General features: G+C 34.2%; 2 long non-coding RNA genes across 2 annotated transcripts; both read left to right on the top strand.

Moving 5' to 3' along the window:
* Nucleotides 1–31,663: 31,663 nt before the first annotated feature.
* Nucleotides 31,664–46,052, top strand: LOC137477153 (uncharacterized). Its single transcript, XR_011000857.1, has 3 exons — nt 31,664–32,349; nt 35,776–35,967; nt 45,851–46,052. It is a non-coding gene; the product is annotated as an uncharacterized lncRNA (long non-coding RNA).
* Nucleotides 37,890–41,331, top strand: LOC137477199 (uncharacterized). Its single transcript, XR_011000879.1, has 3 exons — nt 37,890–38,382; nt 39,964–40,029; nt 41,275–41,331. It is a non-coding gene; the product is annotated as an uncharacterized lncRNA (long non-coding RNA).
* Nucleotides 46,053–72,089: the final 26,037 nt, after the last annotated feature.

Here is a 72,089-nt window from a genome sequence, read left to right as displayed (position 1 = left end):
CAATGCTGTAAGAAATACAGTATGAGGAAGGTAAGTTTCCCACAAACCTATCCAGAATTAGTTTCAGACTCGCAAAGCATCTTACTGCCTGCAGCTTTCTATAGAATGAATATAACCATAGCAAAAAACAAGGCCTGAGAGCTATTAGTTTTCTCCAAGTACTTTGGCATAGATATATTGGCTTGACATATCCGCAAAGAGAATGCAGAACACCAAATTAAGGAAAGGGATGTTATTTGTCATAAGACTCAGTAAAACCTCAGTATTTATTCATGGCTTTGTGAATATGGTATATCCTGTTGAATGAGGTATTCCACACCTTTTTTTCCTATTCTTTCTCCTTCTCAGGCCGCAGAGTACACTTATCATTGAATTACAGACCTAGTGAAATTTTAATGGAACATCAGGTTTAAAGTGGGCTCTCTGGCCAAAAATGTTCCAAGAAATTTTAATAACTATTAAATGGTTTTATTGATGATCAAAGACTAACTGATGTGAGTAATGTCATTACAAATGTGATTTGTTGCTATTGATCTTTTGCTGTCATGACCCATGATAACCTTTATTTGGGTCATAAACCAAAAAACTCTTAAACTATTACCCAAGCAAGTGCAAAATATCTACAGAATAAGCTAAAATTAGCTGATGGTCAGGTGCACAAAAGATCTACTAATTTTTAATTGTCCTTTGTTTTCCATTGGGTATTTGAAAAGGAACACGTAAAATGTGTCTGAAATGTGGGTAATAGTATTGGCAAGACTGTCCCAGCAGTCACTTTCAAGCCACTGGAACACTGTTGATGCTTCCAGGCTTTTATTGCCTGTTGCAAAGCATCTCCATTTTTCTATTTGTTGGCAAGAGTCTATGCTGGAGAAACTTTCCTATAAGGATAAATTATCAGGCAAGAATCTGCTTACATTCTAAGACTTGTGTCTGTAGGGGTAGATGCCTTCTTTGCTTTTTTCAGTGAGATCATGTTTATCTGTGTGATAGGCTTGCTTGAATGGATGGACTCTGTGGAGGTTTCCTTTTCCTGGCTTTGAGAAAAATGAAACATTGGAACACATTATACGTAATCGCAAGAACAGTTAGTAAGCCAAACTTGGAGAGCCTTGGGGCACTTTGGTTTGTGGGTTAAATCAAGCATGAAGTCATGGGAGCAAGAATCATCTCATCTTTGCCCATAGTTGGCAGTGTAAGAAGGAATCAGGCTGGTGCAGAAACTGGAAAAAGAAAATCAGCTGAGTTCCCCTAAGGCGCTGTTCTCATTATCAGCCAGTGAGTAGCTCTGCCTAGAAATAATGCTGCTCATCTACTGTGCATCCTGCTCCTGGCTATAATGAATCACAGTTTGCCAGGGTGATGCATACACCTTGACTTTGGCAGTAATCCAGTGTCATAGCTACCTATTCCCTTGTAAGACAACAGGAGGAGGGAACATTTAACTGAGGTAGAAGGATGCATGAAGGCAGTTCCTTGCCATCCTGGCAATGTGCCTCTGATTTCACACAGCTCCAGGCATATGAGCTCTCACTGGGAGAACAATGTTTGAAACAAGCTGGTGGTTGATTCAGGCAACTGACTGGTATTCTCACCTCTCAGTTTGTGGCAGTTCTCATTTCTATGCTCCTTCCTAGCCTTTATTTCTTCTGGTTATTTTTTTCCCAGTCTTGTTTCCTTAGTTTTCACATGAAGCTAGTATGTTTTTCACCTTGCTCTCCTCCCTGATAAGGAACTTACTGCTGACTTTCCTCCATGGTTTATGTATCTCAGCTGCTCAGGGTAGAAATGATGGTGAGGATTAGGTTATGAACCAGAACTCACAACTTTGTTGCCAGAGTCAGTGTTACAGGGTTAGTAAGCTTTGAATATAAGTAGAACAGTGTTGAATAAATAAGATTGTAAACACTCTGGAACTTCACAATTTTCCTTTCACATGTTTATGCAAAAAAAAATGGGTCAGTACCACTGAAGTGAGAAGACTTAACTATTTTCTTCTTCATTTCTTATCTTCATTTTACTGTTTTGTTAATCAAGAGAATGAAACTACAAGTGCTTAAATAGGAGAAGGGAGAAAGTGAATGGAACAGCAGAGCAGACCTTGAGGCCCCTGTTTGCTTTAATTGCCAAGGAAAAATGAAGGACATTCTTGACAATGCTCATCACTTATTCTTGCACTGGAGGTGACTGACATGTATCTTTATGATACTTTCCTGTCAAGCTCCTGACATTTAGGCTAAGCCAGTGCTATCTTGTTGAGATATAACCATGTCACTTTCAAGTATCATTAGCCTACATTGCAGCTCAAAATTTCATTAGACTCTATTTCCGGTTCTGCTATGCTTGGCAAATTCTCCTTGCTAAAAATAATTCACATCCCCAAACAAACCAAGAGTCACCAATTGCCACTGGTGCCTTTTTTATATTAGTGTAATTCAAGAAGTAAAAATAAATTTTCAGCCTTTTCTAAAGATGTTTATGGATACTTTTAAGGATGCTTGTTATAAATTAATTATTTTTGTTTCTTTTATGTCAGTAACATTTTACAAATAGATTAGCAAAACAATAAAGTTAAAACATAACTTTAACACATAAAGTTAAAACATAACTGGTCAAATTAATGCTTAGATAATTTTCAGATAGAAAATTCTGCAAAAAAAATTCACTTAAGGAAGGAAACTCCCGTTGTACTTCATAAACAAATTCAGCAAAAAGTATAAATAATTAGAAATGAAATTTGCAATAGTTTCAAAGACAGGGAGGAAATATGTATAGAGCATATTTATACTTTCTTATAACGCATTATTTTGTTTTCTTAAAGGTGTGTAACTTTTATGAAGGTTCATTTTACCAAGGGAATGTCTTCACCTGAATTAGTTGTCTAACTCAAAGAAAGTGAGAAAAGAGAGGCAACTTAGAGATACTGCAGGACACGTTTCTGGATTATTTTGGTTGCTTCTTTTAGCCTAACAATTTGTCTTTCAGTGCAATTTACTTTTCTTCATTGGCCATACACGGAATTTATGTGACTGATTCAGACTTAGGTATCTGTTGTAAATACCTACATGTGATGTTTCCAAAAGAATAGCTAGAAGTAATATTCATGTTGTTAAATATTAATGCAAACACACATTTATAACATAATTTTGGAATTAAGTAATGCATATTTTAAAGTTATAGGCAATAACATCATAGCTGGCAATCTGTGGGAATTATGCCCTCCACAGTTAGGTATTTGTTATTATAAAATTCACCTTATTATAAATATTCACCTTCTCAGAGAATTGGTAGATGCAATCCTATTGAAGACAGATCTGAAAGGTAAGGGCACTCAAGAAAGCATTATCCTCAGGTGTAAAACCGTCCTGATAATCAAACAGAGGTGTAGATGTATCAAACAGAGGTCTGGATGTATCAGGAGGCCTGTTTGGCTAAGCAGGATTTTCCTGATAGAGCTTCAACCTCTGAAAACAGAATACAGGGGACCAAAAAAGTGACAGAATACAACAGTGGAATCTAAAAACAATGAGTGTAGGGATAGCATCAGGAAAGCCAAAATTCAGCTGGAGTTCAGCCTTGTGACAAACATTGAGGGCAACCAGAAGAACTTCTAATGCTGTGTTGTAAAAGATCAAATGAAATGCTAAATGGAGTGGGTGATTTAGCAACAGGAGACACATAAGGCTTAGGTACTCAATGCTTTCCTTGTCTCAATCTCCCAGGTCTCTCTGATTAATGAAAGAATTCAAGAAGTATCATAAGTGGGTGAGTTAGTGACAGCTTGAGAGAACTTAACCCATAAAAGTCCATGGGAACTGATGGGCTGCATACAAGCACATTGAGAGAGCTGCTTGATGTCCTTGCAAGATCATCCTCCATCATCTTGCAAGTCATATAATTTAGGGGAAATACTCAGAGATTAGAAGAAAGAATGTGTTCCATGAATCTGCAAAAAAAAGCATAAAAAATATCCAGGGAACTACAGGCTATTTTAATTTAACTTCAGTCCTCAGAAAAATCATGGAGCAGGTTACCTCTTGTAACACACTTCTGGGCACACAAAGAAGGAGAACAATATTAGGGAAAGTTGGCATGGTTTAGAGAAGGTAATTAATGTCTTATCAATCTGATCATTTTCCATGTTAAAGTGCATGTATTTGTAGATAAAGGAAGAGTAGTAGGTGTAATTTACCCTGAATTTGGGAAGGCTACCGACACTGTCTCCGAGAATATTCTTATGCTCAACTTATGACATTGCAGTCCAAATGTGTGGCTAGTAAATAGCTAAAAAAACCTGTATGTATAGGCTGGTAATGGGGATCAGGAACTGGAGATTATGAAGTTCTGTATTGAGGTCTGGTTTGTTTAACTTTTTTATCGACGACCTAGAAGAAGCAATAGAGTGCTTGTTCACCATGTCTGCAGATGACAACAAACTGGGTAGACAAGTCAGTGCACTCAGCAAGGGTTGTCATTAGACAGGCCAAAAGAATGGACAAAGACATTCCTTTTGATATTCAGCAATGACAAAGACTTAAGTTATGCACCTGGGAAAGAAGAACTTCTTGCACTGATACAGGCTGGGGATGGACTGCTTGAGGAGTGGCTCTGCTGGGAAAGATCTCTGGCTCTTCACTGTCAGTTGGATGTGAGCCATCACTGGTTCCTGGCAGTGAAGATGACCAACAGCATCCTGGGCTGAATTGGCAGGAGCACAGCCAGTAGATGAGGGTGTGACTATGCCCCTTTGCTCTGTATTTGTGAGATGTAGTCTAGAATTGTGCAGTTCATACTGCTCCCACGTCCCCACCCTCACCCTGCAACTACAAGGCAGATTCTGATAATGGAGTGAGTTCAGTGGGAGGCAATCAAACTGGTCAGAGACTGGACCTTCCCTGGGCTTGTTCAGGCTGCAGAAGAGACAGATTTGAAGGCACCTAATTGAAATTCTTTATGATGACAGTTGTGGGACACTGGAACAGGCTGTCCAGGGAAGCCATAAATGCTCTAGTCTCTAGAAGTGTTTAAGATCAGGTTGAAGGGAGATTTGATAAACCTGGCCTCATAAAAGATGTTCCTGCCTATGGCTGGGGGGGTTGGAAGTAGATGACTATAATGTCCCTTCCAACAGAAATCATTCTATGGTTATGCGACTCTATGGTTCTATGACAGTCCAGCTGTAAAGCATCCTGTCCAGAAAAATTGTGCAATCTCCATTCCTCAATGTTTGTAAATTATTCGTGTAAATCTTCTTTTTTGTTAATTTGTTTTAGAAATTAAGAGAGTAAGTTTTCAGTAGAGTTTATGACAATATGGGAAAAGGATTTCTCAGGTCCTTATAGTGCTTGCTCCTCAGTAAGCTTTTAACTTCAAAAGTTTGAGAAATTTTGTTTGTTTGTTTTGGTGATGGTGGTTTTGGTGTTTTTTGGGTTTTTTTTTTTGGTTGGTTTTTTTTGGGTTTTTTTTTTTTTTTGGTAAGCATGAAAAAGTAATGTGTTATGAAAAGAAAAAGCTTTTCATTTGCATTGTGGATTAGGGATGCTAGCATGTCTCTTGAAAATAAGATGTAATGAGGGCTTATAATTAGACTGATCAAAGAGAGAGAAAGATAAACAATGTAGGTTAAGAGTCTCAACAAGAAGCTTGCATGCTGGAGAGTTATATAAAAAAATGAAACCTTTTGTTTTCTAGTCCACATTGTTCCCAGACTGACTAAAAACATTCTTTCTTCATTCCTTATAACAGCTGAGAACTGTAAGAATTTTGATATTTGTAGTAGCAAATGAAAATGTTGTATTTCTTTACACTTTCTGTATTTCCCCAGTAGATGATCTGTAGATTAAGAAATCAATTTAATTCAAAATTAATTAATTTGTTTTAGCATCAAAGCAGAGCAGATAAGTTGGACATAGAATAGCAACCTTAATGAAGATGGAATTATAGAAATTGTTCAATAGTTTAAATCAGTTAGTTCAGCATATAAACAATTTAAAATTTCTAATTAGCATTATTCAAAAAGAAAGTTTTGCATTTTGTGTGTCTTTCTACCTTGCAGTCAGGACACCAATATGAAAATGATGAATACAATGATGGGTTCAGAAATAAATAGTGACAGCTTTTTTATTAATAATGGTTTGTGGCTCTACATATACATGTATGTGAAATCAGAATTGAGATCACACCTTATTTAAAGTAATTGGTGAAAAGATATCTTCAAACTTGGCAAATTAACTCTTTTCTGAAAAATTTTAAAAGGCACATCAGATAGGAAACACTCAGACTGCAAAAGCTTCAGTAATGCCAATGAGATCTTAGCCTGCTTAAAACAAGCTGGATATATAAGGCCAAGACACTGACACTGTCAGTGGCTAGATATTAAAGTACCAAGTAGAATGAATGTTAGAGAGTAAAATGTTAACAGCTAAGTAGTTCCTACCTCTTGGACTTTTCTTGCTGTGTAACAGAATGTAAAGATCTTCCTTTTCTGTGTGTTAATTTTTCAAGTGGTGGAAAAGCCAGCTCAAGGTCCTTTAAGCCAGCTCAAGGTCCCTTTTTGTCCAGGACTGGAGGTATTGTAGCTTTTCAACCCAGGCAAATATTATCCCATTTTTTTCCTCTTCACTTTTAATTTGATCATCAATTAATTAGTACTCTTATGTGTCAATGTGTGTTCTTATTGTATGTACCACAAATATTTGCATCATCCCAGCTTGAATTTTCTTACTGACCCTATTTCACAGGCACAAGAAGCTCATATTCCATGTAATAGGCAGTTGAATCATCTACAGATTTTTTATTTGGGTAAGCATTTCCTGAAAATGATTTATTTCAAAGATAGCCAGTTTTTTATTTAGTCAGAAATACACATAAAGTAAATTCTCAAAAATTCAACTTCTACGTTTAACTAATTTTTTGCCTGTTATAATTCTGAAAATTAACACTCCTGTATTTCAGGCTCCAAATTGAAGGAAATTCTTCCTCCCACATCTATTATCACTGAATGACAAATCTCTAAACTTTTCCAAAAGTTATTTAACATCATTATTAGCATTTTTTAGGTTTGCATCTGTTTACAAAGTATCCCAAAATGCAGGGATATGAGTAATATTGATTTGCTTTGTTTTCCGAAGGAGTTACCCAGTTGTAATGCTCTGTCATGTCTTTGTCATATTCCAAAATAAAGTCTTTGAATCACAACTATGTGCATCATGCTTCTCTATATTTAAGCAACTTGCCCCTAGCAATTATCGGATTACAGCAGTCTAGTTTTCAGTACCCATTTCTATCAATTTTGTGAACAGGGATTTACTTCACAGTGCCTTGATGCTACAAACCCACCATACTTTGTTATCTTTAAGTTCTTGCAGAATGAGAACCTGCTTGAAAATTTCTCTGCATGGCTTGCTATCCCTTTTGAATGACCACAGCTCCTTCATCTCAAGCACTGTCTTCTATTTCATTGCAGACCCACATACTCTGGGCGTGGTGACCTCTTTAAATATCTCACCTATAAACCTTTCATTCTAGTGAATGCTGCATACTGTGGCAATTTGTCTGTTGGGATCATCAGTCTTGTTCTTGAGGTTCACATATGCTCTCTTCAGATGTCTTCATCCAGGAAACACTACATCTCATTCTGCTCACAGATCATAAGATTCCTCTTTGGTTTAGGTCCCTAATCCCTCAGACTCAGAGACTCTTTTAACTTGTAAGAATAATACTGAAAGGGTAAAAAAAGACAATAAAACTGGATGTAACGACAGCCAATCAGTCAGTAACACCACCACCTCCCCCTCTGCCTTATATCTCCCTTTCCCACTTACAATCAGCAGCAGCTGTAGTGCAATTAAACTCAGCAGGTGTTCGGAGGAATTACATTTTATCACCACCATCCCCTCTCCTCCTCTGCTCCCCCTTTTCTCCCCCCACTCCCACAAGACCCAACTGCCTTTCTTTATGGGTCTATAAAAAATAGAGCTAGTCAGATATATAACAGCAGTAAAGTATCCAAAGAATTAGTAACAGAAGAGGATGATATATGGAAGAAAATGTGTTCACAGACATTCAGGGGGATTTTTGGGAATAAAAACATTAATATTCCTTAAACTGATAGTTATAAACTCTTCAGGGTGTCTTCGTTGTCTTTTCACTTCATGTAAAGCCCTTAACTTGATTGTACAAGGTTCTGAACATTCTTGTCTGGATTCAATAATGTGATTCATCGTATGATTATGAAAGCCATGATGATGCTATCATGTGGGCTACTTGCCTGTTTAAAATTACCTAAGAATGCAAGTGCACTCATGATCATAGTGCTTAGCACCTTGCAGAATCAAATGTTAAATAAGTAATATTATTATCAGCTCTTGAAAATACTAAATCTTAAAAGGTTGGATGGAAGACCCAATCTTCTTGTTACTAGCCACTACCATTAGTCAATGAAAAACTAATTCAAAAAATATTTTATACTTCATATTGCCCATTAGAACAGAAAAAAAAAATCCTTCCTATTTTGGGTTTCTTTCTCTGATTCTTGTTCAGTATTTCCTCATTTTCTTAAGTTTCTTTAGTCTTTCTCTATGATCAATCTCTTTACAGTCAATCTGTTTTCTAGCAGATATTTCTATTTTTATTAAATCAGCTTTACCAGGATACTGAATCACTGTAGGACAGTAGTCAGGCAGATGACAGTGGAAGTGAGAGAATATTCTAATAATAAAATTTCAAAATAAAGTTACCACTTTAATATTAAAGTTCACACTTTTTTTACACTAAAATATGACTTTTATGATAAAATTTACTGACATGAAAAATAAAGGCATTTTCATTAGTAGGACCACATGTTTCAGCATCACAGGGAACATTTGTACCACTGACCTATGTACCCTGTTTGTAGACTGGAGCTGTGTATGCATGCCTCTGAATTAGGCATTTTAGTAACAGCTAGTGAAAATTTTAATATTTTACCCCAAAAATACATTAATAAAATCTTCTAAAAGTTTATAATTTTTCTTTAAAATCTTTAAAACACCCAGAAATGTGAGAATTTTTTTCTCTAATGAGAAATACGTGCAGATCAGAATTATTTTCTAGTTTGCAATTTAATTTCACATAAGATGTTGAAAGGAAGCGTACATTCAAATGGAGCAAGTCAGTGCAAAGTTTCCATACTGCTCATGGGATAAGCATGAAAAGTGTGATGAAGACAATTATGTACTCAAAGACAGGAAAAATACACATAGAGGCAGAGGGACGTTGTGCAAACAGATCTAGCTGCTGCATTTATTCGCCTCAGACTTTTGACTATGATATTCTTTCATTATAGCTTTTTTCAATGCAATTCTCAAGTATTAAAGCAGCAAACACACGAACAAGGCAGGCTAGAGCCTTATTGACTCCTCTGAACAACTTTAGCAGGACTGGAATCTTTTGAGTTAGTAAGACTTTTCAGCAAGTGCAGCTTTGGAATATTATAAATAGTGAATTATGACACATTATGCAGATTGATCAATATAGTGGTACTTGGCTCTACAGTATCGGGATATATAACTACTTAACCCCTAAATCAGAAAGGTTGTTGAGCGTAGTAAGAAATCCTGGGCTGTAGTTCAGGTTTTACAAGGCAGTGTGCTAAAGATCTTTTTGTTCTCTCCATCCCACATTTCTTTTTATTTTTTTTCCATTCCTTTTGCGTCAGTCTGTCTCTTTCTCCCTCTAAGCAGCCAAGAAATCAATTGCTCTGGCATTCCTTTCCCTCTACATATAGTTGGAACATTTCTAAACCTTAGTTAATTGTAAAATTTTTGGTTTGGCTTGGAAGTTATCAAAAGATAGACATTTCACCACATTTCTCATAGCAGTTTAAACTTCTAGAAGGAACACATTAGAACTGAGTGAGGCATTAAGACATAATTCATTTGCCAAAAAATATGACTTGCAGCTAACAATGACCTTCTTTTGAATTCACCAATATTTTCCATTTTTCACTGTTAGATATTTAAGTTTCTGTAGGTGTAGTTTCTTCTTTTACCCTTTAGTCTGGTGTCTGAACAACCCTCAGGGTTACGAAAACCAGGTTTGATGTAATAGATCTGAACTGCTGTCTCTCTTCTTTGTCTCAGTGGTACATTACATAATGTGGAGTATAGAAATGGCCCCAACAGAATAATTATTTTGTCTAAATTAACTGGCAGCATTTTTACTGGGACATCGTAAAGCTCATTAACAAAGAAGAGTATTAAATCTTTATCTTAGCATTTCAGGAGTGGTATTTGAGGAAAAAGAAATAAATGTCTTCCTCCGTTTTTTTTTTTTTTTTTTTTACCTTATAAGCATCACATCAGACATTCTGCAATGGGATGTCTTAATTCCAGTATGGTAAATAGATACTGCAAGTCGAAAATGTTAACAGGATCCCATTTTTTATAATAAGCAATTAAACAAGGTCTGGGATTTTGAGTACAAAGACACTTTGGTCTGCCTCACAGAAATTCCTCTGTAAGTGATCACAATTGAGTAAAGCCTTTTTGGATTATTTCTAAAGATGGAAAGAAAAATGACAGTGAAGCATTTATAAAAGGAAGTACTGAAAAATGCTTTTATTTTTAACAATTTTTGATTTTGTCTTCTTTGCTGAAACAATCTTTATAAAAGAAAACCTGTTAGTGCTATAGGTTAGACAGTAGTATGTACAGTTCTGGTCTCAGTAAGAAAATATTGTGGAATTAGAGAAAGTACATGTAAGGGCAACTAAAGCGGTTAGAGGGATGGAGAATGTACTTTGTGAAGAGAGAAAAAAACAGCTTGGCTCTTCAGTTTGGAAAGGAGACAACTTAGGAGTGATGGTTTATAACTGAGTTTTACGCAACTGTAAACAGTGCACAAACTGAATGCAGAACTGTTATTCATTAAATCCTGCAGCACAAGTAGAAACTTCTCAGTGTAAAGAGTGTGTGTCTAGTTTAAAACAGTTAAAAGCAAAGGGATAGTGAATTTATGGGCTTTGCTGCTATGAGACTCTAGAAGCAGAGAATACCAGTCAATTTATAAAAAGGGATTAAGACTAATACATGGACAATAGGTCCATAAATAGATACTAAAAGCACTCAGCATAGATCTACCTCTTACACCTCTAGCAAAATAATTGTAGGCGTGGGTGAAGGAGATGGACAGTAGAAAGTGTCCAGTCTCATACATTCTCCCTGTATAGCTTCTCCTATTATCACTGTTGGAGACAGAAAACTGGACTTGATGGTCTGACTCTGAAAAGCATTTTTTAAATATATCTGTCAGTGTCTTATGTGTGATTGCAAAAGCTGGAAAAGCAGGAAGCTATATCATCTTGGGTGAGAGACTGGTATCTATGAGAAGCAATGGCTTCCATCTTCTGAAGATTTCTTAATTCAGAACTGTGTACCAAAAGGGAGTTTCTGTTTGTCATTGCCATACTACACAAGCTTAACATCAGCATTTTTGCCTTTTTGGAGTGAAGTTTCCTAGTCTGCTAAATATTTATCAACATGCAAGCATCTTTTTAGGAATAAAGAATACAATACTCCATACCATATTTGATCGTTACCCTGATTTGAAGTCATTAACCATAGTAGTAAATTTTTTTTTTAACACAGTAGATGCACAAAATTAATTCATTGATGTGGTAAGTAACATCTACAACACATTGATATTAGCTACTTAGCATTGTTTGTCATTTCACTTGGCTGTTAAACCATTGTGGATGGATTGGATTGAACAAAAGATGCGAAAGATGTAATTAAATAGTAGGCTCCAATTTGATTTACATCACACATAGGACACATCAAAAATCAACTCTATGCACGTTACATAAATATAACAAATTTTGTCTAAGAGTAAGGGAATGCCATTCATTTCTGTTTTATTTTAGACCTGTTTGAGCAAAGCATTAGGATGTTACATCCCCTGCATGCAAAAGTATTTGCTTCTTTTCTTAGAGCTACATAACTATAAGGTCCATCATGGCCAGAGTCCTATGAAGTACCTAACCAGACTATGGGTCATTATCATTGTTCACTGAGGTAGGATGAACAGTGAATCATAGATTTCCCTGATGCATTTTTGTGTGTGTGAAAATTTTAGATTTGTCGAGATAACAAGCTTGGTGGATTTGGTAGTGTTAGGTTAATTGTTGGACTCGATGATCCTAAAGTCCTTTTCCAACTTAAATGGTTCCAAGCTTCTATAGCTCACATACTGGCAAGCCTCCTAGTGATCTGTTATTCCTATATTCTTTTGTGCATTCTCTTCACCTGCTGCTATTAAAACTCAGATTACTTACATCTGTTTGTCTCCTAATTCTTTCACAGAAGGTTTAAAAACCTATAGTCTTCCAAGCTGTATAGTATTTCATATTTTCTGCTTCCTGGAGGTTGTTCTGGGGAAAGGCTTATAGATGTTGATTTGGAGTTAAGGTTCTGTTCCGTTTTCCTGCCTGTATTGTAGTTGCTCTCCTACCACTTCTGACCTGCCAGTGGCTCAGCATCTATTATGAACTTCATTGATCTTTCTCACCACTTCACTCTCATACAGATTGTCTACTCATCATCCTAGACAGCATTGCATAAATTTACATAATATCCAAAAATATTTACTCTTGTTAAAAAACATAGCTAAGGCTCCTACAGTGAAGGAGCAACCTCCTACAGTGCTTTCTGAGCCACTCATTCTCTGATCTCCCTGAGAGGGGTCTAGGTCTTCATTTTCTTTGTCACTTGAGAAGGGAGAATCATTTTACTCCTCTCTCACACGAAATCTCTCCTAGTCATCTTACCTGCAGTCAGCTTTCACATATTTCTAGGGACAGAAATATATGTACTAGTCCTGCTCTTGAGTCAGATGAGCATTTGCTGCTGAATTTTCTAGTTATGGAAACCAAGCAAGACAGTCACCAGGGAACGTACAAAGTATAAATGTTTTATCTGTTTTCCACCTTATCCTGTCAATCTTTGCCTGAGGCCTTTGGTATTGGGAATGGCACTGTTAGCTAACCTCAAGGACTATCTAGATATTATATTTCTTAACAATGTAACTCACTTTACAATTACAGCCAAGGGAGTATGTCATGATTTTGCTGTTTTTTTAATTGTGGACTTCTAAGTAATCTCTATGTGTATGCTTAATTCCATGCTTTTCCACCCCAGTTTTTCCTTCTATTTTTCAAATATTGTGACTAACCATTAGGTTATAGAGGTGCCTGTCTTTGAAGTACTAATTATATTTGTTATTCATTATGATTCTCTTTTTTCTTTGACCATATTGAAAGTTAGTGCTTAATAATCACAAATTCTTAAGTAACCATCAGTTTCCAGCTGAAAATTAAACAGTCTTCATCTCTTATGATGATGGTCAAAACACCCTTAATTACAATAGCATTATGCATTAGCCGTATTTCTTTAACAAAACGGTAATGATGTGTTAGATACTGTAGAAGATGAGGTAGATACTGTAACATTTCTAATAATCTAACATCATTTCTAATCATTCCTTTTCTTCTTCTTGTTTCTTTGTGTACAACTCTGACAGTTTCTTTTCTGATTTTTGTCCAAGTGCCAGAAGCAGTTTCTTTTCAGTCCTTAATTTTCAGTTCTGCTGTCTGTTACCATTACAGCCTCAATGTGTAAATAGCAATCACAGCAATTCTTTCAAGTTTAGCTGAAAACTGATCTGTTTCAGGTGGGCTGTTCATGAAGTTTGCCATCTGGGGGACACATCATGTTACTCGGTTTGCCTGCGTGGCTCAACCTTGGCAAAATGCTGGGATAACAGCAACTGAAAAAGGCAGGAAAGAGTAACAGGATGGGTGAGTGTGACAGTCAGACTATTCACCACAGACTGATAATTCTGAAGAGGAAGATGACCATCAGCAGGATTAAATGCTAATCAAGGGACTTCAGAGACTTTTGAAACAGAAGAGTCATCTTGAAAAGAAATAACAAGTATAGGAGAAGAGAAGCTCTGAGACTTGTAATGTAGGGGGGAAAAGGGAGCACAACAAGCAACAGGGACGACACGATCTTGGTGGATGTGACCCAGTGGCTCTTGGAACTCTGACTGGACATGGCCACATGACATCCCTGTAGATGCCCCCAGGCCAGCATGCAGGGACCCAGCTTGCTTTCCATAAACGGTGTTTAGGCATTTGGACGTGTGTGATAACATTTTGTAGTACTGTGGTTTATCTCTTGTGTTGCTGATACATATCCTAATGTACAGATTATTTCTTGACAGTTAAATCTTTAATAAATCAATAAACAAGTTTGAATCTGATGTGATTGAAATAATATGAATATTTTTTCCTTTTATTTTTTTCCAGTGTCATATAGTAAGCACACACAGAATGCTCAGCCAGTGTATATACATACTTGAACTAAAAAAAGAATGTGCAAGTAGATTATTTTTGGAATTAAATTACACCACACTGGGTAATACAAATGCAGCACAATGAATTTTTGGATCTCAATATACAATCATATGTTATTGAGTTACCACCTATCAGCTGTTCAACTGGGCATTGGCAATGTCATCACTCAATAGCAATTTAAAGTCAAGTTTGAAAGCAAAAAGCAACATATCATTTAATTGCATATTTGATTGCATCAAATTTCCCATTTTTACATTTAAAAAGTGTTTTTACTGATTCAGGCTGATATAAAATTTTCATCACTAATTAATTTTCTGAATTTTTTTACTCTTTAGGATATTTTCTTTAAGACATTGCTGAGGGAGCATTTCAGTATTGGAAATGAGCTCTATTTTTTAATACGGTTGAAAAGGAGAATTTAAAAGGATTATAATTAGGTAAACTCCCAGATGAGTCTCTCCTCAAAAATAATTAATTGTAAGAACTTAGAAGGAAATAACCTTGTAACTTCTGATTTCTTTGCTTGTGAAATTCTGCTATTTACAGTGCATTAGTTGAGAGTCAAAAAGGTATAAATTTTTTGTTTCCATAAAGTGATGTTTGAAATCAGACTTCTGTCAGACTGAATAGTGAAAATTAAATATCTCATGGATCTCAAATATTGTGTGTCCAGTCTTTTGACACAAAAACTTTTAGGCTGGGAATTGAAAACTGTTGTGTTTTTTTCCAGTAATGTACTAAAAGTGGGAAAACATTTGCATTATAATAGCTAAAATCTGTCTAGATTTTTCTTTAAAAGTGACATATAAATATTCTTTTAAATATAGAATGTCAAGAAACTGAAATCCGGAATTTATTTTGGTAGGTTTTTTTTTTCTTTTTTTTTCTTCCCCAGGAAGTTTAAAATTTATAAAAAAATGTGAATTACCAAGACTACCATTATGGTGATAGTATAGTGAAATTGTACTAAAAATTCTTTCAGAAATTACTTGCTGGATAGTAGTAACCAGCAAAATCTTTAAAATACAACAATGCAATGCCTTTTAAGAGTTGAACTTTGTGGGTGTTGAACTAAGAATGCAAATGTTTTGATTTTATAGCAGGAGAACAAGCACAGAGAGTAACTCTAAAGCAAACAGTTCATTAGAGTAATCTCACAAAAAATAGGTTTGGAAATGTATTTGTTATTTATCTTTTCTAGAAGTTACTGAAATAATTTTTTAAATTTCAGAAATATTCAAAGAAATGCCAATTCAAATGTCTTATCATTTGCCAGTGAATATTGGAAAACTACTTTCCCTTGAGACGCACCCAAGTGTGCTGAGGGAGCGAGCAGAAGCCTCTTTCTATCATTTACCAACAGTCGTTGTTATCCAAGGAGGTCCCAATAGACAGGAACACTAGCAAATGTGATGACCGTCTATGTAAATGGATGAAAGGAAGGTTTGGAGAACTGAAGACCTGTCATTTTGACCTTCCAGGTCAGGGAAAGTTATGGAGGAGATTGTCTTGAGCACCATCACACCGTATGTACAGGACAACCAAGTCATCAGGCTTGGTCGACCCAGGCAGGTCCTGCTTGACAAACCTGATCTTCTGTGATGAGGTGACCCTCTTGGTGGATGAGGGAAAACACCATGCATGTTGTGTATCTGGGTAAAGCCTTTGACACCATTCCCCCCAGCATTCTCCTGAAGAAAATATCTGCTCATGGTGTGGATGGGTGCACTGTTGGCTGGGTACAAAACTGGATGGATGGTGGGGCCCAGAGAGTGGTGGTGAATGGAATGATATCTGGTTGGTGGTGGTCATGAGTGGTGTTCCCCAGGGCTGTCTTGGGGCCAGTTCTGTTTAACATCTTTATCAGTGATTTGGGTGAGGCTATCAAGTGCAGGCAACACCAAGTTGAGCCTACATGATGGAATCCTAGATTTAACAATGATTATCTCTGCTACTTCTTGGAAATACCTGGGAAAAGCTACATTTCTGTAGACTCTAGTGAACTCCTTCAGGTTTTACAGTTTTGATGAACATGGCATATATAGAAAGAATTTCCAACAGGCAGCACAAGCTCTTTCAAAGCTGTTTGTAAGCCACATAGCTAAAAAAACCTCATAATCAATGTTCTATTTAATTTTGTGCTAATTATGTTATTTTGCTTTGCATAAGCATTACCATTTTTAGTTTTGTATACATTTCTAGATAATTGTGAAAACTCATTGTCATTTTTTTTCATACCCTTGTACTTTTTTGAAAGAGAAAGCAAACCAACATTTGTTTTTCTATGCTTTTGTCTGTTTTTCTGTTTTCAGTATTCAAGCACACAGTCTCAAGACCCAGTGTTACTGATTTATTCTTTGAGGAGCTGTGGAAAGGAGGCAAAAGAGGACTTACCTTTGCAGGGAAATAATTTTTTGCTTTTCAAGCATTATCTTCTGCCTTTGTGCACAGACCTGTCATTATTTGGATGAACATTTCATTTCTTCAGAATGTATTTATTTTCTTAGTTTTCATATTTCTGTATACCAGTATGTCAGACTCTGGCAGTGCTTCATTCCTCAATAGGGTATGTCAAGGCTGTTATGAATGTTGCTGACATGCTTCAATCATGTCCATTTTTACAGAACAGAATTATGCCAGCTAAGTATTAAAATATTCTTCCTTCCAACCACTGTAACTTTCTTTTAAAATTAATTATTTAACACCAGCTAATATTCTTTAAAGGAGTAGAGAGAAGAAACACTTTTACTACTAATGTACTAGGCACTAGGCTAGTTAATTTTAATTTTCATCCTTTTGTCAAAGGAAAATTCTTGTCCAGTATACATAAAGGTAAGCAAAAAACACCCACCTGGTGGGGTTTTTCCAGTCACATGTAGTATTCTGCTTCCCAGAATTTGCTCAGAATTTGGTCATCAGACAAAGAGGAAATCAATTCCTTCCCCCTCATTTTCTTTTGAGTTAGTATATTATACCTATAGAAATACTACAATAGTGCAAAAAAGACTCTCTCAATCCAGTTAGTTTGCTAAAAGCATCTGAAGTTAGAAGTATCATCTGGTTAGTGATGGGCACAATATAACTTTCTCATGAGCAAATCAAACTGGTCTTGTATCTCTCTATATTGACTGTCTTGAATTGGTGAATATATAGTGAAACAGTAATTTAATTTCAAAACAGGCAACATTTGTATTTCACTATCAGTAAATTTTGCAGAAGAAGGCTGTGCTTAATATCCATCACTATCTTCCAAGCAGTGGAAGAGTGAAGTTAAATATATACTACAAAATACAAGAATAGAAGGTAATTTTTCTTAGACTCTATAACCCAATCTTCTTAATTTATTTTCAGTTTTCAAAATTTATCCAGACATCTTTCTAATCTCTTAAACATAGTTGTATTTACCTCCTTATGGTGACATGTTTCCTAGGTTGTCAGTTGAACGATTCAATACTACTAGACTTGAAATTTCAATCTTACAGTAAAATTAAAGAAAAAAGTGATTTAAGCTGTCCTTTGCTTTCGGGTAGTTACTTTCCCTTTTCCTGTCTTTCCTCTCTGACCATTGCATACTTTAATTATTTATGTGAAATCCTGGCTTTAGCTTATATCAGTTAGAATTGCTCAATGTAAAACAGATTGACACTCAGATTTTCTGTTCATGCAACAAGCAAAAGATGTAACCACTTTTGGTGAATTTGATCAATGAAGTATGTTAATTCATTTTCTATTTAATAGAATATTATTTAGTTTCTCTTTTCATTTATTTTAATTAAAATGTGTACCTTTCAATTAAAATACAATAATTTAATCATTAATTTCACTGTAATTTCTAAAATGTCTCAAATGGAAGCCACAGAGACATTCTTAATATTAACATTTTTTTTTGTAAGAAAATTTCCAGCATAAAGATATGGTTGAAAAACTTAAATGTTTTTAAATAGAGACATTTTACAGGTTCCAGATATTTATTTTATCTTAAAAAATGCTTGAGTCATGGTGAATAGATATTAAACAGTAAAAAAAATATCTTGAAAGCATAGACCCATTGCTCTAGAGAACCTCAGCAATTAAATGTCTTCATTTTTATTGTCTGAATATTTATAAAGACTGAGGTCAGTAAACTGGACCAGAAGGGGAAAAATCTAGTTAGATACATAGGCAGCATGTTAAATACAATGAACAGGAATATCAACTAAATCAAGTTAAGCAAGTGAACCTGCAACTGGAGCATGAACAGATTCATACATAACTGGTATTATATTCTTCATTTGGTCTTTATGTATGACATACATTCACCTAGAAGAGAGCTGGAGAGGTACTCTTTACAAGAGCATTTACTGATGCAAGGAAGGCGGAAAAAAACCCAAAACCAAATGCTGAAAGAGGGTTGTTCAGATTACATTTTTAAGAAGATTAGAATTATAAGATTAGATATTAGGAAGAAATTCATTACTTAGAGGGTGGTGAGATGCTGGAACAGGCTTCCCATGAAGGTAGTGGATGCCCCATCCCTAGAAGTGCTCAAGGCCCATTTGAATGGGACTTTGAGCATCCTAGTCTAGTGAAAGATGTCCCTGCCAAAGGCAGGAGGTTTGGAACTAGATGATCATTGAGGTTACTTCCAACTCAAACATCCTATGGCTCTATGATTCTATGTTTTTCTTTTTTTTTACATATAAAGATGTTATGATGAGTTCATATAAAAATTATACTTGTTATAGAAAGGGCTCAGAGATTTGGGGCTAAGAAAGCTTTCTCAATTTTGGATGGAACTTCTTTCCAAATTGTTATGTAATTTCCAATGTGTTTCAATTTCAAGTGTATATATAACGTGCAGCATAATGACATTTGAAGTGAAAGTTGGTCTGAAACTGTGGCTGCTATGCTATGCATTAAAATAAAGATAATAACTATTTAATGTCTACAGTGTCCTTTCTTGGAAATGGCTTATGGCATCATTATTGTTCCTTAAACATTGTTTTGGCACCTTCTGTAATGTCTTAAAAGCAGGGAAATAGCTTAGGGTGTGATAGGGTTTGCTTACTGTTGTTTATTCAACTGTTCAAACCAGATGTCCTGCCAGTAAAGTTGGAAAGTATACTGAGGCATAGATGGCATAGCTACTGATGTGCATCTGTTGCATGTTTTATCTGAAAAAAATGTTTTCCTAGTCTAATAACTGCCCAAACAGAGAGGACTGAAAACCTATGACAGATTCAAACCTGCAGCAAGAACTTTTAGACCACAAACAGTTGACATAGATTTTTTCATTTCTTAAGACTCCTATATATTTTAATTCTTAAAAAAAAAAAAGAAACCTTAATACACAGGAAAAAAAAGTGTGTGAGAAAGCTTGAAATAAACTATATGTAGCAAATCATAAGTACACAGGAGAGTATAATTTAATGGGTGAGAATGTCTTCAAATAAAGGCAATATTGTTAAAGAAGTCTACTACAGTTCCGTGCTTCAGAACCCTAGGACACACAGATATAAGGGTATCTGAATAAAGATATCTAAAATCAATTTATTAACTTGCAGTAACTTTATACTCAAAATGTAAACCCCAAAAGCCCTAAATAAGTAAAGTTAATGACGGAACACACAGATACACATACACACACAAGCATGCATAACAAAACATCTGCAGTTAGTTGGAAAACTGGAACTACTGAACAAACAACAGAAGTTTAGTGTTCACTTAAAAGTGCTGGAGTTGTTTCATTATTTATACTACAGATATGTAATTGCAATAACATGTCTTTAAAATTCCAAATAGAATTAGTTCTTGTTACTGGGAATAATTAGCACTTGTGCATTTTGTAGAGCAATTTTATTTTGTGCTGTAAATGATCGCATGAAATAAAATGTCGGAACTCACCCCTTGTTGGGGTGAGCCCTTAAAGGTGGAAAAGTCTCTCCTCCAACCCGTGTCTCCAAAGAAAGACTCAGTAGTCTTCTGTTGTCTGGTCTCAAGGTAGTTTATTGTATGTTATCTAATAGATTTCTCCCTGATCTGCTGCGGTCTGTTCAGCAGTCAGGCAAAGGCACACTCCGACGCTCAGGGGGCTGGTGCCCTCTTTTATATCATACATTGCGTATTAGATGTTTATAGTTTTTCCCCAATGCCCATCACCTATATTGAATAGTGACTTTCTACTCTAAACCAATCTGTGAGTGCCAACATCACCAAGAACATGGAGGTTAGGAAGAAGAAAGAAAGAGGACAGGGCACACCCAAATCCCTCCATCTTAGAACTTCTGACCCCCATGTACAAAACTCAGACCCCTCTGTACAAGGCCTAAAACCCCCCTGTACTGCACTCAAAAATTCTTCCTTTCACTTTGTGACTACTTCTACTATAATATCTAAACTTTTGTGATTTCTTGTTCTTCCTGCAAGGTTGGCAAATTGTTCCATGGATCAGGTTCAAAGCCACAGGGGTCTGTGGCTGCATTCCAGCGTCTCAAATGCTTTTGACCTGGGCCCGGAACATCCAAGAGTGTCCAAGGGACATTCTGGGTTCCAACAATAAAATATGAAACTTGTATTTATGTTTTATATGTATAATTTTAGATATAATTATTTTCAAAAAATAACTCTAAAGAAAGAGATGTCAAATAAATAATAAGCATATATAAAGTATGTTAAATGCACAATAAATATACAATATAAATATATATTATTTAAATTTATACTCAAGATATATCAATATAAAAAATTCTGTAGTTTTTTGGGAATATTTCTGTGTTTCTGCCTTTATTTGATCTTAACAATTATAAGCTTTAAAGCTGTTATTTTGAAAAAAATATTGATATTACAAAAATTTTTATGATTGAATAAATCTTTTACAAACTTTAATACTTCTGAACCTGAAGCGCTAAAGATACTTATTAGAGTGAACCATATCTTCAGAGTTTCACAGCAAATCAGCTGGAGACTTGCCCTTAGACACAGTACACCTTCTGTTGTTTTTCACATGTTGTGATATTGTTACAGGTTCTGCTAACCAAAAATATTTCATGTTAGATAAGTTTAACCGTTTGCTATGAAATTCTGATTAATTTTTTGAGAAAGAGAAATCACCTCTTCATGAAACATGACACCAACCTAAAGTAATAAGCTCTGAAAACCAAAGTTATATTTCAGCTGTTTAAAGTATCATCATTCTATCAACTTACGCACCATGGGTTAAAATCCTTCTCGTATTCTTGTTCTCAGTTTTTAATAAATATGCTTCTGCTCATATTGTTTATTATATCATCTGTACCTTACTGTTCAACACTTTGTAGGGTATATAAATATAGATTGTGACTTATGGTCTTGATAGAGATAGATTTCTGGATACCCCCAAAATGACACAAAATTGTTACCAGAGATCTGTATAAACTCTGCAGCACTAATGACTACTAGTTTAAAACTGTAGCACTGCCATACAGAGCTTTTGTGTATTTTCCCCACATACTGTGTTCAAAAGCATTTTGAACGACTCTTTACTGTTCCCTGGAGTCTTTTATTTGTTTCATTTGGTTTGCTTTTTCCTGTTGATGCCCAGTATCTGACCTGATGATGGTCAGTTGATCATGGGTAAATGGCATTGATAAGATGGGTGTTTTAGTCTCATTGATGGTATTCCAAATCATTCGTCTTTAGATGGGACTTTTTTGTCAGTACATGTGCTGGTTATGTGATTTGCTAATATGTTAATTGGCCTTTAAAAATGTCCTCTTTTGTTTTTTTACAGTCTTTCTGATTAAAAAAAAAATTTGCAATTACTTTTAAAAGTTCTTATTTCTTGAATACAAACCAAATATTTTTAAGGGTACCTGCTTTACAGAGAGGAAGTAGCATTTGATGTGTGTGCACACAAATATTGACAAATAATCTTGATGCACCTGTCTGTACAATAGTTCCAAAGATACAGTTCTTAAATGATTTTTTTTTTCTGGTGCATTCATTCATCCTGTGTCCTGCACTTTGCAGACTTTTTCAATGTTGTTGAAAATATCTCTTCTCCAACCTGATGCTGAGCTACCATGTCTGGACATCACTGCTAGCTGCTAGGGTAAGCACTCCCTGAGTACTGAGCCTCTCTCTGCTAGTGCACAGAAATGCTAGTTGTAGCAAACTTCTTGTATTTGTCTGCTACTGTAAATTTACAGTATGCAGAGACACCTGGAAAACAGTACTAACTTTTGTAGCTTACTATCATTAATGACATTTTTCAGTTCTGCAGTTTGTACACAATACTTCTGGACAATCATTTAGAGTAAGTGCAACTTACACTGACACACTTGAAAAAGGATGAATGTCTTCTTATTCTTAAATTGAAATCCTCATAGATGTTGTCAACACAGCTTATATTACAAGTCCATTGATCTTGCCTTGAGAGCTTTGATTTGCTGGGGTGCTGAGCCAGAAGCATGGTGAGATTTTTTAATTAACTGACATAGGATTGCAATTGGGCACAGCGATTAGAACAACACTGCTATCATAGAGTAAGGATCAAATTTTTACAGAGAAATAGGTTCTAAATGAACTGTTTTTCTAACAGTGCACCTATCTCCTCATGGTAATAAACTGTTTAATTGTAAATAAGATTTACAATTTCTCTCCCTGCCCCTCTAAACTAGCTTATGAAAACAGAACTGAGTTTATTGTTTTGTGCATGGTCTCTTCCCTTGTAGATTTGGTGATAAAACTCCTATCAATGTGGATGTTTTTGAGCAATTGAGCAATGTGAGGAAACTTAGATATATTTTAAAAAGCTGTTCACTGTTCTTAAAAAAAAGAAGTTTAAGGATGAAAGATTATTGGACCAAAGGTAGTTCTGTAGTTCTACTGTAGTAGAACTGTAGTTCTGCTACCTTCTAAAAAAAGTGCCATGTTATCATAAGTGTAATTCAAGGACAAGACAATTGTAGAACCCATAAAAAGATGAGAAATCAAAAAATACTTTAGTGAAACAATTAGGCAAGAAAACATCTATGGTTAAATAAATATATTAATACATAGTTCTCAGAAAGAACAAATGCTAGCAAAAAGAGAAGGTTAGATTAAATCATTATTTCTTCTGGGGAGAGATGCATATTTTTGGATAGAATCTTGAGCACATATTTTGATATTTAATTGGTGGAACTTGAAATTTATTTTATTCCCAAATAATGTGCACTGAAATTCTGAGATATACAGGAATCTTTGCCTTAAATTTCTAAAAGGGCAGACTGTTGAGTCATCCCAAAGATAATCAGTTTTAGAAAAACATATTAATAAAAAATGCCACGTAATTTGGTCATAAAGACACTTTAATAGTATGTGTCTTTAATGTGATTTGCTCTCCACACAGTCACAGGTGAGTTTTCTGTGCAAAGTGGACAGGAAGTCACTGCAAAGGCATACAAGTGAAAGATGTTAGTAAGCTACATGCATTTAACTCTGTATGAGTACTGTCTTCATCAGCTGGATTCTCTTAGTTAATGTGATTAAATAATGAGCTCTTCTAAATTGAATTCAACCTGAGTCATGACATTAAATTCTCATTTCCTGATGAGTTAGACCTTGTTCTTGGTTTGAAAATAACTGCCTTCTTTGTGCCATACTTGTTTTCTGTGGGATGCAAGGACATAATCTGAGGAAGTTTTCCCTTTCCTGAGACCTAGAATAGAAAAGTCTTTGCCCTGCACTAACAAAGTGTGTCAAAAACTCTTTATTACTTTCAAGTCTAGTATTTCATGGCTCTACAGGTTAAGAAATTAGAATTCACTGCTATTCAGGGCAATCTTCTGAGGACACTATGAAGAATGGAAAACTTCATCAAACATGTAAAAGCATTATGTAACTCACATATGGGAAGAACAGAATGGTTGATGTTGGAAAAGACCTCCAAAGTTCATCTGGTCCAACCCCTCTGCTCAAGTAAGATTTCCTAGAACCAGTCTGGAACTCGTCCAGACAACTTTTGAACATCTCCAAGGATGGAGACTCTACAACATTCCTTGGCAACCTGTGCCAGTGCTTAGAGTGAAAAAAATATCCTGGTGCTCAGAGGGAACCTTTCACTCTGTGCCCCTTGTCTCTGGTCCTGTCACTGAGCGCTACTGAGAAGAGTCTCTTTATACTCCCAGGTATTCACATGTCTTGATAAGAACCTCCTGAGCCTTCCCTTCTCTGGGCTGAACAGTCCCTGCACATGGAAGAGATGCTTCAGTTCTTAATCATATTTGTGGCCTTTGTTATCTTGTTCTGGTATGTCCATGGCTCTTTTTCATTGGGAAGCCTAGAACTGGACAGAGTATTCCAGGTGTGGCCTCACCAGCACTGATGAGAAGGGAAAGATCCCCTACATCAGCCTCCTGGCAATCCTTTGCCTAATTCAGATGAGGACAACATTCCCCTTTCTTGCAGAAAGGGCACATTGCTGGCTCATGTTCAGCTGGTGTTCACCAGGAACCCCAGGGTGTTTTCTGCAAAACTGGTTTCCAGATTTTCACCCTCTAGTATAAATTGGTAAATGAGGTTATTTCTCCTTCAGTACAGGACTTTGTACTTCCCCTGATTGAACTTCATGGTGTCCTTGTTAGCCCATTTCTCCAGACTGTCAAGATGCCTCCGAATTGCAGCATGCCCCTCTAGTGTATCAGACATTTCTTGCTGTTTTGTGTTATCAGCAAAATTGCAGGGAGTACATTCTGCCCCATTATCCAGATTGTTAATGAAGATTTTTAACAAGACCTTTGTAAAAGTTCTTCAAAGCATATACCTAACAGAAATCCCTACACCAAATTTATGATAAATCCTGCTTGATGGGAGCTTTTCACTAAATACTCTGAAAAAAAATTGCAGAATTTCTTAGAGAACTTTTGCATCAGAACTATTATTACCTGGACCACAATTTTCCAATGCTACCATTATTTTGTTGCAATAATTCCAAAACATTAGGCTCCTATGAGTACTAGGTTCCTACTCAGCTTCAGATAAACCATTTACATGGTACAACCTCAGATTAACTATTAGAATGTGAAAGCTCTTCCAAAAAAAAACCCCACCTAATTGAAGTCTTATATATATAGAGTTCATACCTTATAGTTCTATCTTATTAATTTATAAACGACTGGATGATAATTTGAATAAACAGTACAGTTCTAGTTCAGTACACACCAGATAAAAATGAATATGGGTTTTTTAGTTTGATTTTTTTTTTTTAATGCTTAGTAGATTGGGTAGAAAACTAAGGTTTTATCACATTTGCATCTTGTATAGCAAGCATAGCTGCACTGACACAATAGACAATAGCAAGCAAAATAATAGTTGTCTTTGTCTGCAGAAGCTATCTGAAAAAAAAATTTACATTTTTATGTTTTCTTTCCTTTTTTCCTTAAGACATCTCAAACTGAAATACTGCAAATCCTCTTTACCTTTTGTTTTGTTTGTGTGTAGAGCATAAACCATATTTAACACATAATTATTTATTATGTATTTGTTGTAGTCATTTTAGAAACAAAAATTATTTCCTGCCCTGCTGTTTTCAATCTAGTCACTGGATTCACCAGGGCTAGATGCCTACCAGTACAGTAAAGAATAAGTGGGATTTTTTTAATAAAACTTTGCTCAGTGTGCCAAATTCACACCTTTAAAATAAAAAATGACATATTTATTATTTTGGAAGACACCTTGGTTAGAGATAAAAAGCATTGAAATTATTGGTAGGAGAAAGGAGACTACAAAGAAATTACAAATAAGGTTAAATATACAGAAAGAAAAAAATAGGATTCTGAAAATATGATTAATTTAAGGGGGAAAAACCTAAACGCTGATGTTCTTTTGTTAATTGAGGAGGAAGATAAGATCCATCATTATGCAGATAGCTGCAATTGTTAAAATATATTTGGTTTGTGTCTGAAAAGCAGCTGAATAGGGCTGTGGTTTTCTAAGTAGCCAGGTGGTAGTTATGTCCTAGGCAAGGCTGCTTCATGTCTCCCGCAGATTTTTCCCTTGAGTTTCTTCCATTTGTTTTTCAGAAACTGCTGTTTCTTCAACCATAGGATAAACCAGGTCAAGGAGATAACTTGGAGCTATCAAAAGTAGAAAAAAAAATGCAGGGGGATTCTTCAGCTGGGTCATCTTCCGTATACAATCCAAACTTTATTTTTTGTGAAAACACTGGTGTTTTCTGTCAAAATCAAGTTCACTGAAATACCATCTAGATAAGGACATTTGGTTCAGGAAGGGTGTTTGACATCTTGTCAAGCATCTGACACCTTGTCAGATCATCACTGAAAAGCTATCAGAAATACATTCATGGATCATCAGCATTAATTGTATTACAACTAGTTGTCCATCCACTGGGACAATGTTTTCCATACTTCTGGTAAGTATAAAGGAAGCATCTGTATGTGGAAATTATGAAGCAGACAAAAATATCTGTTTCATAAAAATCTCTTGGCAGATTGGTGAGGAGGTGAGGATTCATCACCGTACATTAAAAGAACTTTAAATGAGAGAGACCAAAAAATTTCTTTTCAGCCCTTCAATATGGCCTTTATTTTGACTATGCACAGTCACAGTAGGATGCATCAAATACAGTAACAGTCATCTGAAAAATCATAGATGATAAACTTGCAAATGGAATCTAATGGAGCATTAGCGAATTTTCGGAAGGACCTCTTTTTGTACATTGTCAGTGGTCTGGAAGAAGAAGACAAGGTTATTGCTGATATAATGTGTAGATTAAATAAAAATGACAAGGTGCTAAATGACAATTTTTAGATTTTTTTTCTTGACTGAGTTTTTGTTGAAATCTCAAAAATATCATCCTTGAGATGTAAATTTAAAAAAAATATAGTAGAAAGAAAGTATGCTGGATTTTATGTAATTTAATATTTAGTTTTGTTGGGATACAGTACTGGCAATGTTTTTAATCTATAACTATGGCAAATTTTAATATGGTTACAGAGAGGTTACCAGTTTTTGTATGAAGACAGAGGATGCTGTTACTTCAATATTGTTTATTTATTGATTGTCTGATACTTTGAAGAATAGTACAGCAAATGTTCATGGTTTCAGAAGAGTTATTGGAAATATCTGAAGCCTGAGAACTAACTTATTGAGAGACACAAGAAGAATCTGGTGACATTAATCTTTGTAGAAATATAAGAAGAGCTCAATTTTGCACAATCTCTAGGAACTATAAAAGTAGAAAATTAGTACTAGAGGCTGTCTTAATGTAGCAGAAAGAAATGAGTTTCAAGTATGTTGAAAAGAGAAAGCTAGAAAAATTTGTATCAGAAATCAGGCATTTTCTTTTAACAGTGTGTGAACAAGCCTACCAGATGCTAGAGTAGATTTTTCATGCATCTGAATTGTTTAGTTCTAAATTACATGTGTTTCTAAATAATAAACATCACCTAAAAGAAAAACTGTAGGAAAAAATAAATACTTGATGAAATTCATTGCTTTGTATAGAACAGATACAATTGCCTTTCTTAGCTTAAAATATTAGTTTATGATCTTGAGTATGAAGAATCGTATTTTATATTTTTTAGGAATAACTGGGCATCTTTTGAATACTCATGAGCAGGTTTTGATTTCTTTTTTTAAGGCTACAGAAAGCAAATTCAGACTACCTTAACAGCTAAATGAATACCACATGCTGTCTTAGATCCTAAAACGTTTTCACTTCTGAAGAATAAACAATAAATGGGAATTAGCCTTAATTTTTTTTTTTTTTTTGAACTCTCTGTCATGTAGCTCTCTGTGTTCTTTGAACAAAGGGAATTCAGTGAGTTAGATTTCAAAAGAGCTCAAAGAAATGACATCTCGAAAAAATGGCCAAATAACTTGAAACTTCTCTCACTCTGTGTCTGTCTGTCTTCCTCTATCTCAAAATTACATGATGAGGGATGCTCGTGACACAGGTTTTTGAATAAATAGCCAAACTGTTACCTAGAAAACTGAGGTAATTCTGAACTTTAAGAAACTCTGTAGTGTTGAGATCCCAGGTTGAAAGACAAAATTGAGTGAAGTCATAGAAATTATGTCCATCCTTTGTCCAAAAAAATCAACTGTTGGATTTAGCAAAACAATCTTAGAGTAATTTCTGGTTGTCTTTAAACTTCTTTTCTTCTCTAAATTGAACACAAATCAGCCCTCTGGGATAGCTAATTTGATGGCTAGTTGAGTTTCTTTTAATTTTGCTCTTTTTAGCAAGAGCTCAGTCTTAACTACAAAACTGTGAAATGGCAAAAGTTTTAGCAAAGATACAGCATTTACATATTTAGTTAATATTTTCCCTACTATATTTACTAATTAATGAAACAAAATACACATTTTAGAGAAAAATATAGGATAATAAAGCCAGTTATTCTAAATATTTACTCATTGAAGAGTTAGAAAAATAATTATTATTGCTTATCTAACGAGCCCACAACTAGAAAATTCAAAGTCTTATTTACATTCATAGTAACTGGAGTTTGATTAGGAGCAAGGTTAAGTGTGAGAATGAAATACCCACAACTGTGCTTATATATGTTTTGCTATTATATGGCTGGACATGTTTTTAATTACCAAACCAGTAAAAGTGAACAACACTTGACATCCTGATAGCTGAACTCACCTAGTAACACAAGACATTTGAAAACCATTGACCAGCTGATTGAAGATCTGTCTTTATCACAGATGGATCATAAAAAAACCCCTAAGAAACAGCCATTCCCAAAGAATCCTAGAAACAATATGCCTAAAAATTCAAAAGCTCAAGGACTATTCTCAAAAGGCAATTTATTTAGTTTTATTTTTTTAAACCAGAAGTCAGCATTGTGATTTCTAACCATATTTAATTAATGGTTTATCTTATGTGTTGTTCATATCAGAATATACCCTATACTTTTGAAAGATTTCTGAGAGGGAGAATGTTGCATTTCAACTGCAGTCTGATTTGGCAGATACCAATCCAACAGTGGATATTTAATGTAAAATTTATGGACTTGAATTTTTTTTAAAAAAGATAGGTAAATACATTGCATAATCACTGAAATTAATTAACCCAACCAGAATTAAATAAAATTAATCAAGTAGTTGTATAGACTTTTTGGAGTCAGAATAATAGTACCATTATCTAATTGTGTTTTTGCAGATAATGAAGAGATAAATCTGCTTTTTAGGATTACAAATGAGAAATTTCTTTTACATATAAATTTAATAAATCTTTCCAAATCTTCTGTTCACTGAAAATAAAATACAAATCAAAATTAGAGACATGCTGAAAATTTGAAATCTGGAAATGGACCTATAATTTATGTTTGTTAAGTGATAGATAACTGACTCAGGACATCTGGTATAATGCACAATAATTTCTAATATAAAACATGAGCTTGTGATGTTGAAAAATCAATACAATGAAAAATCCTCCAGAGTTGAAGAATGTGAGTAGATCATACAGGAACAAAAAAGCTGAAGCTGCTAATATACTTGACCAAAATAAAAAAAAATAAGTCTGTTTTTTGAAATTGAAAACTAGACAAGACTTTGTAGTCACTGCATCTGGATGTAATAGATTCCCAGCAGAAACACAAAGTGGAACTTGCTCAGCTAGAACAGCAGATAACACAGCTTGAAAGAGACCTTAGAGATGCCAGGAACTTTATTGTCAAAAAGATCAGGTATGCTTTTGCTGTGAGAATGAGCAAAACAGCTACCTCTTCAGAAATCACATTGCAAATGTGAAGGAGCTGGGTGTGCACTGCCTCATACACATTTGTTATGAAATCTGTGGAAAAAATACTTTACCACTAATTTTGTAAGTACACATTTCTCTGGGTTTTGTTTCTAAATTCAAGATATGTTAGCGTTTGTGATAGCAATGCTGACAAAATGCATACTGATAAAAATAAAATGAGTACAGTAATATGACTTCTTCCATTATGTTTGTAGGTATTTTTATGAGTGCATTTGCCAGTTTTAACTGTAAAACCCATTCATAGATATTTTCAATGTCAGAAATCTATCTTGTCATACTTTTTCTTCTGATGAAATGTACATAGGAGTTTTATTTACTCTTTTCACTTTTCTCTGTGGATGCTTCCTGCACAAAAAAAATTCATAAGATGGAAAGGTTTGGGCTTTATTAATAGCATGATATCTCTATCAATAAAATGCACAATGAGCAGAAATTATTTCTATTTATTTGGGAACTTTGCCAAATATGTAACTTCAATTACCAGTGACAGAATTTAGGATACTCTATTTCTGTTGTTAATATTTTGGATTTTTTTTTTTACTAGTATACTCAAAACAATAAAAATTAACAAGCCTTTAATTTTCTATTTGGTTTATGAAAGAGATGTACAAGGTATAAGACATCTGCAGACAGCTTTGAAATCAACTAATGAGGAACTAGTGCTGATTAATTTCTAATCTTTTGTTAAACAAAAAGAACAACAAAAGGGAATTAACTTCCAAACAATCTTTTCCCTGTAATTAGAACCTTTTCATTGTTTACCAAATAAACAGAAAGAAATAGAAACATATTACTGTGGCAGGATATTATACCCTGTCTATTATGTTTTGCACACCTGAAAAAATATGTTAATACAAATAATTGTTGTCATGTTAGCATCACTGGTTTCAAGCTGTCTGAAACAATTTTACATTCTCAATAAGGAATATTTAACATTTGAACCAAAAACAGTACTGCACGAATAATTAAAGGCTTAAGTTAAATACATAGACAGTCATTTAAATTTAGATCTGCAATAACATTTACTATTATTCTCTAAGGCTTTGACTGTGCTTGACAGAAACAAAGTACTCTGGGATTAATTTCAAGAAATGGTGCCAACTGTGCGCAATTTGCTGTAATTAAGACATGAAAGAGTACTAAATATTCAGATTAAAAGAAGCATGATGGAGCATGATAGAGAATCAAGGTGTGGCATCAAGCCAATAAAGCACAGTCAGTCATGAATGCTCAATAGTGATTGATATGAAACTTATACCTATAAACTTGTAGCATGTACTTAACAACTGTGCAGATAAAAATTAAAATCGTGGTACTGTGTCTTAAGGAAAAGGGCTCTTCTAAATCCAAAGTCCAAAGTGTATATGACATTTTCAAACAATAACAAAACAGAGTGTAATAATGTTTTTTTTTTTTTTTTTTTTTTTAACACAAATAAGATGTTCAAACAATGAAAGAGGGGAAAAAAAGGTAGCATGGTAGTTTTTTCCCCTTTGGGATATCCCTATGCCTTGGGATATCCCTATGGCTACATCAACCTACAGCATTCGCCAGAGTGCCAAATGAAAGAGGTCTGTATCAGTTGGAACCAAGAGATTAAGTACCCCCCTCCTTTTTTTTTATTCATCAAACATTTTCCCTTTTTCTTTAAAGGAAAAGTATTCATTTAGATCAAACTGCATTTCCCATTTTTCTCTCAGAATTAGATGGAATATTTCTTCTTGCCTTTGAACTTATAAGTATTGATTAATGATGTATTTATTGTAATACTGAATCTTTTCTTCAACAGACTTTTCTAAATTAAAGTCCTTGTAACTTTTTGATCCTAGAGGAGATGTGGGTACTTGACCCAATTGCTAATGAGGTGCTGTATAATCTCATGTATCCTATAGCTCAAAATAGCAGGATGCAGTATAAAACGTACATCATAAAAGGCCCTCTTGGAATGCCTTTTGTCTTCACAGGCAATACGCAAAAGAGATGACCTTCTGAGAAAGTCGGAAGCCGATTTCCTGCGGGCAAGGGAAGGTATCAAAGCAAAAGTGGCTGAGGTGGAGCACCTTGCACCTTGACAGTGTGGTCAAGAAACTGAAAGCCAGTATCCAGGACATACAGAAAGAAAAGAATCAGACAGAGACAGCAACCACCATACTGAGAACTGAGATTCAGCAGCTAAATCAGTAACTGCAGGGTGTGCATAAGCAGTGCAGAAAGACAGGTAATAATGTACAAAAATAGTAATGTTACAGAAATATGAATTTTGTACAGTCTAATGGAATAGAATTTTCAATATGGGCATATGATTGTTGCAATCAAATGAATATAAAAGGTTCCCCATTCAGCTCTAGGGTAAATTTGCAGATACAGACTGTGACTTCATCAAAACAAAATAAACACAACTGGGTTTTTTTCAGTAGTTCTATTTCTGTCCTATAATCCTTGTATTGATTTGGTGAAATGTATTTCTGTGCCAGAAAACCTGTTCAGTCATTGGCAATGCAAAATTAAATGCAATTTAAACTTAACAAGTTTGATATAATTCTTAATATTTTTGGTGACTTTTAAAACTGATATGATTAATCCCTGTATAGATAAGTTAACAGATTTAGCAATAGTGCATTAATGCATACGGTATTTTTTTTCAGGAGAGTAGTTTACACAGAAGCAAAACAAGTTGCAAAAACAAGGAATCATTTCATTTTGGGCAATAAACTGCTTTAAAAAATTTTTGGTTGATACTTTTGGTTTTCACAGTGAACATGCGTGCTAGAACTAGTTTTCAAAATAAGCAAACACAACAAGGAAATTACATTATTAATATTTTGAAGTCACAGTATAGAAGAGCTTGAAATATACTACTTTTACCAAATAAAATATTAATGAAGTCATTTGGAACATAATAGACAGCCTGTGTCAACCCCTTAATTTTCTCTTCCACTATTCACAACATTGCCAGATACGTGTTTCTGGATAAAACCCCCTAGAGGTCTGCTGCAAATTCTTTTTCAATACAACCAGATCATTGCAGATAATTGTATTACACAGGGTATTGATCCAAAATCGTTGTGCACCGGAAACATCTGAAAAAACATGATTATAGCTTTCTGGTTATTGTTCGTACATCATATAAGCAGGCTTTTGTGTGAATCACCTGTAAGAAAGGCAAGGTGGAAACATCAGAGAAATTACCTCTTTACAAGAATCTATTGATCACTTTAAATCAAAGAAGTATGTTTGACATAAGATTACCTGCCAGTTTGAACATTAGGTACACTATGTTATAGCCTGGGGCAGTTGTAAGTCTGACAAAGGGATTGTAAATAAAGCATGCAGCTGCTAGCGCCTCTGGCTTGGGATCAACCAAGGCTCAAGTCCAAGGCATAGGTAAACTTAAAATAATTTAACCCTTTTTTACCAGGACACACTGTGAGTTAAACCTGATTATTAGAAGTAGTGATTAAATCACCTCTTGTATGTTTAATTAGCTATGCAATTACAAAAAATACGTTGTTGGATCTGTTTACAAATCAAAGCAGATACAAATAAAATAAATTTTGGAAGATTAGTCTGTCTCCACACAACAGATCACAGCTCTAAACTACTTCTAAGAACTTCTAAAGCACTGTTAAGGATCTGCTTCTGGACAATACATACAATGCTATTTCACAAAATTGACAGGAACTTAATCAGTTCTAAAATTCAAATAAAACTAGTTTTTAATATAAAGGATTGTCTTCTGGAAAAACAATTAAACAGATCAACAACTGGAAAACTTTTAATGGCAGAGGTTTATATTACATGTGAAATATTTACCCTTTTGATTTCAAACCCCAATCGAATACTTGGAGCCCAAAGATAAATAAGATTACTCAAATAAGCAGTCATATTAGTTCCAGTGAGACAATCTACCACACTAAAGTTATTTAAAAAATTATTGCAAAAATGAGTCCAAAATGCACTAAAAAAGATTTTTTTAATATATATTATAATTCTTATTGAATGATGACAACTTACATTTGACTTTACCAGTACTGCTCAATTTTAGATATGGAAGCAAAGTTGGTTATACATTGTTTTTTAAGCTGTACATTTTTTTAAACATGCGTTGACACTAATAACTGTTTAACTCATTAGTTCACAAAGATTCATATTTGTTTGATATTCAGTAAGGATGAGCTCTGGGTGATATCTACTGCTTGTTAAACATTTAGCTGTTAACGTTAGCTGTGTACCTTTCTGGGGCAAAAATTTAAATTTAAACAGTTTATATATAGTACTTTTACTCATGGAAATGGTGGCTGTTGCTGTGTTTTGTGAGAAGTCGGGTTATGTTACTGTCAATTAGAAAATAACAAAGCAATTTCTTATATAAGGAAATTGATTTTCTGAATATTCAGAATTCATAAAGGAAGATATGATAGCTGAATTTAGATCCTGTGCATATGGTGAATGTTGTCCGACATTAAAGACAATAAATGCAGAATGATGTTAACAGAGCACAAATGTTTTTCTTTAAGGGATTCTTTCAATCTAAACCTGGAAAATACTGTTTTCTGACTTCATTGAAGTCAGTACTTTCCTTCTTTAATATTATATTATGGCACATTGAAAACAGGGGTTTTAATCTATGATCACATAAATGCCTCTTTTATTATACTTATTGAACTACTATCACTAAAGATTCCTAATTTCTTTTATTTTTATGATGTCAAATTTCAAAATAATTTGAATACTGCATAATAAAGGAATTGCGTGTTATAAAATGCTTGTTGTGAAGCACTTGTTTTAATGCTTAATTTTATTCCCCAATATCCTAGACCTGTTCACTACATGTGTCTATATGTCTAAAGCCATATATTTATGAAAGAGTATAAAAACAAATACATGAGTGTGGATTTGTGTCTGTGCAGGAACACATGCACCTGCAAACTTACACAAACTCATGTGTGCACATACTAAGAGCTAAATATTTAAATTAAAGGCTATATATATATATATATCGTTTAGGAAAATGGTCAACAAAGAACAAAGGAAAAATGTCTTTGTCTTAAATCACTTATTTTTCTGAGAGCTGGCAGTGCACGACTATGGTTTCTTTTGGTCTAAGGAAAGATTGCCATCTATTGGATGACCTTGGAAAAGAACGGGTTTTTACTATGCATGTGCTCTGTAATTCATGAAAAAATATAATGAAATGGAAGACTTCAAGCTTAAATTGTACATGTTACAATTGTTAAATGTTATAAAAGCTGCTTTATTTTCAAAACTGTGATTTTGAATTCCAGATTGACTTATGCTGAAAAATACAAAGGCAATAGGTGTTTGCTTCAGAAGGAACGAAATACTGGATGTGCATGTATACAGTAAGCACTGATAGTAGTTTAACTGTTTGCAGAATATTGAATCCAAGTTTCTTTAAGTTTACTGTAATACAATGAAAGAGACTTAAGCCAGCACTTAATAGATTTATAATATATTTTCCTCTCAAGATTTGGGAATGGAATGATGCTCTTCTCCTGAAAACAGTATTTGCCCAGCTCTTACTGAGGGTTGCACTGCATTGCATTTAAAACAAAAATATCGCTCTGCTTGAGCTTAACTGCAAAGCTTTCTTCTTTTTTTTTTTTTTTTTTTTAACTTACAGGCAAAGAACTTGCCAGTCAAGATGAAAAACTTCTTCTAATGGAATCCAGCTTGAAAGCAACTCAAGAGCAGCTAAGTGAGCAAATAGCAGAAATTGTTCGCCAAGATCAGAACAGTAGAAAATCACACACCAAGAGCTGAAGACCCTGAGAAAACACATTCTAACTTCTGAAGAAGAAATTAGTGATTACAAGTGAGTTACTTATTTTTTGGTATTTGAGAAACAAAAGACATTAAAGTCAGCAGTAAATCCTTGTAATATGTACTGTATTAATCGTTTCTCTCAGGTACAATGTAGTGTAAATATGTTCTGTAACTCTATTGAATAAACTATTAAATCTAAATGATTGATTAATGTATGTTTTAAAATATATCCTGCACTTAAAAAAATGTGTGTTGAAAAGTACTATTAGTAAGAGTCTGGTTTATTTTTAAAATTAATATTCTGTAGTGTTGAAGTAGAATAGTGTGTGTAATTGTTTATTACCTATCTGTTAATGGTATTCTCATCTTCCTCTTTTTAGAGACCAAAGGTTACATATGGGTCTTATTGTCTTTCATCTTTTTGTTAGAGAAGCTGCCTCTTAGCAAGAGGCTACCAAATTAAAGAAAATTTGGTGTTTGAACTTTTAGTCACAATAGCAAGGCATATATGAAGTTGTTAACATAAAGGAAAAAATACAAACTGTATATTTTAAAGAGTTTACACTGAAAAAAGTAATTTTGTTCTAACCAGTCAAATTTAGTATCTATTAGATTGAAGGCTAACTCTTAGGATTTTATCAAAAAGTAACAATGTTCAGAAATTAGATTTTATAATTTAGCTTAATTAAACTATATTTTATATCGAACCAAAAAGTGATTCATTTTTTAGAGTTCTTGAGATTCAGACTATGCTAAAAATTACTCACTTAGTTGATGCTTTTTTCATGCATTCTCTTCCTTTTAAAGTTATGTTGCATTAAGCAATCCCTATATATACAGACTGAATTTCAAGCCATTTCTTAATATCATAGAGCATGATGAACACTTTATACAAGATAATTTGGCTGCAGAAAGAAAGTCTGTTCATTTGTAGGTGGATTGAACATTTAGAGCTAAATGTTTTATACCAGATTTGTAGCAAGCATAAAATATTACCTCAGCAAATGTTCTCTGAGGAAGACTTGCTAAATTCAGATGCAACAAACATCACGTATCTAAAGCAAAATATTATATACACTTAGTGTAAATTACTTTTAGACTGGAATTTCATCCGTTCTTCAGCTCAAATGTTTTAAGTTAATATTTATGCTGGAGACTGGGAAAAGCTTCATGGAAGAAACACTGTCTTCAGTAATGTGTCTTCATTTCTTTAAATAAAATAGCGTGGTGGTTTTCAACCTGTAGTTATATCTCTAAAGACATTACTAGTACTTCTCTAGGGAAAACACTGTCACTGATTTACTTTCCTAACAGAGCTTGAATCTTTTGCCACCGTGGGTTTTCTTAACCATTTGAAGTAATTCGTCAGTTTACAAAATGCAATGTTATGCCTAATCTGGTAGATAGTTCTTTTTAAATAAAAAGGATACAAACTTCTAGGACTACTGATTGTGGTAACTTAGTGTGGGATGGGGGGGAAGGAGGGGAAAGTGGAACTGAAACTCCCAGTTGTAGCTGATTGATTGTGTCATGAAATATAGCTTTTGAGAGGGCAGGAATTTTGCAAAAGTTCACTGAAATGAGTTACACTAAGGTTGAAATAGAAGGCCAAGTGATATCATTAATAGATTTTTCAGAAGGACTTTTTAATAGATTTTTTATACTTTATATGAACAAATAAAACTTGAATGAATCTCTTCACATGCAAAAATTATTAACAAATGTCTGTTCTTTGTCTGTTCTGTTTTCTACACTTGCTCAGTGACTTTGAAAGCTTTTTACTTCAGCACATGAACATAATAAACTTTGAATACAGAAAACCTTTTCTTAGCTCTATAGATTATCAAAATTATTTTTTATTTAATCTTATATAAAATTTTGACTTTAATTTTTGATACCATTGCTTTTTAAAAGTACTCTGATGCATTACTGCAGGATTACAGTAGCCAAATTATTTGTTGAATCTGAAAAATTAATACTGCAAATTCAAAACAATAGGTTTAGTAAAGTGGAACTGATAAATCTAAGAAATTAACAAGTCATTTAAATATTGAAATTTCCCTTTAAAACAACACACTGTGTACCTGAAAACAGTAATGCTGTGCAAGCCAGTGTCTGCTCTGTTCTGTTCCTTGGGAAACAGAAAGAACAATGGATCTCTGTCCCCCGGGTATTTTGGGACAGGGAATGTCATAAGGGTTATATTTAGTCACTAGGAAAGGTGTACTACATGTATCATAAAGTAACATCCCTTTGGTGCTGACTTATTCAAAGTCATACAGTCCTGGACTTTTCTTACCTTCCTCCTTAGTGAATCTCACAAATGCAGCTGGTATCAAGGCGAGAGCACAGGGCCATACAAAGAAAAATACAGCACAGCATAGATTGGTCTCTTAAAACTACACCTAGTCCTGAGATTCTGCTATAGCTGTTGTGTGACCTTTGAGGGGAAAGGTTCATTTCTGTATGCTTTTTTTAACTTCTTGAGAAGTCCTTGTTATAAGTTATTTTACATGGAAGTGGTGAAAAAAGGTAATGATTGACTAGGATTTAAAAACAATAAGCAACCCTTATATTCATTAATTAACCAGAATAAAAACATATCTTTTTAAAACAGAGCAAAAACATTTTCTGCTAATTTCACAGGGTGCCCCAAATACACTTATTTCATAGGGAAGCAACTGAAAGTTTTTAGAAATCAAAGGCTTTGTTTGTTGTATACTTATCCTGGATGAAATAAACCTGAGGTAACACAACCCCAGATCCACTCCCCAACCCTCCACCCTACTTGCCTCCCCCCAGTATAAGCCTGTTACACCTGAAAGATTTGTTTGGAATGTCCAGTGGGAACCTGGAAATCGTAATAATTTGTAGTATCGATTGTGTGAAGCTATGCAGCTGGGGCCTCTAGTGAATAGACAGGAATAGACATTTTATTGATTAACTTTTACAGTCATATTTTCAGGACTCTGCTGCAACATAATTTTCACTTCCCAGCTTTGTGCTGCTGCATCATGAAACTTGGATTCTTCTCTCTTAACATTTACCCACCTGAGAGAAATAGTACAGACTTCTCTTTTTTTAGCTATGCTCTGTAGAAAAGCATAATATTTGGTGTAGTGAATTCTTTTAAATTTCCCTTCTGCTGTTACAATAAAATGAAAAATCTTCACAAGTGATGTTAGTAAGTATTGAACAAGTTGCACATCCTCTCTAACACCCTGTTAAATGCTATTTGTTACATCTTCTAGTAATTCTATTTCTCCTTTGCATTTTCATTCTTATTTTTTAAATGGATAAGTTTCTGGCAAAAGCAACCCTCCTCTTTACATCCACAAATTCCAGAACTGCTTAAAAGGAAAACCAGAACAGCCCCATAATGAAATCTATGCTTTTATTACTTAGTGAAATTTTAAAAGGGGAAGACAAAATGTTCACTTGAAAATCTGAAAGGAATTATCAGAAAAATCTGATTCATTTTCAGGAGTGTCATCCTGCATTAACTAAAATTGCTTATAAGATTACTGAGAGGACCAGATTTCAGTACAGTTGCTAATAATTTTTTAAAAAATCTGTGGATGTACTAAAGTCTTATTCAAACAAATTTCAAAAAACTTTTCATTTCTGTTACTACTAATTCCCAGAAAAGAACAAAAATGGCATTGTGCCATTGTGAAAAGAACTGTTGCATATTTGCTGGTTTCTTTAGTATGGATTACTTTGTACATTAGATTCCTAAGCCATTTCTCTTTCATGCACTTAGAAAATTACCAGTGAAAATCCTCATCCATTTTATTTATTTAGTGGCTGTTTATTATTAGTTATTTTATGCACTTACTTTCATGTGAACCATGTTTTTAACATAAGTTTAATAATGCCTTGTAGGCTAAATGTTCACCACCCCATCATCACTGGTCCTAATATGATTTAAACATCTGTCATCCCACTATTTTCTCTATGCTGTGTTGCTATTAAAATCCTCTAATTATAGCAATGCTTAAGATATTCGTGGTCATGTTTCCTTTTGTCCTTCCCCTCTCATCAGAGACATGATGGTGTGCACCATATGGAGCTACAACTGAGGCAGAAGATCTCCCATCCATGAAAAAAGGTTCACTATGTTTGTCATTGTCAAACTTATGACTGAATAATTCCTGTTTTGTTTAAAAGAATTAGGAAAAGTGTGGAGGACTCAAAGGTAAGAATAACACCATCAAAGAAAGAGGGTAAGTAGCAACTTTCTCAAGACCTCAGTGTCCACTGGTCCTGGAATAAGTAGAAATTGTCTCAATCAGGTGAAGAACTAGAAAATTTGAAGCGTGTAAATTTCTTCCTGTGCATGGAAAATTAATGTATTATTTAGCAAACTGATTAATAGTAGTATCAGATTTTAATGGCATCCTAGGCTCCAATCTTTCAAACATATGTGAATGCAAGTTCACAGTTTTGTGAAACCAATTACCCCATAATCTTGTGAAAAACTGTTCACAAGCTTGCAAGATTGAAGACAAAAACTTTTTAAAGGATCATTTATGATTTTGTTTTGTAGTTGTGACATTTTATTATAAAAGTAGTGAATTATGATATAAGGATAACAGGAAATCTCTGAAACATCTGACTGTATTTTAATTTAGATTAATTTAATGGAAATCCAAATTAGTGTTGTGTGTGTGATTTATTTAAAGAACAGGGAAATAGTATTCCATCTTCTGAACCTTTGTGGAAAAATTAAATAAGATCAAAGTAGTATTTCAGTAAGTTTTAAATGTTCTAGGTAGATAGTCCTAAATGCTTAGGACTCCATGCATAGCATGTTTACTGAATTTCTAGGTTCTCTATTTAGTTTCTTTCTCGTTTTCTATTTTGACATATCCATGCTAAGGCTTCTTACAGTTGTGGTAAACTCTTCATTATGAATTAGGCAAGGTAAATTTTAAAACTTTTAAGAAGTAAAAAACTTGAAATATTTTAAATATTTATTAAATAAGTTAGATGCAAAATATAACAAAGTGTTTCTTAGAGCATTTTTTTTACCCTGCACAAATTCAGGACTAATTATAGTTCCCAGTTTTAATCAGAGAATTCTAAGGTTTATTGTGGCATAGCTGAAGGCTGCTTGACTCCATTACTTTATCTTTTTCTCTAAGGTAATTGCAAATCTGATGTATTTTAATAAGCTTGTGTCATTTAGTTTGATTTTTAATTTCTAACTATTACTGGAAAAAGCAAGACATTAAGTAAACAAAAAATTGTGTTTATTGACTTTCACATTATGTATGGCACAAATATTAAAAAAAAAAAAAATTATTATCTGTTCAAGTATAGGATATGATCATATACATTTGTGTCTTCCCAGACACTATAGTTATGACTGAGAAAAGCTGAATTGATTGCAATGGAAATCTACCTGACAGTAAATATTTGCAGCGGCAGACAAAATTATTTAAGAAAAGAGAATATAAAATTAAGAAAGACAGATGGACTCATAAGAGTGAAATACAAATAGTCTGAATCAGGATTGATTTCAACATAATGTGGTAGAGGAATCCCCACTTATTGATCAACTTTAAAGCCCATGCACAGCACTTAAAAAGATAAAGTAAGCAAGGTCAGATAATCAAAGCATTTAAATAGTAAAAACAGCAACTGCCACTGTAGACTGCTAAAATAAATCCATAATACAAATTGCTTTAGCAAAAAGTGGATGAGCAGCTGATCTTCCTATTGAACTTTTATACTGTTCAGTGACCACACTGGGGAGAGGATTGGAAGAAATGCCTTGAAGATCAATATTGAGTGAGAGGTAGCAGGGATTCATTCTGAACATGAAAGAATTACAAGTATGAGAGTAGAGATCCTGAGGAAATGTCACCAAGAAAGGACCGTTCTTTTAAAATATCACACATATTATATGAACATAGTATTAGTTGATATCCTGTTATGATCTTTGAGCATTCAAAGCTTAATAAGTCAGAAATTTACTTATTGAAAACCACAGAAATACGACTAATGATTTTAATGAAATTATCTCTAAGAATTCAGTAACCTCTGTCTTCAAAACAAGGGGAATTTTAATCTTCTTAATTAGTATGGTGCTCAGTTGAGGCTGCTGCTTTCCAGCCATATGTATGTCAAGTTTTTGCTGAATAGGAATGATGAACCAGAATACTGTATTTTTTCTCTTTTTTGGTTTTTTTCGAAGATCAACATGCGCCTGTAATTAACATGTTTAATGTAAGTGCTATTTCTTCAGATCTATTTGAAATATTATTTTTGCATACATTTTAATTATTCTGTGGAAACTACAATGCTCTAATGCAAGTGTTTCAAATTTCAGGTTTTCCTCAACCTGTATAGGGTTTTCATTTTAAAATAGGTGTTAAAGATATATTTTATTTATACATTAATTTTTTCAGCACTATTAAAAAAGAATTTGTGAGAAAGAAATACTAGAGGTGGAAGTACTACAGTAGCTCATTGTTTCAAATGTTGTTTACATTTGCTGTTTTATTATATCATTGTATGAGAAACACTGCATTTTCATGGATATATTACCCTTTTAAAATGAAGAATCCATCTTTTTCTTTATTTTTGACTGCAATCGTCCTTTACTTTCAGGCTCATTATCCTACCTATAAAATGGTGTTATTGTTGGAAATTAATAATTCAAGGTGTGACAGTATTTGTATTTTAAACAATAAAAAAGAACACTAAAACTAGAGTGTTTCAAGGATATAGAAATTATATTAAAAAAGAAAAAAAGTAAAGTGAGCATTTGTATTCTCTTTGAGAATCTTTTTTGACAAAATACTTTAGAGTAACTGATTCCCAAAATCACAAACTTTGTTTGCCGTGGTATCTGTACCATGCACCCTCTTGTAATGCATAATTATTTACAACTACTATTGGCTCAATTTTTGCTGTATGAATTGCTGATTACAGCAATTTCAGTGGTAAAATTGTGAAAAACCATATTCATAGTTGTCAAAGAAAGGTCAGCTTATTTGCATTCATTAGGAACTTGGAGGGCCATACAACATGCTTTTCCTCTGGGATTCTTACAGCTATTGATTTGTATACAGCTGTAGGAAAAATTAGTTGGAATTATATTTCACTTACCACTGGAGGCTGTATATTAACAACAATGGAGTTCTACATAAAAAAAAAAATTAGAACCAGCAAATTAAATAATGGTCATTTTTAAAAATTAAAATTGTTATACTTAAATTTTAAAAAATAATCTCTTTTGTATAGCTGGAGGAAATCTTTTAGTGAACTTTTGTTAATTCTCACAGTACTTTTATTCGCACAAAAATGCATAGGCACATATATTATTGTGACATAAACTATTCAAAACTTCCCATTTAGTAGTGGTCTTTATAGATGCTTATAAACCAAGAAAATATTTAATCATATGCTTAGCCTTCCTTATATAGTGAATTTTTCTTTTATAACTGTATAATTACTAACCCCAAAATGTAATTTAAAAATACACATAATCCTTTCCTAAAAAATAATCTTACATTTGTACTCTACTCATTAAAGTCCTTTCAAGACCAAGAGCTATGTAAAATCATAAGGAAATGTTATAGCCATCCTTGACTGCTATCTCTTTAGGAATAAAAAAATATGGCTAATGTCTTCAAAAAATGTCTACATGAGTAACATGCCCACAATGTGAGGTCAGGTAAAGCATGTTGTCAAACTGTGACAAAACTTTGTCTAAATGGAGAGAACTTCAGATTTACAGATAGCAATGATGCTCAGGTGGTATGCATTTGAAACCTTGTTTGTATTACATTGATAAATACTGTACATGATTAGTGCATATTTCTGTGAACTTTTAACACTTTAAATGGATTAGAATGTCTTATTTTGATCATATCCATATTGTTCATTAAGATAAGATTAGGTCCTTAAAAAATGTTTGGCTTGTTTCCATTGCACTCAAAAATGTTTAAAGTAGAAAGTATAGAATACAGTTTTCCATAGTGTGCATATATAACACATGTTTGAGATTAATCAAATCATGGTCACCTCTAATTAACAGCAGGGAGCAATTCCAACATGGGACAGGGCCAGATGACTAAGAAATGAAGCCTATATTTAAAAGATGCAGCACACTAAGAAAAGAAAAATAGGTTATGACTTATGACTTAAAAATACTGCAAAGTTTTTAAACCTGTGGTTCTGTGCATGTGGTTTAAACATTTTATTTTGCTTTTTTTTTTTAGCTGGGCCAAAATTTTTCAGAACCCTACAGTTTTGTAGGTAAATACAGTTTTCTTTCTAAGTTAATTCTTTCCATTAGTCATAATTAATAGATTAAAAAAACCCTGACCTTTGCAACTTCAGATGAGCAGCTTTTTTTTTTTCAAATTCTAAAAATGCCTGATTTGTATGCCAAAATTCTGTCATTTACCATGATGCTTGCTTAGCACCACAGAAAAAGCAATGATCAAGGACATACATTGAAGTAAGTTAAATATTTCCTCCTGTGTTTTTTTGTTTGTTTGTTTGTTTGTTTTTGTTTTGGTTTGGTTTTTTGCTTTTTTTTAATAGGAAGTTTTATAGCTGATGAAGAAGAAAACTCTAGGAAAAGAAATGCTAATTTGTGATTAAGACAGCTGGAGGCTTAGACACTTTCCTGTCCTTACCTTCAGACATAGTGAAAATACTACCTCCAAACTTTTCTGAATATCCAGTGTGAGATGCTGCTGTCTGATCTGTGGCAGACTGAACTTTGCCAAGAACTACTGCAGACAATGTTAATTTGCTTTGAACAGGTAAAGTTCTTTAAAAAGAAGCATTAACAAAAGATATGAGAAAACAATGTTCAGTTGTGGCCTGTCTCTGACTGGAGTTTGTGTCAAGGTCATCATTCTCATTGCAGTGTAGGACAATAGCTCCTGAGCACATACATGTTTTTCTGTCTCTGAGTGATTCAATAACGGCTAAACTTGCCTATGAAAAGAGGGAAATTCTACAAGAAAGACTAGAGAGCAATTCCTTTTAGATCAACATGGAATAATGTTAGTTCGAACTGTTAGTTCAAAATAAAAGAAAAGTTAATCTCTGTTCTCATATATCCCAAATGAGAGCTCTGATAGAAAGCATTTCACATTTTATTTTTGCTTAATGTGAGACTCCTTATCTCCTTTTACCCCATGCTCCCAAATCCGTTTACTTCAGCTGCCAATGTATAAAATGATGATAGAGATGAATTCTCATATCATGGATGCTGATATTTATGAAACACTCAGACACCATTGGGTTGAAAATCAGTGGCTTTATTTCTGTTGTCTGTTCTGTTGTGTCACAACGTGAGCTGTGTTTCTCAGTTTAAGTCATGTAAGTTTCTGTATAGAGACATTATCTGTAGGCTGCAGATTCAGAATTCACCATTGAATAGACTAGAAGTTTGTTCCAGGATCTTGTTTTAGACTTAATTATTTTGTGCAGTGTCCATAATTAAAAAAAAAAAAAAAAATTACATGAGTATTAATTTGTAGGTTTTGGAAATTCGGATAGAGCGAAAGATATTTTTTCATCCATATCAGCACTTGAATATTGTACTTTATACACTAAAAGATAAATGATAAGAAATGATAAGAAATCACAATATTTAAGCATTTGCCTGCTAAGTGATAAAAGATAACATACAAGCTGGATGATAGGGGGAGAGGAAGGGGTATTATCAAATGATAAATCTAAAAACATGTAAATATGCTTACACAGGTTGGACAGAAATTGTTGCACTTGGCAACATTAATTCTGATGTATTGAGAATGATGAATATTTGAATTTGCCACAGTAATATTTTTTTAAAGTAAAATCAGAATTGGAGCCTGCTTCCAAGTCAAAGAGATTTCAAGAGGCACCCAACTTGAAAGTAAAATTGGATTCACCTATTTTATATGGATATTTTTCAGAAGGAACACCTGTGAAGGGGTTCCTTGCTCGGTGTGCTGTATTTTCTGACTTAATCAGATCAGACAAAGATTTGGCAAACAGTGTCTCTAGCGGGGAAGCAACAGGATAGCAAAAAACCCCAGGATATGTAAGGGCCATAGTACAGCACTGATCTTCTCCAAGACACGAGAACTTTTCAGCAGAATGGATGTAGAACTTAGACAGATGATAGCTCACTCTCTCTGCATGCACATTCTCTCATATATTTATTTGTTAATGTCTTTCTTAGAAATATAATTTTCATGTACATGTTTCAAGATAATTTGACCTTGAGCAAAAACCCAGCAAGACAAATTTCAATCCAAACAGAGGAAGCTGGGAAAAGCTCTAGGAAACTCAAAACCATGTCTAATAATGGAAAATTTGGTGGTAGGTGGAAGAATGATAAACAACTGTAATGGCACCCTGGCAATCAATGAAGCTACAAAAACTGGGTGTTTTTTAAATGGCATCAGCTTGCTGAAACTGGTGAGTGTGCAAAGGATTTTTTGCATATTGACATCAAATGAAATTGAAAATAACAAATTCTAATGAATAAATTTAACCTTGAGGTAAACATAATACTGCCTTACCTATAATTTTCAGAATTGTATATTAGGCGTTCAAGGATAAACACCATCAATATCATGCAAAAATTCAAAACAATTTTTTAAATCTAGGAAATAATCTTGTTCTTTTCTTTTGATTTTTTTTCACAGTTGTAGTCAGAGATTTATAAGGAATTTAATTTGACTTTAATTTGTCATCTATTGCTGCCTTCATTATAATCTACAACAGCCAAGACCTTCTAGAACCAAGAGGAGGGTTGAGAGAGTGCCATAGTTCTGTTTGATTTAACCTTTGATTTTAAGTTAATTTATTTATATTAATTTGGAATTCCCTTTCAGATGGATATTTCAGTTGTCAAAATTCATAATGGCAATAAACATTCTCTTTCTAAATCTGGTAACCCTTAAGATTGCATGAGAGCCCTTCTTAAGGCTAAAGGAAATTTAGGCCTGCAAAAAAACACTTGAATGTTTTGAAACTTTTATCATTGGATGTGACAATACTAAATCCATCCTTTGAATTATAGATTTTTCACCAGACTTGAGTGTTCTCTTGTAGATTGTAGTGTTGACTATTGTTAATTGTAGCCCACTCGATTCCTATCAAAAATGAATAGAATTTGTCTGAGTGGCTTGGTTGATTTTGTTTTGGTTTGGTGGGGTGTTTGTTTGTTTGTTTGTTTGTTTGTCTGCAGCTGTTGTGGCCCAGTTCACTTGGGAAGGGTGAAGTTTGCTTGATTTACTCTGAGGGGCGCACAGGAAAAATAACAAAATTCTTGGGAGCTTCAGTATCAAACTTTTACTTCCAAACTTTAGAACATTTAACGTAAAACAAAGTACTTGGCAAATTTTAAAATATAGTCATTTTAGTTAGACAAGCAATAATAAAAAGCATAAAATTATTTGAGAAAATGCATAAAAGAAAAGGAAAAAAAGTGAAAGAAATTATAAGATTATAAAGGTATAAAATCACCACATGTGGATCCAGAAATGAGATCTGATTGTTGAAACTTTGAGGTCTCTTTGTCAAAGCGATATTGCAGTCTTGATCCACCAGGGGTGGGGGAAGCCTTCAGTTTGGAGTGAGAAAAATAGTGGCATTATTTAATACCTAATGTTATTCCTGGATGAAAAAAAAAAATTACAAATTTTAAAGAATGCATGAACAATGACTGTGTTGATAACATCTAACTCTTATTTAGAAATTTACATTCAGAGATGTTTTATTTTGCTAAGGATGTGCAATTTAACTCAATTTTCCAAAGAACACTAGGATTTTGTATAGATGCAATTGTATTTATGTATTTATTGGGGAATGAAACTGATTTTTATAGATTAGGACTTTGGAGCACAAGATAGTGAAGTGTCTTTTCTTAGGTATCAGCAAAGGTAAAAAGAACAATACCATTTGAATAAAGGAACCTGAAAAAGACAAATTATAACAGCAAATGAGCATGGGAACTCACAGGAGCCACCCATTGTACAGAAAGTCTCTGTATGAACTGAGAGTCCATGGGAAAAAAGGTAGTGCCTTTTTTTAAATTTTCTTTTTGTAAGAAAGGGAACAGGCTACTCGGTGTTTATTAAAAGGGAAAGAACACATGCAATCTGACAATATTTGCATTCTGTTTTACTCAACTGTGGTTTTATTGTCCACTATGGAGGTCTGGATTAAATTCATTTTCCATTGATAAAGCCATGTAAACGCTAGAAAACTAGTTTTCTCTGCCCCCCATTCTCCTGCATATGAATTTATATAGAGATATGTCTTTTTTGCTTGTTTACTTATTTTTACTTTTGACTTGACACAACTGTGTAAAAATAGTGTAGTATTTATACTTTTCATTCCTGTAATTAATACACAAGAAAAAAAAAGCATTGAGATAAGTGGAACAGTATAAAATGTTGGCTTAAATGGGATACTTTTAGAAAAAGAAATATTTTGCAAGAATGAAAGACTTTCCATCTAAATTATACCATGTGCTCTAAACTGGTTTAAGCTTTAAAAAGCATGAAAATCACAGAAAAACTGGAAGAAGGGTTTGGCTGGACACAAGAAAAACTCTGCTATGTGCAGGAGGAGCTTTTAGAAGAGCAGTGTCAGGTGAGAATTCTTCAGCTGGACTAGGGCGCAGTGAAAAAACTGATAAAATACTATAGTACTCAGATAATAGCCTTGGTACAATATATGAAATTGAAGCTTAATATTTGAAGTAATGTAAATGAATGTTCCTATCTTATTATTCCACTAGAAAAGGAAATATTATTTAAATAATATTACCTGTAAAATTCACTTTCAGCACAAAATAGTTATTACTGAAAATATTTAGGCAACATAAAAGAAAATTACTTCTTTTAAAACTCTTGTTGGTGGGATTCATCTTGTCTAACTTTAGGTTGCCACTTTAGGTGAAAGTACAGAAGGGAGGTCCCTAAGTTTCCGTTATGGTTGTTGGAGACTTAATCAATTCAGAGAGTGGAATCAAGAGCTGAGCAAACATCGAGCCAGTCAAGTATTAAAAAAGTGTGTTTTCTGACTAGTCTAAAAAAAGTCTTCAGAAAAAGATTCAACCAGGCCTCCACTCAATGCAATGGAAGAATATGTATGAAGTCACACATAATCAACTAAATGCAGATGTAAAAAATTAATGATCTGGTGAGTTTCCTTTTCCCAATAATTCATTAAATGCTACAAATTATTTTATTTATTTGTTTGTTTGTTATTATTAAATGTTTCACAGTCATTAATACAGGTCATTGCTCTGAAAAATAATAGATAAATACAAGGATTTAAAAGGGAGTGATTTATGACAGAGGAAAAAAAAATGAAATAATAATAATCCTGTGTCTCTGTCTTTTATATTTTATATTTAGGGTCATTTTTTCTCTTGTATTTGTGTTTGGTTGGTTGTTGGCAGTGGATTTTTTTTTTAATAGGAAAAAAAGGATGAGCAAATGTGAGACATGAGAAAGTGGGCAAATAGAAAAAATAGTGGAATGACTAATACTCTTTTCCACCTTACTGTTACCATACCAAATACATGTAGATTGATTATTTGCTGTATTATTTCACTAAAGAAGTGAAATTCTGGAGCTTGACTGAATTTTGAACAGAAAGAATATATTAATGTTTATTTAACTGAAATTTGTTGCCACCTGTGTACCAGATGGTTGCAAAATATTTCCACTGAAAATATTTAAACATTTGGAGGCAAAACATAAAAGATAACAGGTTGGGTAAACAAAATATATTTTATTTTTTGAAGGTTTCACTACGTGCAATTGCAGTGGAAATGGTAGTTAAAGAATTACTACACAAAATTTAGACTAATTTTTTCACTTTTTAAATTTTTTTTGCATTACCAGTGTTTGTGATGTATAACCCATCAAGGTACTAAAAAAATTAAAATACAGGAAATTTGTAGTCATTTTCTGTAACGGTGCATTTCAGGGGGGGCCCCCCAAGGCTGTGAGTTCGCTGGTGGCAGCAGGCAGGCAAGGAGACTCCACACGGCTTCTGAGGGTGCTCATTAGATGAGGTTTATTGGGGGTCCTACCCCCGGGAGGCAGCATGGTTTCTGAGGGGGAGGGGGAAAGGGGAGTGAGAGGGGAAAGGGGAGGGGGAGAGAGGAGCTGAGAGAGCACCGGCCAGGAGAGCTGGGGAAGAGAGAGCGAACCATCCCCCAGGCACACTGAACAGGGAGATTCAAAGTGGGTGCAGAATAAGATTGGGCCAATGGGATTACAGACACAGGATACTGCAGAGGAGGATCACAGGCTGGGAATAAACCATACATTTTCAAGGGGTGAGACAGAGCATACCATTTAACTAAAATATAACACCACAGTTTACTTGAGCAAGTATTTCATAATAAGGCGATTTGAGAGAAAAGAAAGATTTAATGAAGAGGTAAATATGCAATGAAAATTCAAATCAAGCAAGTGAAATAGTTAATCATGCTAACACTTGGATTATCAATGTATCATCATGCTAATATTTTATGTATGTGGATAGAGGTAGATTGCCACTGGCAGCAACTGGTGCCATTAAGCTTCCAAATTAGTCAGTTCTCCAGCTAAGTAGCTTGGGAAGGTATGCTGAAGGTTTCATCTTTCTAAAGACTGTATTTATTATCTTTACTTATGTAAAGAGTTCATTAGAAAGATTTTTACATTGAAATATGGTAACTTTTTAGCCTCCTTTAATGCAGTCACGCGTCTTTAACTACCAGACATAAAACTGCTTAATCTGTGGATATTAATGGATTCATATGTCATAAAGCCAGAAGAAACAGTGTAATCAAGTCTCATATGTGACACTATACAGGCCATAGGACTTCAGTGAATTAAGTGGGACATCATGTCTAAGTAAATGTGACTGAAATGGAGCATATTAAAATACAGCATACCTTTTTTTAATACATTCTTGATTTTAAAAAGCCACTGTAACAGAATTTGTGACAATCCTTCATAGGTTCTCTCAATAAATCCAGCTTTTGAAAACATGCAATATGTTGATTCTGTATCATTTTAGCCTGTTACTCAAAATGTCATATGAAACTTAATATAGAACTAAAGTATATTATCTTTTCATCTTAATGAACAGTACCAGAAATCTCTTAAAACCAATACAGCTCATGGTAGGACAAGCTATGTTTACAATACAGAAACAGTAGTTTTTAGTATTTATATTAATATAATTATATTAATCTACATGTGTTCTTTATATCTACAGTCAATGCAAATTAGTATGGATTTATGATATCAGTCCTTCAATAGTTTGAGTGGAATAGATTAGTAAATGCCAGGGCAGAATTATTTGAATCTCACTGTTAGACCCAAAAAAGTATTAACAGAGAATTAGTAGAGCATTATAGTATTAGTTTCTACTTTTTAAAATACCTTTCACAGTTTCTAAGACCATACAGCCTAAAAATGGTCTAGAATTTTTATTTTTAAGAACTCTCCAAAAATTCTTAAGAATTCTACATAGGGAAGTAAAAATCTCTATGTACTTCTGTGACTGTACTAGTTTTTATCCTAAACCAAGTACTGTGAATTCCATTGTTACTTTTGATTTCTTAAATGTCTTCTTTTTTGATGGGGGAGAGATGCAGATGTATGTAATGCCATTGAAAAAATTACAGAATGAATCTTATTTTTATACTAAAATTCTTCTGATTAATTACATCACACTTACTAATTTTTTGTGGGTTTTTTTCTCTAAAGATACTGTTTGTGCACATATGCACGGTGTCATATGAGTTTATCCATGCAAATCAATGTCCATAGTAATGTCTATATACAAGTTGTCACATAAAATTTATAACAACTTTAGGACATGTTTGCACCTCAAAAAAAAACTTGTTCAAGATTCATCTTGCCAGAAGAATTACTAACTTCTAGTTTTGTAATTAATTCCTACTCATGTGTTTGAAATTGATTGAACCAATCAAAAATAGAATCTTTCATAATTTAAAAAATTAGTTTTATAATTAGTTTAGTTTATCTGTGGGGGGGTGTTTTTTAAAATGCTTCAAGGAATACTTTGGCAAGCATAGTTTAGCTTCTCCAATACACTAATTTTCTCTGAAGTTTCTAAGAAGAGCTCAGCTTTTTACCTCCAAATCTAGCTCTAAACCCCATGTTTTTAAAGTATTCACAAAGTTAATTTTAAATGTTCAGAAGTTTGGTAATTTAAAATAGCTTAACTTACCTTGCACCAGATTTTGCTTATCATGTTTTTGAGAGCATTGCTCCATTGCAGATTTCTAAGTCAGTAGCATTAAGATATCAAATGTTTCTAAGCAGATCAAATTACTTATATAGCTCATTTGTTTATTTGTTTGTTTGCTCTTGGCAACAATGATTAACTGGTATAGTGATTATGAGAACAACATTTCACAGTGTTAGTAGTCCATTTGAACTTATAAGTAATTTTCTGTCAACAGTGTTATTAGTAAACTCCTGTGTATATGTTACTCAAAGAAATCCTATAAGTAACTTCAGATTTAAACTGTATGGACTATATCTATCTAAAATAAGCAATATGTATCAAATTATTATTTTGATTTTGTTTCCCTTGAACAAAAAGCTTCTGTCAAAGGTGAAAATATCTTTACTTTTCTAGTGGAATTCCTTTTCATTTCTCTCATTGTTGTGGATTCATAAGTAAGCAATTTCACATTTTATTACAAAATAAGTAGAGGCAGGTGTCTAGAACATGGGGAGAATGGCATACTCAATTTCCTTGTGGCATATATTAAAGTTTTAGGAATATATTTGCCTGGCCTTCTCCTGGATTTAGTCAAACTTCAGCTGTTGGGCAAGTAAGCATTGTATAAACATTTTCTCTGTTGTACCAAAGTTTAACTTCTCTTCATTCAGACTTCATGATTTCTTCATTTTTACATATAGTTGAGTGTTGTTAGCAACCAATATAGGAAGGAAAAACCAAATTGTCAATAAGAAAAGGCAAATAAAGCATGAAAAAGCCAGACATTGAGTTACATATTGTTTTAATACAGAATAAGCAATATCTAATAAAAAAGTTCCATTGTCCTCCTTGTTGGTATTTAGTGTTACTGTTATCCTAACAATAGCTATTAGATTGCAATATTTTTGTTGCTGTAAGACTGTAAGTTTTGCACATCTTCTAACTACTCTATTTTTTGAAATATAGCTTTATCTTTTGAAAAGATAACATACCTTAGTTACACCAGTAAGCTGGCTGCAGCTTAAAATGAATTCTAGTCAAGGTAATATAACTACCTGTACAAAGTGGAATTAAGAGTATATGATCCACTTTTGCTTCATTGCATGCTTAGTATTGTTGGGAAATTTAGATTTATAAAAATGCTTCTGAGTGAGCAGCAAAAAAAAAGAGTCTGACAGTCATGTCTATGAAGACCCTTCCTTTCATTTCTCCTTATTATTCTTTAATAAGAACTATTGCTTGTAAGTCACGTGAGACCGATCTCCAAAATGCATGCCAATGAATAATTTACTCCTGATTTGGTATAATCTCAGGAGTCATTCAGGAAACCCACATGATGTATGCTGCTTAGTAGCAACCTGAATGAGGGGTTTGAGTATATGGGAGTGCATGCTGCTTCTCTGCCATTTCTGCTTACATAAATTTTAACTTCTGTATCTAAAATACTTTTTAAATTATGTTTTCATTTAATTTATTCTTCCCTTAATTCCTGAGTAATTGTTCTCTTTTCCAAGTTAATTTTAGGAAATCTGTAGACAGCTCCATGAAAATGCCTTGCTTCAAATTGGAAATTTCTGGAATTATAGCCATTATGTACTTACAGACACGTGACATTCTATGTGCGATATCAACTCCACAACAATTTATACTTATGTAAAATTGGATATAGACTATTTGAAGTCTTTTATGTTATATCACTTAATGACTTTTATCTTCGAGGTCAAATATAATTGAAAAAATATCTCAGTCTTGCTAATTTGACTTCAAAACACAAAAGGTAAACTACACAATGAAGTAATGTTAACTTGGAGAAAATATTATTATATTATCAGAATTCTATCCTTTTCATATATGAGAAGTTACATTAGTGCTAGAGAAACTAGTTATAAATAAATAACACCCTACATCTTAGAACTTGAGAGAGAAACCATGTAGGCTAGTACCTCTTACCTCTTTCTATGCTGTCAAGGTGTGTACACAATTTCTGTTACACTTATGTATTTAGAAAAAATCACACTTCAGTAAGGTTACAGCTGCTGGAACAGTTTCACAGCCATTGTGAAAAATAAAGAATTGAAGTATACAATTTCTATTTCATTTTTAATCATCCATATTAAATATACTTATAGATGGCAGCCAGATAATATTTTATGGAAGGGAAAAAGCCCTAGGTTTTCAAATACGTCATCCATATGTCTGATTTTTAATTTCCTTTCTTTGAATATGTTTGCCAATAAAATATCAAGTGATTTTGACAAGTCTTTATATTTTTGGGTAATATTAGGTCATGCTTGCAGATGGGGAAGAACAGAGGATGAGAAAATATTCTACATTGAGAAAACATGATGATTTCATGCTATGTGTACTGATGCAGAAAAAAAACCCCAAACTGTCTAGCAAATCCCACAATTGTCTAGCATTCAACTAGGATTTAGATTTAGAATTAGGATTTAGATTAGATTTAGGAAAAGACCTTTAAAAAGAGAAATCGAAGAAATCATGCATATATATACATATAATGTTTATGTACCTTTCCTGCAGAAGAAAATGTGCATTAGTATTCACATTTGACATCCAAGGTATATTGAAATTACTAAAATATTTAATTAGCGGGAGAGAAGGAAATATCATATAGTGATATTTAAGCACCTTTAGATATCCATAAGAAACTGTAAAATTATGATATTTTACAGGAGGTCAGAAATTACAGACTATGACCTTGTGTCTATTTTAGTGTGGAGAATCTGTTGAGTCATCAAATAACGAGTAAATGGAACTCCTGCAAAAAGGATCAGTTAAGATACACTGAGATTTGCTGCATGCAATGCTTCACTCTTTTCTTCAAATAAATGTATTTTAAGGACTGAGTTTTATGAAGAATTATTAAAAAGGCTGCAAGGGGCCATTTTATGAGTATACGTATATGTATATATAATATAGCATGAAGAATCGTGAATTCCTTTGAAAAAGAATATCCGGGATTTAAAAGGACATAGGTTTTTGGGAAGATAACCGTATGTTCATAGAGTCATAGAATCAGAGAATGGTTTGAGTTGGAAGAGACCTTAAAGATCACTTACTTCCAACCCCCTGTCATGGACAGGGACACTTTCCATTAGACAGGTTGCTCCAAGCTGTGCCCAACCTGTCCTTCAACCTTCTTAGGGATAGGGCAACCACAACTTCTGTGGGCAACCTGTTCCAGTGCTTCACCACCTGCACAGTAAGGAATTTTCCTTTAATGCCTAATCTAAACCTACTCTATTTCAGTTTGAAGCCTTTCCCCCATATTCTGTAAATACATGTCCTTGTAAAATGTCCTTCTCCATTTTTTTTGTAGGTCCCCATTAGGTACTGGAAGGCCACAATTAGGTCACCCTGAAGCCTATTCTTTTCCTGTCTGAACAAACCCAAGACTCTCAGTCTTTCTTCACAGGAGCATGCTTCCTTTCCTCTAATCCTCCTGGTGGTCCTCCTCTGGACTGGCACCAACAGGAGGTCAATGTTCTTCCTGTGCTATATGTGCTATAAGTTGACAAGGTAATGCTTTTTTCATCCTATAGCACTGTGTAATCATTTTACATTAAATGTTGCACATAGTTATGAATAAAAGTCTTTTCAGTATCACTGCTGACTTGATATTTAATATAAACTGCAAGTAGGAAAAAGCAGAGAATTCATAAAGTCATTGCTATTGACCCTTTAGAGAGAGAGAGAGAGAGTGAGAAAGAGAGAGAGATATAGAAAGGCAGAGGAGTAGAAGATGATTACCTGTTTAGTAAAATAAAAGGTTCAAATGTTTTTGATACAAAATGCATTCTCATTGAATGCCCAGCAATCCTACAGGTTTTTCCTCTACATAATTGCTATGTTTTCTTCTCAGTTTTCCATGATTCTTTCTTTTCCTCTTTTAGAACAACTTGTGAGGTTTGAGTATTTAGTTTCAGATTTCCAGTGTTTCCAACTTTCCCAGTTCCAACTGTCTTACATCTTTCTGGCTAGTGTGTCAGGGTGAAAATTCTCTGAGGCTTTTGTACTACAAGGGAAGAGTATCATGGCGTGGTGTTAAATTTGGGTTATTGTCCCCATTCTGAACATGCTATGTATAAAGAGTCTATCTATCCTTGTAGCCATCCATACTGAATGACAGTATGAAAGCAGGGATAAAAAAAGGAGCTTTTTACTTTTTACTGAGCCATTCACAATTTTGCCTACCAAATTTAGCAGGCACTAATCATGTTTTGAAATAAATTCAAAATTTTATGGTAGGTCTGAAGGTCACAAGACATCTTCTGTTCTTTTCTGGAGCAATCAGTCAAAGGAAAGTCTTTGTCAGTGCTCCTGAATCAGTAGAAACAAAAGACATTACATGTTTCTTAAGAGGTTCATAAAAATGTCTATCCTATAATATCATGTTCTACATTATACTAATAGTTTAGCTACAGATTTGCAGCAAACATTTGTCTTTTGTTCAACACTTTTAATCAATTTAATTTCTCTGTTCTGTTTTCTTTTTTGCACTTCTCTTCATGCAATCTTCCTCTCCAAATCTTTCCTGAGATTTTTCCTTGTCTTCCTTACTTCAGCAGGTCTACCATGGATTTGTACTTCTCAGTGTGTTTAATAACTTATTTGAAGATATGGCAATGTTAAAGTGTAGTACAGAAAGACTTGAGTTACATTTTTACTGAATTAATTACTCCATTTCTAACTGAAGCCTATACAGAATATTTTCAGTTCAGTAGTAACTGTAATTCATAACTCACACCCTCTGGAAAAGAAAAAAATGTATGGGGAAAGTTCTTGAATTTTTTTTTGTGTTTCAACCACTATCCTGTGACTGCAACCCAAACAATTGGATTTAAACCTTAGCGAAGTATCCCCCAGTGCTACATTAGAGACATTCTTTTATCTGTAATGTTGATGAACCTAAAAATTAATGTTAGGAATTCTCTGATTTTTATTCAAGCAGTTTGGTTTTTAGGCTGATGGCTCACATCTGTGCGAAGGAAATAGTTTCACCACCTGCAACATCTTTGTAAGTGAAGGAAGAAATCTCTTGTTGTCTGTTGTAACCAAAGATGCCAGAATTCCTGCACAATAACACAACCTTTGTTCTTTTCTTCTCAAGCTCTGCTTCTTGCTGTGCACATATAAATTTTATCTCCTCTTCTCAGCACTAGAAGGCTCAGACACTGAATTATGTGTGAAAATGAATAAATTGATTTTATACTACATTCCCATAACAGAAATAAGGGCACTGGGAACTCTAGGACACACACAAAAAAGATTTCCAGAGGCTTTCCAAGTCTCACTATAGCTAAGTTTCTATGTAGCTTTTAGACACTGTATTTAAAGGGTTTGAAAATAAGTTTGCTACTGATGTTGACTTTTCCATATTAGAAGAAAGTACTATGTATGTTTGACATAATTCTAATGATAGAAAAACTTATTTCTTCTTTCTGTTATTGGAAATTGTGTTTCCATTCTTTCATTTGTGTGACAGCTGTAGAGCATATTTTATCTTTAATTACTTTCAAGGGAAAGAGGTGAGCTATTTGCTCAGTTTCAGGTTTTGATATTTGAGTGTTAGAGGAAATGAAGAACCATGAGTAGAATAATTTACTTTACTCCTATTTACAAAATCCTATCTTTTTTTTTTCAAAACTTATTACTTTTTTCTGTGATTAAGTGTTCATTATTAAAGAAAATATGTTTTAAATTGCTAAAACTAATTACAGAAACATTCTGCAAATATGGTTAAGCATCAAATAACTTTCCAATGACATTCTGATATTCTTGACATTCTGATATTGGTTATTCTTTTGTTTCTGGAGGACTTGTGTTCAGTCTGGATGTTTTATTTATTGTCTTGAAATATATTTATCGTTACAATAGTCTAAACTGAGATAAAATCCCCTTGATTTAGATTTTGAATAATAACTGGTTTGTTAAAAAAAAGGACTTGCTGACTGGCTTGACTAATTTATTATTTTTTCCCTTAAGATTGTCATAGAAACTCAGCTGCGCTATCGATCTGTAGCTGGGATTTGGGACAGATTCCATTTTGCCACAGAGGAAAGTATAAACCCATGCTGTAATGTAGTCTTAATGAAGACTCTTTTAATCATTTCTCTGTATGGTCGAAGTTCTTTTGATGTTGTTGATTTTTAGGTACTAGCTCTCCACTAAGCTGTGGGGCTTGGCACTAAGGGACAGAATTGCCATCCTTTCCTTGTTTAGTAGAAGGATGTACTTGACAGGACATAATGAATCCCTGATTTATTTGGAAAATGTAGTTCTTGTCCTGTCTCACCTGCTTTGGCATTAAAGTGTATGAGCCTATCTATTCTGTTGTTGCATCTCTGAGGTTTTGCAGGTGTAAATCCATCTGATTCTAGAAGTGGTTTTAAAGTTTTATGCTCTACTATATAGTGATAATTCTTAGGTAGTTGTCACAATGTCAATTGCTCCAGCTGTTCTGAAGTCTTTCCAGAGTCACAGACAAGTACATTAAATTTAAGTGATATGGAAATATTTTTCACCAGCTACATAATTCACTGTTTCAGATAATGTAAAACAAGAAAAGCCCCAAAATTCATAGTGAAGATTTACTGAAAACTCATCTGTGCATCCTTTTATGTGAATGGGCAATGTCCACCTGTTTTTCAACATTCCCAGCAGGACTGTGGTATTGTTAAAGACTGATGTGTTCTCCATATCTAAACCTATATATATACCTATTATATATCTAATATAATAAATTATATTAATAGTATAAATTTAATATAATACTTAGAAGTTTGTATATATGTATATGTGTGTTTGTGTATATGTGTATATATATATATATCTCCGTAGTTTTAGTTCTATTGTTTCTATTTTCTAGTTGTGTAGAAATTAGGTTCATTAAGACAGTAAGACCTGATTAGGTTGTCCCAATGCCCTGACCCAATATAACTGTATGCTTTCCTCCTACTGTGATCTCTGGTTCTTTTCTGGCTTCCATAATCTCTCCACTTAAAAAAAACCAAAACAGAGTAGAGCTGTCAACTTTTTCTTGGTGCACTACTATCTTTAGGTTCACTCTTGAAGTAGTCTCATAATTTTCTCTTTGTGCAACATGGTAAAAATTAGAAAGATAGAGGAAGTATAAAATTTACCTCTTTCTTCACATCTGCAAATAGGAAATGAGATTTTGAACTGAGTGTGGGTGGACCGAAGTTAACTTTCTTCATAGCAACCCATACAATGCTGTGATTTGCATTTGTGGCTAAAAGAGTGTTGATAACACAGTAATCATTTATCTATTGCTCAGCAATGCACAGCACCAAGGTTTGCTTTCTTCACCTCATGTTCTTTCCGAATAAGCTTGGTGTAGACAAGAATTTGTGGGTGAACATAGTTGAGACAACTTAACCAAACTGACCAAATGAATGTTCCATACTACAAGCTGTCATGCTCAGCAGTAAGAAGCTCAGGGAAAAATAGTAGATAGAGGTAAGTTTGAGATGGTGGTCTTTGTTTTTCCAAGCAACTGTCATGCATGCTACGGGCTCTCCTTCCCAGGAAGTAGAAGGACATCTGCCTACTAATGGGAAGAACTAAAATAATTTTTTTTTTTCTGCTTTGTTCACTTATGTGGTTTTTGCTTAATTTATTGAATTGTCATGATCTTGATCCGCAAGCAGTCTTGCCTTCCTTCTGTTTTGATCCCATCCTGTGGAAGATGGGAGGGAGCAAGAGCCAGGCATAGTGTCTAGCAGGGATTAACCCACCACGGACTTTACATGGGCAGACAGGGAGACTGCATAAATGTAAGTATGCAAACACAAACACACATAGAGATGGATAAATGGATTGGTGTTGAGTTTATTCTACAGTTTTTTAAATGGGTAATGGTATAGTGTGAAAGAATCACATAATAAATTAATATCTATAGAAATGAGAACACATTTTTCCATCTGAAAAAAAAAAAAAAAACATTAAAAATATTTATAGATCTCTCTTTGCATAAAAAAAATCTGTGACCTGAAAAGGGCACTCGTTCACACTGTTGTTATGAGGCTTAGATCAACATCTTTTAAGTAGCTAGAGAATACTTCAAATCTTTTGGAAATAAAAATCCAATAGAAGTTTCCTGTGATGTTTATCTTATAAACAGAGGTAGGAGATTAACAAAGCAAACAAATCAGAAAATACTCAAAAGGTCAGACGCCTTTACTGTCAGAGCACATATACATCTTAAAATATGTATACATATATATGTGCACTAACTATACTACCAAAAATGTTTTTCTTACATTTGTTCTTTTCTGTTAATAGAATGGAAATTTGGTAGAGAGGTGAAACCTGTATGACATATCTGTCAAAATATTCATTACAAACAAAACTCTTCACACTTTTTAACAGTAGATGTTATTTTATGCAGAAGTTTTGATGTCAGCATGATTATCTCTTTGTCATTCCTAGTTTGTAAGTACTCTTTTTGCCTAATCTGACAGCATTCATTCTTCTTCTCTAACTTTTAAAATGTCTATTCCTTCAGAAAAGCTAGCATTCTGTCAAGTAGATTTTTGCAGTAGTAGGTAAATCATCACTGACCTTTTCTAGATTGTCTGCAATGTCCCTTATTTAACATGATTAACACTATGCAATTTATTGATCATATTATATTTTATTTCATTGTGGCTTTTATGTTCTGCAAATAATTTATTCCTGATGTATAATTTTTTTCTTTTTTTTCCTCCTCACTCTAATTTCTTTATTATTTTTTGGAATTAGGAAGCCATCAAAGAAGATGGAGAGACATATAAATAGGAAAATCATAGAATCATAGAATCATAGAATCATAGAATCATAGAATCATAGAATCATAGAATCATGGAACAGTTTGAGTTTGAAGACATCTTTACTGGTCATCTAGTTCAAACTTCCATTGCTATAAGCAGGGACATCTTAAACTACATGAGGTTGCTAAGACTCCCATCCAATCTGACCAGTAATGTTTCCAGTGATGGGATATACTCCACCTCTCTGGGCAACCTGCTCCAGGGTCGCACCACCCTCATTGTAAAATACTCCTTCCTTATATCAAATCTAAGTTGACCTTCTACGTGTTTAAAACCATTACGTCTTGTCCTATTGCAGCAGCCCCTGAGAAAATGTTTGTCCACATACGTCTCAAAAAGTTCTTTTAAGTACTCAAAGGCTACAGTGCGATTTCCCCAGAGCCTTCTCTTCTGCAGGCTGAACAACCCCAACTGTCTCAGACTTTTCTCATAGAAGAGATATGTCATCCCTCCAATCATCTTCATGGCTTTCCTCTGGATTCATTCCAACAAGTACATATCATTCCTGCGCTGAGGACATCAGACTTGGATTCAGTATTCCAGGTGAGGTCTCCCAAGAATGAAGGGGAAGAATCACCTCCACAGACTTGCTGGCCACCTCTTCTGGTGCAGCCTGGGATAGGGTTGACTTTCTGGACTGCAAATGAACATTGCTGGCTCAGGTCCACCCTTTTGCGCACCAGGACCCACAAGTCCTTCTCAGCAGGACTGTTCTCAATTCTCCAGCCTGTAAAATTATTGAATTTGATCTGCAAAAGATCCATTAGACGTCCTCTGTGTATGAGTTATTGCCTAACTGAAAACCTAGCATAGAAAATTGTTATGATATTTTCTCAGTGTTGTGTTTTGGGACATTATACCTTAAAGTTGTACCATCCTGAAGAGTAAAAATTGACTCAGGGTAAAAAACTGAAAATGGACACATGCAATATTGTGTATTAGAAAGCAAATGCAGGGAAACATTTTTTGAGCTCAGGGAAATATATTTTTGAGCTTTATTTGACAAAATGGCTCAGCACAGCTTAAAACAGTATGAGAGGAGTTCTGAAATGGCACCTGTCTGCTTATCCATTTGTAATATTGACAGAACATAGATTTGTAGTATGCAGAGTTGACAATTTCCAACCGGATGTTGAAGCACTGATCTACATGACAGGAATTGTGATCATTAGTTGCCATGCTTGAAAAGGATGTGGACAGATTCAATGTGGTTAGGTGCAATCAGTCCTGAAATTAATACATAAATGGAAGAGACACTTTTTCATTATTGCCTACTTTGGGGGAAACAGTGGGTGCACTACTGTCAGAGTTCAGACTGATAGATATTGATACAAATCATTTTTATATGATCTGCCTATTTATTAGAATTGCTTTTCTGCTCTCTATATGAAAGTCTATGATGCATTACATTCTGAACTTCCTAATGTTCAGATTGCTGTTCTCATTGCAAGAAATAATGAAATGAATTCATTACTCTATTCTTAAAATATTCTGATTTATTTTAGGATATACTTTCTTCAGGGATTTCATATTCCCTTTTGTTGTCTAGTTCATTTATTTTATTGTAGAAGGGAACATATTATACATATTTTGAGACCAAAGGAATTCAACAAATACTTTAAGATTATTCATGCACACAAATGAAACAAGGATAAGGACCTAAGAAGATACAAATTCCTACTAATGTTTTCAGTATTAGCAATCTCAATATTATTAATGTAATGATGAACAGAGAGGAATTAAGAATTTTTAGTTGCATCTATACAAAAGAAGCAATTTTTTGATATAGTTTTAAATTTTCCTTTGAAATTATGTTTTGCAAAACATGGTTCTCTCACTTTGAATTTAGAAATGAAAACTCAATCAAATAAGAATCCATTAGTACCTCAAATTTTGCATATGTGGGGGATTCTACTTCATGTATTTATCTTTTGAATTCAGCAGATGAAACTGTGAAAGCTGAAAAAAATTACTGTGACTTCTCTGGACATAAAGATATTAAAAGGAAATTATTTGTATCACTATTACAGTGATACAAACTATCTGATTAAAAATGATTTATTAGTCTAAGCCTGCAGCACTACTCCTGGGCTTCAGGCCAGTATCCCTCTGGAGAGTTATACTTGTGGAGTAAAAGAAGAAAACATATCCTTCACTGCTAATTTTCAAAAGATATCAAACTATTTTGAAGGTGAATATATGATTAGAACTCTAAAAGTAGGAGCAGGAGGGCAAAATGCTGGTAAGATATACAAACACAAATTAATGTCATTAATGTCATTAATGTAAGCCTGAGAACAACTGACCTCTTTGATATTTTCAAATGGGTTTGGGTACTTGAACTTTACCTTCATCTCTACATTATTTTTAGAGAGAGAATTGTACACGTGTTTCTTCCAAACTCTTCCTATGCCTTATTTCAAATGTAGACTATTTGGGTTATTACCCTTTATCTCTCTTGCTACTCTAATAGTGCTTCTTTTGTCATGTCACCTTAGATCTTAGATTTGTAGAGACATCACTTTTTAGCTTTTTTATTTGCTTAGAGTCTGTTCTGTGACAGGTAAGGTGTTTTTCTTTGTACAACTTAATGAAATAAATACCTGCTTAGAAATACCTCCTGAAAATAGCAATTGCAAATGAAGCCAGGAAGTCAGCTTCATCCTGGGCCCAACTTAAACGCCTCTAACATGTTCATGGGGAATTAACAAGAGGAGTTACAAAAACACATTCACCTGCAGGGCTATGATCTTATTGTCATGGAGATGTGGTGGAATGGCTACTGTGGAATGCAGGGATACAGTCTCTTTATGAAGGACAGACAAAGAGGGGGTGTTGTCTTCCCTGTGAATGGCCAGCTGGAGTGCATGGAGCTCCACCTAGGGATAGATGAGCAGCAGCCTGAGAGTTTATCGGTCAGGATTAAAGGGAGAGCAGGGACAGGGGACATTATTGTGGGAGTCTGGGGCAGGCCACCCAACAGAAGCCTGAATTTATGAGGCCCATTACAGACAAATAGGAGCAGCCGCATGTTCACAAGTCCCTGTGGGGGCCTTCAACTGCCCCAATATCGCATCAATTTTTCTGAGTTGCAGGGAAAACAAAGAAAGGCATAATCAAGTTCCTGGAATGTGCTGGTGGCAATGTCCCTCTCCAAGTACAGCAAGGAGATGTTGCACTGAACCTTTTTCTTACCAGCAAGGAGGAGCTGTTGAAGCGGGGAACGTAATGTTGAAGGGCAGCCTTCGCTGCTGTGACAATGAAATGGTGGACTTGCAGATCCTTAGTGAAGTGGGAAGAGCACACAGCAAGCTCACTACTCTAGACTTCTAGAAAACAAATTTTGGCTTCTTCAGGGTTCTGCTTGGTAGAGTGCTGTGTGATAAAGCCTTGGAAAGAAGAGGGGTTCACGAAAGCTTCTTAATATTGAAGGATCACCATAGGCAAAAATGCCAGGAGGGCTGTGTGGATAAGCAAGGAATTCCTGAACAACCTCAAACACAAAAAAGAAGCCTACAGAGAGTGGAAACAGGGTCAAATAACCTGGGAGGAATACAGAGAGATTATCCAAGCAGCCAGAGATCAGGTTAAGAAGCTGAAGTCCTGATAAAAGGAAACCTGGCCAAGGTCACTAATGGCAAGAGAAGGCTAGGGAAAATATTTCCTTCCTCCACAGAAGGAAACAGGAGACCTAGTTAGCCAGGAGAAGGTTGAGGTATTTAATGACTTTCTTGTTTTGATCTTCACCAGTAAGTGCTCCAGCAACACCACCTGAGCCATAAAAGACAAAAGTAGGGACTGGGAGAATTAAAAACTGCCAGCAATAGGAGACCGTGTTTGAGACCATTTAAGGAATTTGGATGTGCACAAGTCCATGAGACCCGATGAGATGCATCTGCAGGTTCAGAGGAATCTGGTGAAGGAACAGTTAAGGTTTATTTTTTGCAGAATTCTTTGAACTAATTTTTTCCTTTTATGATCTGTTGATTTCCTAGTGTGATGACTCTCAGTAATTCATGAGGTCTGTATTTTCAGTATAGCTTGAAGCAAGAACCAGAACTTACACATTGATGTACTGTGGCAAAACAGTGAATAGCAATGCTGGCTCAGATTCCCACAGCCAATGCAGACATGTTGATGCAGTGCTAATGAGTGCCTGCACTAATGAGATTTGTTTCTCAACGACTTCAACTGGATGAAGCATTTTACGAATATAGTTGTCCAGCTTCTAAATCCAAGACTGACATACTTAGCACTTGTTTGACTATCTCTGATAACATTCTACATTGTCTATGGACTTATATTAGAGTTTATGCTAGAGAGAAATTTATGGACAGTTAATGATGGGCTGTGTTGCCAGCCAGCCTTTTTGTTGTATGGGTAACAATCACGAGACATGTACTGTTCATTATCTACTTCACATCTGATAGGCTCTTATTTCGTAAATACACAGAAAATCTCAACAGCTGCTGTTAATGTGCTATTGCTATCTATCATGAAATACACTGGTCAGCCTCAGAAGCAAAGAAAAAGAAATATGATGTCAGAAGGATAACTAGACCAAAAATTGTAGAACCTCTACTCCAGTCACCCTCATATTACTGGACTGGGAATAAAAGTTGCTTAATTGGGAACAACAGTCAAATTTTAGGGCATAATATATTACACTGGTAAGGGCAATTTAGGAATATTTTCATTCTATAGAATATTTCTGTATATCACAATTTGTGCCAGGAAAGTTTCCATTGGCATGATACAGTGTTAACATACAAAGAAAAACCAAACATCTGTATTCTAGGCTGAGAATGAGTTAAAACAATATAAATAAAGGCAAAAAGAAAGAAAATCATGACACTGATACAGGGAACAAGATTTCTGGTACTCCCTTTGAAAGAAATATTGGCTCTGCCTTTGAATGTTTTCCAAGGCTGCAATAACAATAAAATCATAACATCAAGTTTCATAAAGAACAAGGCTAATGTTCCTTTCTTGCCTAAGTGACAATGAGATCTACTCCAAATGACATTATTTTTATCATGAAGATCAGGACTGAGCAACTTCCTGAAAATGTTTTTGGCTGGATTTAAAACAAATTATTCATTAACAGCTTTCTTTAGACGGAGAACATGGATGACAACACTGAACTTGTTTATAGTTTCCAGCAGCATAGACATCCAGATTTCAAGATCTCTTGGACCTGTTGAGGTGTATATTATTTCTCTCAATTGAGGTCTTTCCCTCTATGTAAGGCTCATCCAGGTTTGAAGAAGGAAGCATTCATCTGAACAAGCAAAGCATAGAATTAAATAAAGAATGATTAATACATCTAGGAAGTTCCAAAAATCATGGGGCTACATGGAGAAATGATGTCTGCAATTCATCTGAAAGAATAATTTTTAATGTCTTTTTTTCTCCTCCACATCTCTCACAGCTTTATCTTTATGACTACTTCCTTTAGAAGCTGGAAAGGGACTTTTTACAAGGGCATGTGCTGATAGGACAAGGAGTAAAGGCTTTAAACTAAAAGAGTTTAGGCTTAGATTGGACACCAGGAAGAAACTCTTTTCTGTGAGGGTGGGAGATCCTGGAACAAGTTGCTCTGAGAAGTTTTGTATACCCTATCCCTGGAAATGTTCAAAGTCAGATTGGATGGGGCTTTGAGAAACCTGGTGTAGAAAAGGTGACCAAGACCATGGTGGAGGGAGTGGAACTGCATAGTCTTTAAGGTCTTTTCCAATCCAAACCTTTGCATGTTTCTGTGAGTTTCCTTTGCAAATTCATTTCTTCATCTGTAAAATTTTTATAGGACTTCTCTCATTGCCCTTCCATATACCTGTGCACTTTATTTTGTCTCCTTCAACAGACATTTATTCCAGGGCATTCCTTTCTGGAAGATGTCATAGAATCATATATCAATTTAGGTTTAATGAGACCTCTGGAAATCATGTAGTCCAAGTTACTGCTCAAATTGTTTCAATGAGAGTAGATTCGTAAAGACTGTATCTAGAGAAATTTTGAATAAAGAACTCCAAGGGTGTCTCCAAGGAATAGAGCTGTAACTGAACAAATTTTATGATATAGAAAAAATACCTTAAATATATTCCAACATTCCCATGATACAAGTTCATATATCACTAGGCATCTCCATACTCTCCAACCAGGAAAGAAGTATACTGAGAAAGGTAAAAAAAGACAATAGTATTATTGTTGAGACATCAGTCATTAACACTTCAGGGATTAAATAAGACAAATACTTGTGGATCCCTTCCAACTTAGGATCTTCTATGATTTTATGACTTGTCTGAAAAAATAAAAAGGATTAAAAACATCCTCAATGAACGTGATGTTGATGATGTCTTACTAGCAGCAATGAAGATTGACCTTTCCCCATCTGGCAGATGACTGCCTGGTCACAAAGATTAGTTGGTTGTCTCTTTGTGCTTTGTGAGCAAATAAATGTTTGGTCTATAAGGCATTAGTTCCAGTCACCCGTTCTTTGAGCATTAGCCAATAAACTATTGTGCTGTTCTTTAAGTTGTGCTCATCTTACTTTATCTCACTGTCTGATGAAGGATATCCAAGGAAAGAGATGCAGAGAGAGACAAATACAGATCCAGCATTACAAGAAGATTGTTGCAGGCAGCATGGATGTTCAGTCTGACTATCCGCATGTGCTTTAACAAATATAGCAAATGAGAATATATGCTGCATGACTGCCCGTTCCTATAGTGAGTTTCCCTAAACAAGAAGTTTTCATATACTTCTCAGTTTGGTTTTCTTTTTACTAGCAAGAGAGTATGAAATTTGGGAATACTAGGTGGTGTCTTGTCTGCTGTGTGTCAAGGACAGAATGGAGCTCTTACCTTCGTGGTAAGAAGGAAGATAAAAGTTATCAGTACATCTCTTGCAGCACTAAGTGTTTTCATTTTAACTGAGTGAAAAATATCCAAACAAACAAACAATGGAAAAAGATGCCTTTCACTCTCTTTGGTCTTCAAGACGTAGATCCATTCTTAATCATTCTTAGTTTTCTGTTGCAAATAGGAGCAACTTTGTGATCTTCCTTATTCCTTTTCTCTTTGGACACAAGAGCAAGGAGAGATTAGTCTTTTCATCTCTAACAAACTATTTTCTTGACAGCCAACCGATTAACTGTTTTTCTTCTGGTCCACTTCCTTTTGCACTTCGCATTTGGAAGAGCATAGAACTGGTTTTAAGCACTGTAAGGGTTTCCTTAGCATGCTCAAAATATTTTTGAGCTACATCATTCATATAAATTATTGTACCTTTGATTTATGTAATTTGTGTGCCTGAAATGGATGATTTGTTTCATTGACATTACTATAAGAAAAAACCCCAAACAATGTTAAAATTAAGCATTAATAATTCATACATTTTTTAGACATTTGTTTCAGTTAAATAAAATAGAAATGTAGCCACATAAAAATCCATACATTTTTAAGCTGATTAAATCAATAAAGTATGATCTCATGAAGGTTTTTTTTATTATACTTCCTTCCTATGGTAACTGACTTCAGAAAAGCAGTTTCTGTACCTATTTTTGTTTTGGAACACTGCAAAACTATAAGTGGATTTATTCAAGATAATTCAAAACATTCTGTTACCTCTAAAGAACAGTGTTTTTTTGTAATGATTTATTATTATAGATATTACAAAAATAATAATAAAAAATAAGCCTAAACATTCTGTCCAGTTGGTTTAACATGAATAAGATAACAGCATCAGCCTTCACAGTGGAATAAAATGTTTTAATTTCTTTTTCAAAATCTGATTATTTAATTGAATATACTTCTAGAATTTACAGCTTCAGACGTAAATCTGGAGAAATGTGTGTCATAATATCCATCTCAATTTATAAAGACTTTCAAAAAGTGTGAGGAAACCAATACTTAAAGAAATTGTTTTGTATGATTTAAGGTTTCACTGATGATGAAACAACTGCTGTTTATTGGTGGGCAGCAGAAAAACAAGACAAAGGCAAATATGTCTGAAAACATACAAAAATAGGGAACTTTAAAAAACCATATGTACTTACAGTCTGAACACCACCATCTATTGCCAGTGGCATTATACCAAAAAGAATTTCATCTTAAGGCACAACTATGAAAATCTTCAAAATAAAGCTAACAAGACACATACATATGTCATCTGAACATAGCTCTCATATCAGTGCCTCTAAATAATCTATATGCAACTAGAATGAAAGACTATCATTTTTTGTTAAATTTATCTTCATTATGTAGTTTGCATAATCTGGAGCAAGACATTATAAAGAAGGAATTAGTGTTTAGTTAAATTCAACATATTCACCTTCTCTTCTGATTAAAGCAAAATCAGAACCAGGCAATTTAAATAAATAATACCATATCACAGAATTATATAGAGTATTACAACTGTGTCCTGGGATAACTAAATGATGACTTTATGACTTTATTCCCATTTTTCTGTTTAGCCCAGAAATAAGTTTTTCACCTTTAAGACTGGTTCTGAGAGTGAAGGGAGAGGAGAGAAGAGGCACAAAGTTTGTTTTCAGAAACTGCACTTGCTCGCTCACATCCTTCTCCTGGGCTGTGTTGGCTGCAGACAGATGGCGGGACAGAGCTCTCCTTTGTTTTTAGTAAGTTTCTAGCTAGCTGAGGCAGAGAAATTCCCTGGACTGTAGTTTTCTTTTTTTTTCCTTAGAACTGTTTTGGCCTGCTCTGGACTGACCACCGAGAAGAGCGCTGGCAGCTCGCACCTTTGGCCCACCGTGCCGGGCCTGGGCTGCGGCATTTCCAGCCGTGCCAGAGGCACTTATAAGAGACTGAGTGAGCCGAGCTACAGACCATGAAGGGGACTTTCTGAGTTGGTTACCTCTTTTAGAGCAGCAAGAAGTTTTATTGTTCAATGTTGTTATTTTTTTTGTGCTAGTGGATGCTTTACCTATTAAATAAACAGGTTTTTTCCACTTTTCTCCAAAGAAATACATTCCCAAGCCAGTTGAAGGAGGGGCTGCTTGAATCTGCTTTCTAGAAAAAAAAGTTCAGAAGTTTTCTCCCAGATTTGCCCTAAACCAGGACAAACTGAAAAAATAGAAACTGTGTTTACCTGACAACTATACTATATGTATTCCTGTTCTGGTACTAAAAAATGCCTACAATTCAATATGAGTAAGTCCCATATACTTCCAACTGTATCAATAGTGAGGAAAGGGAAGAATGAACTGGAAAAGCTACATCCTGTCTTAAAAAAAATGCCATCTGACTTTGAATTAATACTGTCCTAGAATTGTAACCACTGTAGAATTGAAGTCGCACCCAATTTTCACATAGTTAATAAAAGCTGTTCACAAATTGAAGTTGGGGATACAAAAAGGAAAAAAAAGGGTTTTGATGCAGCTTTAGTTGGAAGGCAGATTTACTTATTAGTAATGTCTCTTGTAGCTTCCCTTCCCTCTCACGAGGTGTGGAGGGTGCAATTTCAGTGACTCTGCTGTAATTCTTCTATAACTCTTCCACAGATGCTTTAATGTCAATCAATCCCATCTCTCTGTAGTAGCTGACTGTCTCCCTAGTACTGGAATTCTATTCATTCAATCCATATTGAATTCTGTGGATGTATTAAAGGGCCACTTGGCTAGCATGGGGAGGACAGTGTTGATTGACCAGGCTTCTGTACGAGAATTACAGTAGAATTACAGCACAGATGCAGAAATTACAGCCTGCAGCTCCATAGAGGAATTTAAATGGAAATGGTGCTGGAAGGGAAGAATTGTATCTATAAGAGACATTGCTAATAGTAGGAAGGTCTCCTGAAAATTAATCTTCATTAAAACAATTTGGGAGAAAAATAAGAAAGTTAAAATTCATTTTGAAGTACATTGATTTTAAAAAGAATACAAAATCATTAAAATATACTGTGTCTTTTTTAAATACTGTTGGAAACAAACTGTTTTTGTAAGGATTCTAGTAATGTTATGCTGTTCTGACAGCAGTACTGTTCTATAGCTTTGATCATCTAAATATCAGGGATACATTAAAATCTAAATAGCAGGTTTTGTGCAGAGAAACAGTTAAAGTGTATTGATTAAAAAACACAGTTTGGCATTTCCTTCCTGATTCTTCATTCTAGTGACAATTTAAAAACATACATACATAGTTTTCTTAAACTGGAATTTCTTATTTCAACTACAGACTAAGCAGATTTTTTTTTTTTTGGAATTTCAGATATGTTATTAACATCCACAGACCAAAATCACAGACTTTAAAACAGGGCAAATCCTAATTTTGTCTTTTGAAAGTGATTTAACAGAATTTTAATGCTTTTGAGTTAATAAATGTGTTCTAACTTAGTTATATTTTATGATATTAGGATCACTACTGCATCTGGGCATAGTACGGTGATTCAAAAACCTCACTGAGTGTCATTGGGCTTTAATTTGCTATGTTATGAAATTCAAAAATATATTGTCTATGCTATGAGGGACACATTTAGTAAAAGATTTATATTATCCATCTATATCTTCAAAGTATTTTTGCAGTATGCTGTAGCTTTCAGCTGCCTCCTTTTAATTTTTGATACAGTAGTTTTCTTATATAATCTTATATAAAACACATATTAAGTAAGGAGATTCTTCCATCCAAATCTTCCAATCTAAAATACTTTTCTCCTACAACTTATCGATTATTACCATCATTACTCTGCTTACCTCTTTGGACCCTTTTCTATTTTTGCTGTAGGTATTTAATTTTTTTCCCCCTTAGTCAGTTTCATCAATTTTGCTCCCCAAAATAAATAAGATCTACTATATATTCAGATCAATAGAAAATAAAATTAAGTGGCATTTTTTTCTTGATACAAAATACCTGCCCCAGAACAGACTGCATAAAAAGGTTTTACTGAAGGATTATTATAAGCTTTGATTAACTGTTGTACAAATTAATAATACTGATACAAGTTCTCTAAGATATCAACTTATAATTTTTAGTATGGGTATGGATAGAGTTAATCAAACCAGACTTTGGAAGATCTAGATACCTTTGTTCTCTCTGATCACAATTACTCTAGGCATAGTTATGTGACT

Source organism: Anomalospiza imberbis, chromosome 1 (genome assembly GCF_031753505.1).
Source record: "Anomalospiza imberbis isolate Cuckoo-Finch-1a 21T00152 chromosome 1, ASM3175350v1, whole genome shotgun sequence".
Lineage (NCBI taxonomy): Eukaryota > Metazoa > Chordata > Aves > Passeriformes > Viduidae > Anomalospiza > Anomalospiza imberbis.
Note: the sequence above shows the minus strand (reverse complement) of the source record. Positions and strands in the feature narration are given on the sequence as shown.